This window comes from Oryzias latipes, chromosome 8 (assembly GCF_053564925.1).
Source record: "Oryzias latipes strain Hd-rR chromosome 8, Olatipes_Hd-rR_3.1".
In the NCBI taxonomy this organism is placed as follows: Eukaryota; Metazoa; Chordata; class Actinopteri; order Beloniformes; family Adrianichthyidae; genus Oryzias; species Oryzias latipes.
In genome coordinates, this window is record NC_136244.1 from 20,438,534 (window position 1) to 20,510,622 (window position 72,089).

At 37.8% G+C, this 72,089-nt stretch overlaps 1 long non-coding RNA gene across 1 annotated transcript; it reads right to left on the reverse strand.

Moving 5' to 3' along the window:
- Positions 1-10,838: 10,838 nt before the first annotated feature.
- Positions 10,839-16,059, reverse strand: LOC144994312 (uncharacterized). Its single transcript, XR_013657799.1, has 3 exons — positions 15,685-16,059; positions 14,526-14,653; positions 10,839-14,313 (listed from the first exon to the last, which is right to left on the reverse strand). It is a non-coding gene; the product is annotated as an uncharacterized LOC144994312 (long non-coding RNA).
- Positions 16,060-72,089: the final 56,030 nt, after the last annotated feature.

The following is a 72,089-nucleotide window of genomic DNA, read 5'->3' on the forward strand; positions in this document are numbered from 1 at the left end:
TGCCATAGGACAGAATGCTCTCAATGGTTGAGCGGTAGAACGTTACCAGCAGCTCCTGGCTGACGTCGTTCCTCCTAAGTTTTCTCAGGAAGTGCAGGCGTTGCTGGGCCTTCCTGATGACAGTCATGGTGTTGTTAGACCATGTGAGGTCAGCAGAGATGGTGGTGCCCAGGAGGGTGAAGCTGTGGACCCTCTCCACACAGTTTCCATCGATGTAGAGTGGGGGTGGATCTGTTCTGTTCTGCAAACTGGTGGGGGACGAAGATTGGAGGGAGGGAGTCTTTGATGTGTCCCAGGAGCAGCCGCTCCAGACACTTTGTGATTACAGCAGTGAGTGCAACTGGGCGGAAGTCCGTGAGGAAGGCTGTGGATGAGGACTTTTTGAGTATCGGGATGATAGGGGATGACTTCAGGCAAGCAGGGATGAAAGCCTGAGCTAGCGACAGGTTGAAGATTTTTGTGAAGACCTGGGAGAGTTTATCGGCGCAGGCCCGCAGAACCTTTCCGGGAACTCCATCAGGTCCCGCCGCTTTCCTGGGGTTTACCCTGCTGAACATCCGTGCCATCCGTGCCACGTCCATAAAGGCATTGTTTTTATATTTAGAGCTCTAAGCAACCAAACAGTTGTCTATATAAAAGAGCTTTTACAATTGTGCACTTTTAGCAGGCTGAAAAAATTATCTTTTTAAAATTGCCATTTCAAATTTGGGTTTTAAAATTTGTGTTCCATTTTTCTGTGCTTGTATTGGAAGGATTTGTTATTATTTTGTTTAAAAGTGCTACATATTGTATATACACATAATTTATTTAGAGAAATTTTCTATAGGTTGTGTTTTTTGGTTTTGTAGTTTAATTTCATTGGATTTATATTAAGGAAAAGAAGTTGCAGCATTGATTAAAAAAGGATAAAAGAGACATTTACTGTCTAAGTCTTATGTTACATCTGTAGAACTGTACTGAGAGTTGGGTTTTGTTTTGGAGCACATTCATATGTTTTGTTTGTAAAAAAAAAAGATAAAATATTAAGTTAATTGCATTTTACATGACTAGAAAAGCAATGATTATTCATAAAAATCTATGAAAGACATACAAAACAAATGAAAAAGAAGTCTGCCCTCCCTCTTGTGTCTAAACTATTGTCACCTCACTTCTGGGTTAGTTAGCATATAAACAGGCAGCTGGTGTGTGTGTGTGTGGGGGGGGGAGGGGGGGGGTGAAATTTGACTCCAGCAACAGGAAAGATTGAGGAGCAGGCTGCAGCATGAGGAAAAGACTGAACCATGTAAGAGGAAATGACATCCTACAGTTGACCAGTTCATTTTATATCTGTAAAGAATATTCAAGAAGCATTTAGACATGTTCAGCTATATGCGTGTTAAACTTGGTGTGGATATTTGAAGCATAAGTAATTTTAAAACACACTTGTTTGGAGTCCAGACGGAAAAAGCACAGGTTTTGGGATGAAAAAGGATTTTTTTAAAATCATCTGTTTCACCTGGACTTCTGAAAAAAATATGGAAGGCAGCAAACACAGATCCCTACATTTAAAAAAATAAATGGTGTTGATATATGATGATTAAGTTATGAAAAAAAATAGGTGTTTGTAGTTTTGCCTAAAAAGACGTTTTCGGACCTTTTTGGATTAAATGTTCTCTAAAAGTTCACCTGTAACTTCAATCATTCTGAATTTTTTTAGGAAGCAGTAGCACATAAATGCCTATGAAAGTTGAATTCTTGGTGCTGATAACCTAAACAGAATTTATGCTAAAAATCTTTGTTCAGTCCAAAATTTCATTAAAAAAATCAAGTGATGAAGTTTCTCGTAGACCCTATAGTGTTACATATCAAAGCTGGAGGTTATTAAAGGCATCTAATTCTGAAATCTCAGCTTCCTGAGACAAACGGCTGATTTATAATAAATTTATATTATTTGGGTGCACATAATCGACCACTTCCTGTTACGCAGGCACCGTCAGGTGTACACCCATGAAACTTTACATGATGAGAGAGGACCCTTCTGAGTATCTCCAGTTTTAATTTCATGCACATCGGACAAAGCAAAGAGAAAATACAGGGCAGAATGTGCCCAATGCAATAACTAGGTGGCGCTATAGAGCTCGTCCAAGATTGTCATATCCATGGGTTCAGAATAGAAGCTTCATCATATCCATTGAATTTCAGTGAGATTGGACAAGGAATGTGCACGTGAGAGCAACTTTTGTGTGCATAGCGAGATGCCCAACTTTGCCGCTCTGTCACGACCACACCCCCGCATTGAAAGTTATGGTTTTTTGTCAGAGTAAACTTCAATGGCTTTTCAACAGGTGGACGTCATTTTCAGGTGTGTCGGCTCATCCTACTTGGAGCAGTGATGCTCCAAGTCTAACATGTCATTTCCTCTTGCCAGCAGGTGGCGCTACACTTTTTCCAGATTCTTTCACTGCAGATGTGTTCAGAGTCAGACTACAATCATGCATATCAATTTTGGATCAGATTGGATTATGCATGGCTGAGTAATGGCCATTTTTCTTTTCATGGCGTGTTTTCGAAACAACGTCGAATTTCTACGCGCCGCCACGGTCACAAACAACCATAAAAACTTAAAAGCTTCGCAATTTAACATCGGACATGTGTCTAGTTTACAAAACCAAAGTTTGTAGTCATTATTCACAAATCTCTAGGAGGAGTTCGTTCTAGAGCGAGGCCTGCAAATGTCCAAAATAGAGCAAAAATGACATATTGACCTCAATATATCAGACTTCCTGTGCGAGTGACAGGTGGGTCCTTTCAGACTTTTTTGTAAGTCTTCATCTGAAGAACATGCCCTGTAAAAATCAAGCTTGTACGTTAAAGCGTATGCGGGGCGTCGGGACAAACGTCACTGTAGGTGGCGCTATCGAGCCGTTTTTGTGCGCCCATGCCAATCTCCTATAAAATACGAAATTTTTCGCGACTCCTGATGTGTGTGCCAAATTTGGTGAGTTTTGGGGTATGTTAAAGGCCTCAAAAAGGCGACTCTTCCGGTAGAATAATAATAATAATTAAAGCTACAAGTAGCATTTAGCGGGCCCGAGCACGTGCGACCGCCTGGCATGAGCGACCGCCCCGTGAGCAACGCCTTGTTCGAGCCATTCTTTTTGTTCTTCCTTGTTCTTTTCTGGAGCTCCAAGCTAATGTTAACATGACAGCAGCCTATGGGGGGGGGGACTGTAATCTGTTGCTTGTTGTTTTCAGTTTGAGAAACAAGCAATGATGATAATTGCCATCACTGTCCCTAAGGATGAGAACAATTGAACTCTTCTAATTTCTACTACAATATTTAGACAAGTGTCAGCTATGTCTGATAACTTGGTTAATTAGCTGGACTGGGATCTTACAAAGTGCAGGTGGTTTAATGTCCAATGTGATGAGTCTGTGGACAGCAGCAGTACAAACTTTTGGTGTCCACAAGAGAAGAACTCTTGACACAACTGCCCTAACAGACAACTACAAGAGGAGTTGAAATGTATAACATGGTGAAGGAATTTTTGTTCAGAAAAAGGTACCCTTAGAAAAGCTGGTAGCAGTGACTGCAGACAGGGCTCCTGCTATGATCAATAGAAAAACGGGTTTCATCACTCACTGTAAAGCTGACCCAGACTTCCCAAAATGTCTTCATTACTGCTGCGTCATTCACCAGTAGGCCCTATGTGCAGAAGTGATTGGCTCTGGACACATGATGACTCCTATTGTGAAATCAACTTCTGCTGCAAAGCAAAACGGCACAGGATTTTCAAGGTGCTATTGGAGGAGCAGTCTGCTGAATATGGTTAATATGAATATGGTAAATCTGAACTCGCAGTTTGACTGATATTACTGGAAAACTAAATCACTTGAACTGTGATCTGCAAGGCAATGGCAAAACTATATTTTTCATGGAACAGCCTGCAGTGTTCCTTGTGGGGGTCTTTTCTGTCAGGGCTTGGTCGGTGGTTGTTGCTGCAGTTGTCACACTTGCTGGGGCAGCTGGAGTTTAACTTTGCAGCCTCACGGCTGTGAAGTGGACCACGTTGATGTTCCAGTCAGGGTGGGCACTGTGGGGATGTTCCTATGACGAGATTTATAGAAATTTCTCTATGATTAAAAATAGACGAGAGTAATTTAATGAAGACACATATGCACTAACATTAAAAAATGTTTATGTGACCTCAGAACATGGACATTGTAGGGAATCGAACCCCATCCCAGTAACTGGGAGTACCATTACCAATGTCTTTTGCTTTTTTTGAGGTCACATGGCAAGGAAAGCAAAACCTGCATCATGAATAACTAGGCCATAGGAATGCAATAGATACATAAATTTCAATTACTTTCTAAAGTACTTTTTAAGTACTTCGAATATGTTTGTACATCAGATGGTTTGAAATTTAGAAATATGCAAAAAAAAAGCATTTTGATTCTTTACTCAATTGCTAACTACAGAAAAAAATGTAAATTTGTAATGCCTAATATGTATTCAAGATGCAGGAAAAGAAACCACATTTCCATAAAGTCAGAGGATTGTGACTTAACAGAGATAAAAATGTCGCAGATGCGTCATTTCTCCCCGCCTCCTTCGCCACAATAACTGACACCAGCATGTATTCAGTTCAACATTTGACGTTTTACATTAAGTCAGATTTTTGTGACTTAACAGAGATAAAAATGTCACAGATGCGTCATTTCTCCCCGCCTCCTTCGCCACAATAACTGACACCAGCATGTATTTAGTTCAACATTTGACGTTTTACATTAAGTCAGATTTTTGTGACTTAACAGAGATAAAAATGTCGCAGATGCGTCATTTCTCCCCGCCTCCTTCGCCACAATAACCGACACCAGCATGTATTTAGTTCAACATTTGACGTTTTACATTAAGTCAGATGTTTGTGACTTAACAGAGATAAAGATGTCGCAGATGCGTCAACTCTCCCAGTCTCATTCGCCACAACAACTGACACCAGCATGTATTTAGTTCAACATTTGACGTTTTACATTAAGTCCGATGTTTGTGACTTAACAGAGATAAAGATGTCGCAGATGCGTCATCTCTCCCCGTCTCATTCGCCACAACAACCGACACCAGCATGTATTTAGTTCAACATTTGACGTTTTACATTAAGTCAGATTTTTGTGACTTAACAGAGATAAAAATGTCACAGATGCGTCATTTCTCCCCGCCTCCTTCGCCACAATAACTGACACCAGCATGTATTTAGTTCAACATTTGACGTTTTACATTAAGTCAGATGTTTGTGACTTAACAGAGATAAAAATGTCGCAGATGCGTCATTTCTCCCCGCCTCCTTCGCCACAATAACTGACACCAGCATGTATTTAGTTCAACATTTGACGTTTTATATTAAGTCAGACGTTTGTGACTTAAAAGAGATGAAGATGTCCCTTTCTCCTTCGCCACAATCAACAGTCACTTACATGTTTAAAACGACAAAGAATCCCATCATGATCACTAAAGTATGTTTGTACAACTGTACATTCGACTTTATATTTTGTTGTTTTTAAGTACACATGATCGATTATCGTATTTTTTAACGTTGTGTTTTCAGAAACCAGTTGAATAAAACCTTTATGTGCCATGAAATCAGTTATTGTCTTCGAGTTTACTAGATTGTCATTAAAATCACCCATTATAGCAATGGTATCACCCAGGGGCTCCAACAGATCGACTAATTTCTTAAGGTTCTCTCTAAATAATGAAATGGCATATGATGGTGGACGATACAGAACTGCCACGACTATGTTCGATTTAATAAATCTGTGCACTAAACATTCAATATCTACACTTTGTACCTCTACATGTTCAAACAGGATATTTTCAACGGTGTACATTCCAACACCACCATGTTTTAAGCCTTTAATGACATTCAGTCTAGGATCTACTCCACTATAAGACAGTGAGCGTGGCATACTATAAAAATTGTAGCCACTGATGTTCAATGCATCAGTTAAAGGGGCATTTGGAAGCCATGTTTCAGTTACAGCTATGCAGTTAGCTTGTAACTGTTTTGTGCACAAAGCTAAGTCCTTTACATGCCACTCTAAATTTTGCACATTCATAAGGAAAATGCTAAAGTCACATGAACTAGAAGTGAGATTTTCTTTATTTATTAGATATTGAGGCATGTTTGCCACATATTCAGAAACTGTTTTGTTACAATAAATGGCCTGTTCCTTAAAATCTTGAATAATTAAACCAGACAAACTTGTTACGCGGCTTAATGCAACATAAGCCTGCCCAGGAGCAAAGGTTTTTTTCAAAGACACAACAACATTATCAATGGTAAGACCCTGAACTTTATGAACAGTACAAGCCCAAGCAAGTTTTAGAGGAAACTGACGTCTCAGACCACCTCTTCCTGTGAGTCGTTCCTCTTCTGGAACAATGGCTACAGAACCTGAGACAAGCCCTGGATGATTTTCATACTGTTTCTTCCGTTGTCTTCCAATGTCTTTATTATCAAAATTCACAAAAACAATTTGTGGAAAGTCAGAGTTTCTATAGACGATATCAGTCACAATTCCACATGCACCATTGACAAGACCATCTGCCACATCAACATTTTTACAGAGCATGACACGTGCATTCTTCCCCAAAAGAAGTCTTTCTGCTAAACAAGTATTGTTAGCGTTTGAATGATTACCACTTAGTAACACTTGTCTACCTGTTTCCTTACAATTTACATAATCTTGAGCTTTAATAGTTACATACTCTGGACAGGATGAATGTAGATGGGTTAAATTATGTTGATTTACTTGACCATTAGTTGGGAAAATATGTAAAGCAGAGCTGCCTTCTCCCGTTTCACGTGACTTCAATTGTTGGATATCACTTTTTAACATTTCAGTACCTTTGCATCGTGTCCTAACTCTGCCGAGTAATTTGGCAAATTCCTGATCTTTTTGGCGTACAATGGTTTCTAGGCAAACAATTTCAAACACACCACACCAAAGATCCATACCCACATTTTCTACATACAATGGTTTTCCTCTCACTGGAGGTAATTGAAAGAAATCCCCAACTGCAATAATACAAACATTTCCAAACAATGCAGAGTTACCAGTTTGCTTTATTTGCCTCAGACGCCCATGAATATATGCTAATAAATTATGATCTACCATGGATATTTCATCAATTATCAAAATCTGTAAACTGCTGTAAATGGCACGTAAAGTATTTAATTTTTCCTCACCCAGTGGTGTGTAAGGTAAGCGGACATCTTTACCAATACAAAAAGTGTTGTGTATAGTACTTGCTTGTACATTAAACGCAGCAATTCCTGTGGGAGCCGTCAACAAAACACAGATGTCATCTACATGACGACAAAGAGGAGACAATAGTCTATTTGATTCATATTGTATTGCTTTGATTAGGTGAGTTTTACCAGTCCCTGCACCTCCTGTTATGAACAGGTGGAATGGTTCTGGCTTTTTTCCCAAAACCTTTTCCACACACCATTTTCTCACTTGGTAAAAAATATCCATCTGAATTTCATTTAAAGAGCGAATTAAAGCCAAGCCATCACTACGGGGCATTTTTGTGTTATTCAGTTGAAAGAAATGGCTATGCTGAGCAGAAACTCTTAAATCAGGAATATCAAATTCCTGTTCATCATCGACACTTTTTTGGTTCTGCAACAACTCTTGACACTCAAGTCTTTCCAATTCTTGCTCAGGGCATAATTCACACCAGGCATCTTCAACTACACCAGCATTATCTATCCCTTGCTGAGCATTAACCAATTTATCACCATCAATTTCAAATTTACTTTTGTTTAATGTTACCACGGACTTTACCAACTGCAGACCTGAGTTACCAAGTCTTATCGTGCCCTTATGAAAAAAGTCTTGATACGTTTCAAAACCTTGAGGTTTCAGCTGGCTATCGCTGTAGTATGGCAAAAACAACTGCAGATTGCTTTGATAAAACAGTTCAGGCTGTTTTGTTTCAGAGAACTTAACGTAACGTACAACAGCAGGTTGTGTGCGGGTTCTTTTCACGACATATCCAGTGTTGTTGTTCAACTTTATTCGCTTAGCAGCACTTTCATTTTTTGACAACACACGAAATTCGGAAGCAAATACTGCTAAACACATTGAAGGAAAATCATCACTCTTAGGTCTGTTCTTATATCTATCCACAATGCTTGTCATCCAGATATCATCTGTACTAACAGAATGCTTTGATGCTTTTTCTTTTAGTACTTTTAACGGTAAACTCATTTTAACAGTATTTTCACCAACAGGAAGAAACACAACTTTCCGAGAGCACTCTTTCAAATGTGCATTTGTCAGTCTATAAACACTTTCTTGAGCAGATACATCTCTGTTGTGCAAATATGTACTGCCTAATGTTTTTAGACTTTCTTTGGCAGAAGCATTTCCATCCCTGCTTGCTTCCTTTTGTGCACACTGCAATAATAAACCCATTTCTTTCTCTGATTTAGAGATGTAAGAAATGATGTACACAACACATGCATATGCGTCGACAACAAACTGTATATCCATATTAGCATTCCAGCATTTTAACAGTGGCTTGCTATATTGATTAATCCAAACTTCTTTAAGTTGACGTTTCAGCACAACATGGGTTTTCCGAGCACAACAGTTATATGCTGTTTCAAATGTACTTTGGTTTAACCCAACAGATTCAAACAAATCGTCAACATTGTCATAAGTTGGCCCATCAGTTGAGAGAGCAGCTTTAATGTGTGCAATCAATGCAGAAGCCTCTTTTTTCTTCAATTGCGGTGTCTGTGCATTTTCTTTACAGTTGCAAGACTCTTTCTGTGATAACACACATTGACAAGACTGTGTCTCTTCAGTACTTGTGCTACGTGATATGAATGTACGCGCAGAAGGTGGTCTAGGAAAATTAAAACGACACACAGTTCCTTTTTTTTTACATGTTTTCGCATGTGTTTCAGAGTGTTTTTGCACAGATGTTACAATTTCCAGTAAGTCAATATTTGATGGTAACTCACAAGTCACATAACGATCAATAAATGCAATCACTTCAGCATCTGTATTTCTGTCAATTACAGGTGCATCCTCTATCCAAAACAGGCAATGAAGATGTGGCGAGCCTCGTTGCTGAAACTCCACCCTATAAAAATAATCCTTAATTTTTCCTATAGGACATGCAGGCGACATAAGAACCTCTTTCAGAAAACAATGCCAACGAAAATCAAACATCCGAGCAGCAGTGACAGGATTCCGACGCAAAAGCTCACATCTGTCTGCCCATTCCATCTGCTCCACAGTTTCAGTTCTACCTTCGTGCTTCAGAATGCAGGAAAGTAAATTCTTCCACCGCATATCAGCTGAAGAAAATGAACAGAACCATGTGGGGATTCCAAGCTGCCTCACACAAGCCATGAGGTCTTTCTGGGCCGCCTGCCAAAAAGCTGGCGTACCTCTAATTGGTTTTAAAAATCGGTACCCATCATCAAATTCCAACATCCTTTTAATAGAATCATCACTATTCAACAACTCTCCAGTAACTACTCGTTTATTTTCAAAATTATACTTACCTTTTCTTACTGCAATCGAAACATTTGAAACGACCTTTTCTAATTCTGTCATATATTGGGCAAAAAAAATATATTCCACATTTTGTGCAAAACGACAATCAGCATTAAGAATCCTGTTGTTAAAATATCGTGATAGAGTTAAAGGATGTTGTCTTCCATCATGAAATGTTGGTCCACCCTTAGGAAACAACACAGGAAAACATTTAGCCTCATTTGTAATATCGGACAACAACTTCACCGGACTATTGCCTTCAGCGGGAGCTACATTCAAAATGTGATCAAAATATTGATCCAAAGCCTCTTGACCAATGTCTACTGGCATTAGACAAGTGTCCTGGAACATGCAATGCTGCTGTCTATCATGCAGAAGTTCATCTCCTAAAACATTTGAATCGTCAACATTTGCAGTGCATTCAACATCTTTTTCTACCACATCAGATGTTTCTTTACAAAACCCATTAATCCAATCATTATTAAATTTCACGTTGTTATAATAAGAATTATGGCTTTGTAAAAACTGTAAAGCCTGCTTAACACGTTCTGTATCAACATACTGATATTCATAATGTCCTTTATAAGTAAGCTTCCGTTTTAATTTCACAGGCACAAGAGAACCCTCAATAGACATGCGTGGTAACAAATAAGTTGTTTGTTCAGTATTTGCAGGAACACAAGTAATAGGCCCATGCACGCCATTCTGCCCACCTTTGGGCAATGCCAACAGTTTCATAAATGGAATATGTAATGCTATTAAATGTTGTTCTAATTGATTTAAACATGCCAATTCTGCTGGTATAGGTTCAAGTTCTAAGTTATTTTTAACACTTTCAGCTGGTACTTTACCTTTTTTGATTTTAGCATGACACGTGTAACAAATCCACAATTTGCTTCTTGATGTTTTCATCCATTCACAATTTTTTGCGCAGTTTCCTTTACAGATATGCAAATAATCAGAAGTGATACATTGATCAGCGATAAGTCCAAGTCCTGCATTACTGTACGACTCTTTTTTACAATGTAAGACTTGATGTTCAAATAACAACCTATGACATACACAACAAACAAACCCAGGTCCATCTTTAACTTTATCCAAAAATTGTTTCATAACAACATCAAACTCTTCCAACTGTTTTTTATTCAATTGTCGCTTATATTTGATCCCATCCACCACACTTTTCCTAAAGTGAGGATCTTGATGATATTTTCTAGAACTCAGTCCCTTAACATTTTCTCTATGAGTAACATTACTCTGATATTTTCTTTTACTCCTTTCCTTAACATTATGTTTGTGTAACAAATCACATTTATACTTGTTTTTACTCCAATTTTTAACACGAACTCTGTGTAATGCATCAGTTCTATATTTTGCAGAACTACGTTGTTTAACACACATTCTATAGATAGCATTTTCCTTATAATTTATTTTACTCAATTCCAATGCTCTGGATCTATGCAAAGAATCAGATGCATATTTCCTTTTACTTTTATCTTTTTTCTTCTGTTTATGCAGTTCAATTATTTGATACTGCATTTTCTCGTAAAACGATTTCCTTTTTTTTAGATACTTTGAAAAAGAAGATTCAGCAACTGAATCACAAGTAACATATGGTTGAAAAGAACGGCGTCTAAGCAGTGGTTTCTCAGAACAAATACTATTGCTTTTACACCAATTGGCACATCCAGCTTTACCACTACAATGAACACAAACAACAACCTCAAAATATTTATCACATTCACACAAATAAATTGCTTGATTTCCAAGTATTTTGTTCACAGGATTATACTTTCTCCATATGCTACCATTGTGTACAAAAATTTCTACTCCCAAAAAATTTGAAGTAGCTTGAATATCAATCCCAGATACAAAACTGCCAACATATTTCATACGTGACTTCAGAATGTACTCAGACACTGTGGCATATTCTTGCCAAAGCAACTTCATATGAATGTCAGTATTTTTTAGCATAAACTTAACAACAGCCAGTCGAACTCTTCTATGACACTTTTCAGAACCACTAATGACTCGAGAAATAGCTCGGAAAAAACTATTGCCATCATTTAATAGGACCTCTGTCTTACAAATAGAACCAAGCGTAACATTATTAGTTGGAATGTCTTCATTCTGCTTCACAAAATCCAAATCCAGATGTTTTGACAACAAAACTGCAGACTCGAATGACAATGGATGAAAACTGAAAACACTTTCAACTAAATTATTACTTTGCACAATTTCACTGTTTTGGTGATCATTGTTAACCAATGCACTACACAAAACATCGTTACAATCACCAACTTCAGACCTGCTATGTTTAACAGTCTTGCAATCTCCTTCTGAAAGCATTTCTGAGTTCCTTTTACATTGCCTCATATAACCCAAAATATTATTTTCCATAGATTTACACAACCCAAAACAACGCTGCTGCTGAAAAATTTGAACGCAAGTTACAACTTCATAATGACACTCATTTATATTTTGCAAATATATGCCTTGTTTAGATATGGCCTTACGTTGACAGGCATATTTCAACCAACGTTCATTGTGAAATGTATACACACTCACACCCAAGTAGTCAGCTGTAGCTTGAATTTCAACCTCTGTAGCCCAACTACCAGAAAATCTCATTCTAGAAACATTGAGATATTCATCCACAGACATATTTTCAGATCTCAAAAGAGAACTATAATTTCCAACATTCTTTTGTAAATGTGTGACAACTGCACGTCTTAACTTTATGTGATTTTTCTCAGTACCACTAATAACTTTGGACACAGCCCTAAAAAAGCAATTGCCATCAGCTACTATATGATCAGTTTGACATGGAATTCCCAACATGCCAACCTCTAGAGGGTTAGCATATGCAGTGTTTTCACAATGCACATTCAGTTGTTTACACAATGCTTGTGTAACATCAAAATCAACAGGATAAAACTCAAGTTTCTTTGATGAAACTTCACCAATAAACTCAACATCCAAACTAGCTTCATTGGCATCATACCATTTTGTCTTCTTTGATTCACGTTGCCCAGTTAAAAGCTTACGCTTTCTGTTACTTTCATGCAATGGTAAGGGACTAGTTTGAACATCTAAACTGCACCCAAAACCAAACTGTGACTCAGTATTTAATCCAGTTTTACAATCCTTCTCAAGCACACTTTGTTTATTTTTCTCACTATGATCATTTTCACTCACAGCAACGGATGCAATTTCAAAAGCCATTTCTTTCCCTGCAAGTGAAATACTCAAGCAACAAATATAATTGTATAAATCATTAAGACTAGGAAGGTACATGATAATACTTCTTCCATTTACATCTGCCATTCCAGTACCACTGCGTGCATGTGAATCCACCACAGCATAATGGCCGTTTTCTGAAATAACAGCACAAGTACTACTGCCTATGGTCAAAAAACATGTTTTATACTTGACAAGCATGTGCTCCAGTCCCTTTTTAAGAGTTATCACTTCACCACTGTCAAAAAATTTACCATTACTCACATTAACAATCCCAGAAACGTATTCACCATACTCAAACTTAAATAATTTACCATCAATTTCAGAATCCATGGGCAAATCAGGTACTGACAAAAACTTCAAATTTCCAGGGATGATTTTGTTTTCACGCACCGAGGAGTACAGCTGATCACCAAGAAACACAACATGGTCCAAGTCTGTTGCCTCCCACTCAAAAACACTACGATCCGTGTGTTTAGCCAAACTCACCAGGGATATTGCCATGCACTGCACACCTCTGTTTTGAAGCTGCCGATCTCCTTGATGAAAAGATCCCCTTACACAACGTTCTGTGTCAAATCTGTTACAATTGTTTTCATTTAAAATCACTGAAGATGATTTTTTTTTTAAATTACTGCACTTTTTTCCAATTTTCAATGAATTTTTGCATTCCATTAACACTTTACATTGTTCGCCAACCACAATTTTGTCATTTAACTCCTGAACATGTTCTTTTATAAAACCAGTCTGTCTTTTGCCCAAAACTGACTGATTCACACGTGCATCCTCTGCTCCCAAACCAAATGTATTATTACACCCGTCCCAAGAAGCTTCTTTCACAAACATTGAACTAATGCCAAACCATTCTGCATTCAAAGACTTTTTCAAGTTCCAAATGTGCAACATCAAGTCATTAAAGCAACTGTTGAAAACAGCCACAGATGTTCCAATATTAGAAAACATTCCAGATGAATCTCGTGCACCACAATCAACCACAACAAAATACTCTTTATGATGAATGACAGCGCAAACGAAACCCTGCAAATCCAACAAACACAGATCTTCCTCCATCAGTCGCTCCTGCATCATTTCATACAACAGTGAAAAATCTTCACTCTTTGAATCACTAGAATACACAGGCTCATTGATAGCAACATCCCAAATTCTTCCAAACACACTGAGCTTTTCAGAAACCTTGAATAACTTTTCGGAATTGTTCACACATCCATCACTTCCATTAAATGAACAAACCAACTGCACACCTTCATTTCTAATATTATCAACATCAGCGTCCCTCCATGTACACACTGGAGCAACAACATGGTTGATTGCAGCCACAACACAACACGTAAGTGATGTTGTACTATCACTTGCATTTGTTAATCTTACTTTCATTCCAGAAATCAAAGGCCTCTGTATTTGCTCCAGACACACACAACCAGAAGTTTTACCTTGTTCCTGAACCTTGCACACTTTGGTGCGACGCATATTAAATCCCTTCTTTCGTGGCATCTAAAAAAAAAAAAAAAAAGAGATAAAAATGAAACCACCATTAAAATAAGATTCTCATTCCTATTATGTATACATAAAGCAATACATTTATACCACACAGACCAATAATCAAAAACAAAACAATATATTCAGACTATTAGAAAATAGTTCTACACAAATAAATGTAACATGTGTCTTATAATAGATTATTAAACACTGCAAATTTAACTTACCTTTACCAAACTCTTTAATGGCTTACAAAAAAAAAGGTGCTCTGGAAAAACCAGCAAACAGCTCCTCTCTCTTTGTTGTCGAGACAAAGGCTCAGTCACTGGTGTGGAAGATCCCTCAGAGGAAAACTCTGGAGTTACAAATAAAATGTAAAAGAAACAATAAAAATTAACATTTATTAAAAAAAAAAAAACAAATAAGTACATAAACTTTAATAGACATAAAATGGTAAATGCTCTCTGGGAGGCTAATCCATAGAGGAGGTCCATTACAACTGAATGAGGCCTTGCCGTGTGGGGATAACCAAAAGGCCTGTATCAGAGGACCTCGGGGTCCACAGGGGCTCATACTTTAAAATCATATCAGATAAATATGAAGGCCCAAGACCATAAACATTTATAAACTACTAAGAACTTTAAAATCAATCCTAAAGCGTACAGCAGGCCAAGCAGCCATTTTAAAATCCGTGTGTGTTCCTGCAAATATATTCATAGTGGCTGCCATACACTAATAGACTATTTGAAAACATTTATACACAAATAAATTTAACATGTGTCCTATATGAGATTATTAAACAATGAAAATTGAACCTAAAACCTAAAAAGTACAAAATAGGTTGGAACTGATCTTCAGTGGAAATACTCACGGGTCAGCAGGCGTTTAAAAGGTATTATGTGTGAACTGACATGTATTTAATCAATTAGAAAGTAGTTTTGCTCGTTAATGTGGTTTAAAAAACGTAAAAACTACGTTCGGATAATTCAAAGAGAACTACAAAGATGGCGGATTGACTACAAAAAAAAACGATCTCTGAAACGGATAGAAACTTGTTGTTTGTCGATCAGTATCGATTCTACATGTCATTTTGTACGTTTGTGTCCGTTTAAAAAGAAAATTCGTCGGTTGGTTTGCTTTAAAAAAGTCTTTAAAACTTACGTTCGCATCATATGGACGCGATCACTTCCGGTTCAACGAAGAAAAAGGTCAAATTATTTACGTTCGTCTTGTCGATTTTAAACAACTTTTACGGTTTTTTATTCAATAAAATTGATTATCAGAAGGTGAGTAGTCATTGTGGCCATGTAAAAAAGGTTCGATGGTCGATTTAAAGTAACGGTTCGTTTACAAGTCGCGGGAAAATCCAAAATGGTGGTGACAAACCTTGGTACCGTCCTCGGTGCGTCGCGTCTGGCCAGGTCGAGTTCTTCTCACTGGGGGTCCGGTAGTCTTCCTTACTGGTCAGGAGCGTCGAAGATCGAAGTGTAGAGGAATTGAGGAAGTTCTTAAAAGAACTGATTTGCTCAAATTCGGTAGGCTTCAGCGAAATTCTCTGTGGGGTGTGATTCTCTAGTCGTCCAGCAGGGGTCGAGCAGAGGGAAGATTGAATTGAAAATGCCCTGACTTGAATGGCTTGACCAGCTGCTTGACTTGTGGTTTCCCATCATGCATTTTATCGTTCGTTTTTGATGAAGTAGGTTGATTACATGTTATTGTTTTCATGAAATAATAGAAGTTCTACTTCGTTTAGTTCCGTATGTATGTGTACAACATTTTATAGTAATTATTATATTGATCATTAGTCCGTTAGGGAACATTCTAGCTGTTGGGTTTTTTCCCCATTGGCATGAGTTCTCCCATGGACCAATCAGACAGCTCCGTTTTTAGTTTGATTCCAAAGGGTTAAAATCTAATAAAATTACATTCCAATCCCAAAGTGGTGGTGTGTTGTCTTCTTTGTGTTATGTCTGTGTTAAAAAAATGTTTTGTGGGTGATTCTGTTAGATAATTCTCACACGAAACTTTTCCCAATCAGGGGTTGTGACGTCATACTTCCCATGATGCTTTGCTGGTGGGGGAAGTTTGAAAAAACCTCTCTTTTTAATCCCTTCCAGAGTTTGTTTCCAATAAGCAATAGTTTTGCAGTATTGTTGAGATGTGCTTTGTATGATGTGAAGGGTAGAGTTGGAAAATATTTTGTAACTTACAAACCATAAGTTTGGGTGGTGATGTGAACAATGTAGGTCCACATTACAAGCTGATTCTAATCACAGTCAGTTCACTCTGCTCAGAATCATTATGTTTCAAATGGGTTGATCATCATGTCCCCCTTAGAAGGTTCAGACTTTCTGATATGTCTTGTCTCATAACATCATAAGGCCTTGGTGGAGGTGATGAAAATTATTTTAGCGTAAGCAATTGACAACCTGATTTCCCCCTAGAGGCAGAATCGGAGTCCCTTTGGCGCCCTCTGGTGGACATTTCTTGAAAGTCCATGGGGTTGCCATGATTAATTGAGAACTCTTTACTTCTATAAATATATAGAAAAAGTATAGCAAATCTTTTTAAAACACAACTGCCCTTACAGACAACTAAAAGATGAGTTGAAATGTATAACATCGTGAAGGAGTTTTTGTTCATAAAAAAAGTACCATTAGAAAAGCTGGTAGCAGTGACTCCAGACGTTGCTCCTGCTATGATCAATAGACAAACAGGTTTCATCACTCACTGTAAAGCTGACCCAGACTTTCCAAAATGTCTGCATTACTGCTGCTTCATTCACCAGTAGGCCTTAAGTGTAAAAGTGATTGGCTCTGGACACTAAGTTAGAGATATGTAGGAGGCATCTCATTCTGAAATCTCAGCCTCGTGATACAAACGGCTGATTTTTTATGAATTTTTAATTATCTGACTACAACGCAATCAACCACTTCCTGTTTGGCACAAACAACCGTAAAAACTTAAAAGCTTCGCAATTTAACATCGGACATGTGTTTAGTTTACAAAACCAAAGTTTGGAGTCATTATTCACAAATCTCTAGGAGGAGTTCGTTCTAGAAGGAGGCCTGCAAATGTCCAAAATAGAGCAAAAATGACATATTGACATCAATATAGCAGACTTCCTGTGCAACTGACAGCTTGGTACCAATAGACTTTTTTGTAGGTTTTCATCTGATGAACATGTCGTGTAAAAATCAAGCTTGTATGTTAAAGAACATGGCGGGGCTCGCGAAAACAAACATTGTAGGTGGCGCTATTAAGCCGTTTTTGTGCACCCGTGCGAGTGCTGTATATCTAAGTTGGAGATATGTATGGGGGAATTTCATTCTGAAATCTCAGCCTCGTGATACAAACGGCTGATTTTTTATGAATTTTTAATTATCTGACTACAACGCAATCAACCACTTCCTGTTTGGCAGTGGCTTGCGCAGGCACCGTCAGGTGTACACCCATGAAACTCTAAACGATGAGAGAAGACCCTTGTGAGTATCTCCTGTTGTAATTTTATGAACATCGGACAAAGCACAGAGAAAAAACAGGGCAGAATGTGCCCCATGCAATAACTAGGTGGCGCTATAGACCTCGACCAAAGTTGTCATATCCATGGGTTAAGAATGGAAGCTTCATCATATCCATTGATTTTCAGTGAGATCGGACAAGGAATGTGCACGTGAGAGCAACATTTGTGCATGGCGAGACGCCCAACTTTGCCGCTCTGTCACGACCACACCCCCGCTTTGAAAGTTATGGTTTTTTATCAGAGTAAACTTCACTGGTTTTTCAACAGGTGGACGTCATTTTGAGGTCTGTTTGCTCATCCTACTTGGAGCAGTGATGCTCCAAGCAAAACATGTAATTTCCTTTTGCCAGCAGGTGGCGCTACACCTTTTTCGGATTTTTCCACTGCAGATTTGTTCAAAGTCAGACTACAATCATGCACATAAATTTTTGTTCAGATTAGATTATGCATGGCTGAGTAATGGCAATTTTTCTTTTCATGGCGTGTTTTCGAAACGACCTCCAATTTTGACGTGCCGCCACGGTCACAAACAACCGTAAAAACTTAAAAGCTTCGCAATTTAACATCAGACATGTGTTTAGTTTACAAAACCAAAGTTTGGAGTCATTAATCACAAATCTCTAGGAGGAGTTCGTTCTAGAAGGAGGCCTGCAAATGACCAAAATACAGCAAAAACGACATATTGACACCATTATAGCAGACTTCCTGTTCAACTGACAGCTTGGTACCAAGAGACTTTTTTGTAGGTTTTCATTTGGTGAACATGTCCTGTAAATATCAAGCTTGTATGTTAAAGAACATGGCGGGGCTCGTGAAAACAAACATTGTAGGTGGCGCTATTGAGCCGTTTTTGTGCACCCGTGCGAGTGCTGTATATCTAAGTTGGAGATATGTATGGGGGAATCTAATTCTGAAATCTCAGCCTCGTGATACAAACGGCTGATTTTTTATGAATTTTTAATTATCTGACTGCAACACAATCAACCACTTCCTGTTTGGCGGTGGCTTGCGCAGGCACCATCAGGTGTACACCCATGAAACTTTAAACGATGAGAGAATACCCTTGTGAGTGTCTCCTGTTGTAATTTTATGAACATCGGACAAAGCACAGAGAAAAGATAGGTCAGAATGTGACAAAAAATGTATGTGTCAATATCTAGGTGGCGCTATGGAGCTCGTCCAAGATTGTCATATCCATTGGTTCAGAATGGAAGCCTGATCACCTCCATCGAATTTCAGTGAGATTGGACAAGGAATGTGCACGTGAGAGCAACTTTTGTGTGCACGGCGAGACGCCCAACTTCGCCGCTCTGTCACGACCACACCCCCGCATTGAAAGTTATGGCTTTTTATCAGAGTAAACTTCAATGGCTTTTCAACAGGTGGACATCATTTTGAGGTGTGTCGGCTCATCCTACTTGGAGCAGTGAGGCTCCAAGTCAAACATATCATTTCCTCTTGCCAGCAGGTGGCGCTACACTTTTTCCAGATTCTTTCACTGCAGATGTGTTCAGAGTCAGACTACAATCATGCATATCAATTTTGGATCAGATTGGAATATGCATGGCTGAGTTATGGCCATTTTTCTTTTCATGGCGTGTTTTCGAAACAACGTTGAATTTCTACGCGCCGCCACGGTCACAAACAACCGTAAAAACTTAAAAGCTTCGCAATTTAACATCGGACATGTGTTTACTTTACAAAACCAAAGTTTGGAGTCATTATTCACAAATCTCTAGGAGGAGTTCGTTCTAGAAGGAGGCCTGCAAATGTCCAAAATAGAGCAAAAATGACATATTGACATCAATATAGCAGACTTCCTGTGCGACTCACAGCTTGGTACCTACAGACTTTTTTGTAGGTTTCCATCTGATGAACATGCCCTGAAAAAATCAAGCTTGTACGTTAAAGCGTATGCGGGGCGTCGGGACAAAAGTCAGTGTAGGTGGCGCTGTCGAGCCATTTTTGCGCACCCATGCCAATTTCTCATAAAATACGAAATTTTTCGCGACCCCTGATGTGTGTGCCAAATTTGGTGAGTTTTGGGGTATGTTAAAGGCCTCAAAAATGCGATTCTTCCGGCGGAAGAAAAATAATAATTAAAGCTACAAGTAGCATTTAGCGGGCCCGAGCACGTGCGACCGCATGGCACGAGCGACCGCCCCGTGAGCAACGCCCTGCTCGAGCCATTCTCGTCGTTTTTTCTTGTCCATTCTGGAGCTCCAAGCTAATGTTAATACGACAGCAGCCTGGGGGGGGGGGGGGGGGGGGGCTGTAATCTGTTGCCTTAAGGGACAAAGACTTTTGCATATAGCATGAAAAAAATTCAAGCAATGATGATAATTGCTATCACTGTCCCTAAGGATGAGAACAATAGAACTCATTCAATTTCCACTACAATGTCTAGATGAGTGTCAGCTATGTCTGATAACTTGGCCAATTAGCTGGACCGGGATCTTGCAAAGTGCAGGTGGTTAACGTCCAGTGTGTTGAGTCTGTGGACGGCAACAGTACAGCATAGCTTTTGGTTTCCACAAGAGAAGAACTCCTGACACATCTGCCCTAACAGACAACTACAAGAGGAGTTGAAATGTATAACACGGTGAAGGAGTTTTTGTGCAGAAAAAGGTACAATTAGAAAAGCTGGTAGCAGTGACTGCAGATGGGACTCCTGCTATGATCAATAGACAAACAGGTTTCATCACTCACTGTAAAGCTGACCCAGACTTTCCAAAATGTCTGCATTACTGCTGCGTCATTCACCAGCAGGCCTTATGTGCAGAAGTGATTGGCTCTGGACATATAATGACTCTTATTCTGAAAATCGTAAACAACCTCAGCTGCAAAGCAAAACAGCACAGGATTTTTAAGGTGCTATTGGAGGAGATGTCTGTTGAATATGGTGAATATGAACATTGTGAATCTGAACTTGCATTCTTGACTGACATTACTGGAAAACTAAACCACTTGATCTGCGAGCTGCAAGACAATGGCAAAACTATTTTTTTTTGACCAGCCTGCCTGAGCCAGTGTTTTTCTTGTGGGGATCTTTTCTGCCAGGGCTTGTCAGCTTGGTCAGTGGATGTTGCTGCAGTTGTTTCCCTTGCTGGGACAGCTGGAGTTAAACACAGCAGCTCACGGCTCTGAAGTGGACCCCGTTGCTGTCCCAGTCTGGATGGGCACTGTGGCGATGTTCCAATGGCCAGGCTGGCTCCTGGTATAAAGAGATTCCCAAATACCATTTCCTAACCGCAGAGCCAAGGATGTGTTTACATGTTTAGGTCAAAAATGTGATGGACAGCTTCATGTTGTCTTTTGATGTAAGTTTAAACCTAAACATGCCACCCTGTTATTAATCCAGTTGATATGGTTCTCCATCTGTGTCTAGGTGATAGAAAAGCATTTTTTTTTATATTTAGAGCTCTAAGCAAACAAACAGTTGTCTATATAAAAGAGCTTTTACAATTGTGCACTTTTAGCAGGTCTCTGAGTTCATGTGACCAATGTATGGTGGATTTTCACAGACCTTGTTTAAAACTGAAGGTGAGAGAGACTTAGAGAAATGGCTTCATTGTTCTGGAGTTCTTTGTTTCATCCACAGAAGAGTAGAATTGGTGATTGATTTTGAAAAGCTGCTGAAAAAAGTATCTTTTTAAAATTGCAATTTCTAACTTGGGTTTTACATTTTGTGTTCCATTTTTTGTGCTTTAATTGGGAAGCATTTGTTATTTGTTTGGTGTTTTTAAGGTTCTGCAAATATACACATCATTTTTTAGAGACATTTGTTATCAGTTGTGTTTGTTGATTTGTAGTTTAATTTCATTGGATGTATAGATGTCGTGTGGGGGGGAGGCTCGAGAGCAGGTAGGACCCAGGCGCAGAGACGGGAGGCAAACGGGTTCAGGGCAAGTGGGTTTATTTAACTAACAAAAAGCGCTGCAGAGCAGGATGACAAAACTAAAAACAAAAACTTACTGTGGCATGGCAAGGGACATGGACGCCAGACAAGAAGACGTGATCAACATGAGCAGAAGTTAATGGACCAGCACAGGAGGAAGGGAGAGACAAGACTTATATACAGACAGGGCAGACAAGACACAGGTGAACACGATTAGGGCAGATGGGGACCAAAGGAAGTAAAACTCAAGAAACATGACAAGACAGGAAACCTTTCAAAATAAAACAGGAAACAGAACCAAACAAGACAGAACAAGAACTAAAGCGAAAAACAAGACAACAAACTGAAACCATGACAATAGAAAGGAAAAGAAGTTCAAACATTGATTATAAAAAAGGATATAAGAGATAAAAAAAAAGAAAAAGGAAAAGAAAAAAGATAAAATATTGATTTAATTGCATTTTGAATGAATAAAAAACAATGATTAATAGAATCAGAATCAGAATCAGAAATCAGAAAAAGTTTTATTGCCAGGTTCAGTAGAGCGCACTTTACAAAACGAGGAATTTGACTTGGTGTATAGTGCAATTAAGAATAAGTTAAAAATTAAGTTAACAACAACAACACACTATATACAGTAGAGTAAGGTGAATTAAAGTGGGAGCACAGATGGGCTGGGATGGTGGGGCCTGTAAGTGGCACCGACAGTCCTTTGGTGGGCGGGGGGGGGGGGTCACCTGGGGGAGTTGGGGTATTGTTCAGCAGGCTGACTGCAGTGGGGAAGAAGCTGTTCTTGTGGCGCGAGGTCCTGGTCCTGATGGACCGGAGCCTCTTGCCAGAAGGGAGGGGCCGAAAGAGATTATGTCCTGGATGAGAGGGGTTGGCTACAATCCTGGCTGCCCGCCTCCAGGTCCTGGAGATGTGCAGCTCCTGGAGAGACGGGAGGTGGCAGCCGATCACCTTCTCTGCTGAGTGGATGACGCGTTGCAGCTTGGCCTTGTCTCTGGCCGTGGCCGCAGCGAACCAGACTGTGATGGAGGACGTGAGGGTGGATTCGATGATGGCATCGTAGAAGTCTACCAGCATCTTTTCAGGGAGGTGAAACTTCTTCAGCTGCCTCAGGAAGTACATCCTCTGCTGGACCTTCTTAGTGATGGAGCTGATGTTCTGCTCCCACTTGAGGTCCTGGCTGATGATGGTTCCCAGGAAGCAGAAGGACTCCACAGAGGTCACCGGGGAGTCACAGAGGATGACAGGGGGGAGGGGGGCTGGGGCCTTCCTGAAGTCCACTGTCATCTCCACTGTCTTCAGAGCATTAAGCTCCAGGTTGTTAGCGCTGCACTATGACACCAGCCTGGCTATTTCACTCCTGTAGGCCAACTCATCTCCGTCAGAGATGAGGCCGATGAGTGTGGTGTCGTCAGCAAACTTCAGGAGTTTGACAGACAGGTGACCAGCTGTGCAGCTGTTTGTGTACAGGGAGAGTAACAGGGGTGAAAGGACACAGCCCTGGGGGGATCCGGTGCTTGTGGTCCGAGTATCTGAGACGAGCTTCCCCAGCCTCACATACTGCTGTCTGTCCGTCAGGAAGTCTGTGATCCACCTGCAGGTGGAGTCAGGCACATTCATCTTGGAGAGTTTTTAATACTAAAGATGTATGAAAGACATACCGAAAAATATGTCTTTCAGTGTTTAACTGGCTGTCTTTGGATTATGCATGCCTGAGTAATGGCCATTCTTACTCCTCATCTCTCTGTTCACTGCTTGCTAATTTACATAGCAGGGGTCCCAGCAGGAGGGGGCGGGGTTGTAACACGACTCCTTCAGCAGAGCCAGGCTGAGAGAGGCTTTGACATGTAAGATGTTAGATGTTAGAATGCTAGATGTTAGAATGACCAGTTCATTTTATATCTATGAAAATATTCAGGGAGCTATGGGACATGTTCAGCTATAGGTGTGTGAAAATTGGTGTCGATTGTTGAAACATAAGTTACCATAAAAAAATGTTTGTTTGGAGTCTAGACAGATTTAACACAGGTTTTTGGATGAAAAAGGATTTTTTATAAATCATCTGTTACACTTTTAAGTCTGAAAAAAATATGGAAGGCAGCAAACACAGATCTCTACCGTTTTTAATTTTTTTGTGCTGATATTTGAAAGATAAGTTATGCAAAAAAATAGGTGTTTGCAGTTTTGCCTAAAAAGACGTTTTCGGACCTTTTTGGATCAAATGTTGTCTAAAAGTTCACCTGTAACTTCAATCATTCTGAATTTTTTTAGGAAAACTAAACCACTTCAACTGTGATCTGCAAGGCAATGGTAAAACTATATTTTTTATGGAACAGCCTGCAGTGTTTCTTGTGGGGATCTTTTCTGCCAGGGCTTGCCGGCTTGGTCGGTGGTTGTTGCTGTTACCAATCCAGTTGATATGGTTCTCCATCTGTGTCTAAGTGATATAATCAGAATCAGAATCGTTTATTGTCATTGTACATGGGGATACAATGAAATTGCAGCAGCCTTGGAGTGAAGGAGTTACATAAAATAAAAATAAAAATAGAATAGAAAAAGAAATACTGTATTTACAACTCTTAACAAAAAATGAACAATATGGACAGAAACTGTTAAATATTAAATATTTGTGAATAAAATAGAAAGGAATTACATGAGTTGCTGTGAGCACAGCTTAATAAATATCAAGTTATTGCACAGTGACCCGGTTAGACAGTCAGGATATTGCACGCATTGTAGTAAAATTAGAGTGAGGTGTGGTTGGTGGACGTATGTGCATTCCGTATGATAATTGCCTATGGAAAAAAGCTGTTTCTTAGTCTGTTTGTCCTGGTTCTGATGGACCTGTACCTCCTTCCAGAGGGCAGCAGTTCAAACAGAGGGAAAGCAGAATGGGTGGAGTTAGTGGTGATGCTAGTCACTCTGCTGATGCAGCGAGACTGGTAAATGTCCTTCAGTGAGGGGAGGGGGCAGCCGATGATCCTCTGCGCTGTCTTTACCACTCTCTGGAGACTCTGCCGTTCTGCTTCAGTGCAGTGGGAAAACCACACTGTGATGCCATAGGACAGAATGCTCTCAATGGTTGAGCGGTAGAACGTTACCAGCAGCTCCTGGCTGACGTCGTTCCTCCTAAGTTTTCTCAGGAAGTGCAGGCGTTGCTGGGCCTTCCTGATGACAGTCATGGTGTTGTTAGACCATGTGAGGTCAGCAGAGATGGTGGTGCCCAGGAGGGTGAAGCTGTGGACCCTCTCCACACAGTTTCCATCGATGTAGAGTGGGGGTGGATCTGTTCTGTTCTGCAAACTGGTGGGGGACGAAGATTGGAGGGAGGGAGTCTTTGATGTGTCCCAGGAGCAGCCGCTCCAGACACTTTGTGATTACAGCAGTGAGTGCAACTGGGCGGAAGTCCGTGAGGAAGGCTGTGGATGAGGACTTTTTGGGTATCGGGATGATAGTGGATGACTTCAGGCAAGCAGGGATGAAAGCCTGAGCTAGCGACAGGTTGAAGATTTTTGTGAAGACCTGGGAGAGTTGATCGGCGCAGGCCCGCAGAACCTTTCCGGGAACTCCATCAGGTCCCGCCGCTTTCCTGGGGTTTACCCTGCTGAACATCCGTGCCATCCGTGCCACGTCCATAAAGGCATTGTTTTTATATTTAGAGCTCTAAGCAACCAAACAGTTGTCTATATAAAAGAGCTTTTACAATTGTGCACTTTTAGCAGGCTGAAAAAATTATCTTTTTAAAATTGCCATTTCAAATTTGGGTTTTAAATTTTGTGTTCCATTTTTCTGTGCTTGTATTGGAAGGATTTGTTATTATTTTGTTTAAAAGTGCTACATATTGTATATACACATAATTTATTTAGAGAAATTTGCTATAGGTTGTGTTTTTTGGTTTTGTAGTTTAATTTCATTGGATTTATATTAAGGAAAAGAAGTTGCAGCATTGATTAAAAAAGGATAAAAGAGACATTTACTGTCTAAGTCTTATGTTACATCTGTAGAACTGTACTGAGAGTTGGGTTTTGTTTTGGAGCACATTCATATGTTTTGTTTGTAAAAAAAAAAAGATAAAATATTAAGTTAATTGCATTTTACATGACTAGAAAAGCAATGATTATTCATAAAAATCTATGAAAGACATACAAAACAAATGAAAAAGCAGTCTGCCCTCCCTCTTGTGTCTAAACTATTGTCACCTCACTTCTGGGTTAGTTAGCATATAAACAGGCAGCTGGTGTGTGTGTGTGTGTGGGGGGGGGGGGGGGGGGGGGTGAAATTTGACTCCAGCAACAGGAAAGATTGAGGAGCAGGCTGCAGCATGAGGAAAAGACTGAACCATGTAAGAGGAAATGACATCCTACAGTTGACCAGTTCATTTTATATCTGTAAAGAATATTCAAGAAGCATTTAGACATGTTCAGCTATATGCGTGTTAAACTTGGTGTGGATATTTGAAGCATAAGTAATTTTAAAACACACTTGTTTGGAGTCCAGACGGAAAAAGCACAGGTTTTGGGATGAATCAGGATTTTTTTAAAATCATCTGTTTCACCTGGACTTCTGAAAAAAATATGGAAGGCAGCAAACACAGATCCCTACATTTAAAAAAATAAATGGTGTTGATATATGATGATTAAGTTATGAAAAAAAATAGGTGTTTGTAGTTTTGCCTAAAAAGACGTTTTCGGACCTTTTTGGATGAAATGTTCTCTAAAAGTTCACCTGTAACTTCAATCATTCTGAATTTTTTTAGGAAGCAGTAGCACATAAATGGCTATGAAAGTTGAATTCTTGGTGCTGATAACCTAAACAGAATTTATGCTAAAAATCTTTGTTCAGTCCAAAATTTCATTAAAAAAATCAAGTGATGAAGTTTCTCGTAGACCCTATAGTGTTACATATCAAAGCTGGAGGTTATTAAAGGCATCTAATTCTGAAATCTCAGCTTCCTGAGACAAACGGCTGATTTATAATAAATTTCTATTATTTGGGTGCACATAATCGACCACTTCCTGTTACGCAGGCACCGTCAGGTGTACACCCATGAAACTTTACATGATGAGAGAGGACCCTTCTGAGTATCTCCAGTTTTAATTTCATGCACATCGGACAAAGCAAAGAGAAAATACAGGGCAGAATGTGCCCAATGCAATAACTAGGTGGCGCTATAGAGCTCGTCCAAGATTGTCATATCCATGGGTTCAGAATAGAAGCTTCATCATATCCATTGAATTTCAGTGAGATTGGACAAGGAATGTGCACGTGAGAGCAACTTTTGTGTGCATAGCGAGATGCCCAACTTTGCCGCTCTGTCACGACCACACCCCCGCATTGAAAGTTATGGTTTTTTGTCAGAGTAAACTTCAATGGCTTTTCAACAGGTGGACGTCATTTTCAGGTGTGTCGGCTCATCCTACTCGGAGTAGTGATGCTCCAAGTAAAACATGTCATTTCCTCTTGCCAGCAGGTGGCGCTACACTTTTTCCAGGTTTTTTCACTGCAGATGTGTTCAGAGTCAGACTACAATCATGCACATCAATTTTGGATCAGATTGGATTATGCATGGCTGAGTAATGGCCATTTTTCTTTTCATGGCGTGTTTTCGAAACGACCTCCAATTTTGACGCGCCGCCATGGTCACAAACATCCATAAAAACTTAAAAGCTTTGCAATTTAACATCGGACATGTGTATAGTTTACAAAACCAAAGTTTGGAGTCATTACTCTCAAATCTCTAGGAGGAGTTCGTTCTAGAGCGAGGCCTGCGAATGACCAAAATACAGCAAAAATGACATATTGTCATCAAAATATCAGACTTCCTGTGCGACTGACAGCTTGGTCCCAAGAGACTTTTTTGTAGGTTTCTATCCGATGAACATGCCCTGTTAAAATCAGGTTTGTACTATAAAGCATATGGAGGTGCTCGCGAAAACAAATTTTGCAGGTGGCGCTATCGAGCCATTTTTGTTTACCTATGCCGTTCTCCTATAAAATATGAAATTTTTCGCGACTCCTGATGTGTATACAAAATTTGGTGAGTTTTGGGGTATGTTAAAGGCCTCAAAAAGGCGACGGAAAAGTCGGAAGAATAATAATAATAATAATAATAATAATAATAAACCTAACAGATACAATAGGGTCCTTGCACTCCGTGCTCGGGCCCTAATAATAAACCTAACAGATACAATAGGGTCCTTGCACTCCGTGCTCGGGCCCTAATAATAATAAACATTCGAATTACAATAGGGTCCTTGCACTCCGTGCTCGGGCCCTAATAATAATAAACCTAACAGATACAATAGGGTCCTTGCACTCCGTGCTCGGGCCCTAATAATAAACCTAACAGATACAATAGGGTCCTTGCACTCCGTGCTCGGGCCCTAATAACTCTTACAGATACAATAGGGTCCTTGCACTCCGTGCTCGGGCCCTAATAATAAACATTCGAATTACAATAGGGTCCTTGCACTCCGTGCTCGGGCCCTAATTAGCAAGGGCTGACATCTGAACCCTTTTAGTTATGTATTCCTTAAATAATTCATTCACTGTAATGGATGCATGACTGTCTGCAGACAAACTGTGTGGATTTCTAAAAGATGTATGAAGAATTTACACTGGAGCTTTTTTCAAAGTAGTTCTTCAAAATGTTATTTTAACAGAGATCTACGGGAAATGATGCATTTAAAACAACAAAATATCATATATGTTCTGCTTATGTCATCATGTGACATATTTCCATTTCTTATGTCCTTTTTTGGTATTTGGCTTGTCTGTCAAATCCAAGTTTTTTTTTGTTTTTTTAAAGTACCACCAGTTCTTTTGTAATCACTCACGTTGACTAAGGTAAAGACTATCTAAATCAGTACTAGACAAGCAGACACCAGCCAACTCAACTGCTAGAGACACAAAAATCATGTGTGCGAAAAATTTAACTCCTAGAACTTATTTCCACATTAATTTACTTTATTGTCCATTCGAAATTTGACAAATGTTACTGCCCTAAGAGAAAGTTCAAATACAGTGAAGTCGAGTAAGCATTGATATAAATGCCCAGGTTTTGTTGCTTAGTGAGACAGAGAAGCCCTTGCATTAGAATAAAATGGAACTGTAGTTTGTTTTTTCCTCAACTGCACAACAAAAATCACATTCACTTTTGGATCCCATTCACACATAAAGGTTAAATTGAATATCCTTGGGAACACCTATATGCCACTTTCACTGTCATTCAGTCAATAGAGGAGGAAACCGTTTTCATCTGGTTTCCAGCTGAGCAAACTTGCTATTACTCGACTATGAGCTGCATGTGTAGAGATGGAAAACAAAAAAGATGTTTAAAGACAAAAAATATTTACCATAAATTGGGTTTGCTTTTTCAATTTAAATCAGAACTCAAAGTGTATACTTTTCCGAAAGAAGCAAAAGAGGAAGAAATATATTTGACTCTTCTGCTGCTTTTAGATCTACATAATTCTTAGGAAGAAACCCAAACTAAATTGTTTTAGAGATTTAAAGCAATAAATTATTATTTTCAATTGTTCAAGAGATTATTATTCTGCCTTTAGGACAATTATTCTAGAAAACCTTCGAGAAAGTCGTTTTTCTTTGAGTGGGTGCCACAGAAAATTCGCTCAAAGACCAAATCCTATAGTTTGCAGGGGGAAAAAAAAGCAATGATTCAATCTCAGCTTTTTATAAGAAACTTCAAAAAGCTCAGGTGGAGACCTCTGTAAGTGTTTGAGTAATTGACCACCTTACAAACCGCAGTCGGTGAGCCTGAAAGGTTGTTTGTCTGAGTGGGTAGTCGACAGTACAGGAGCTCCACAGGGGACCCTACTCTTACCACTTCTCTTTCACCCTTATGCCTCAGACTTATGGAGGAGCTCAGCTTCCTATCTGCAGAGTAAGTGAAGGATAGGGAGATTTTAGTCATTACTAGATCAGTGGGGGCTCTATGCTAGCAAAACGTGTGAAAATACGGTGCGGTTGTTAAGAAAATTACTGTGACTAATTTTTTTTTTTTTTTGGGAGGGGGTTATTCTAATTTCCAATGTGATCCTAGCTGCTGGACATGGACTAAAATTTTTGAATTTAAACACTTTGTGATATGCAGTTGACCAAGTATTTTATTTTAATACAAATCTTGCATTTACACAATAAAAATGAAATATCAGCGTTGGGAATACTGTTATCTGCTGTCAAGTTTTTTTGTATACGTTAACAACTTTTTCAATAGAAATCCCAACTTGGCAAAAATGTTTCATTAAATTCCTCCTTTTAATCATTTTTTTCATGGAAAAAAAACTGAAGGACTAAAAGAGAAAACATAAATAAACAATCCTCCAATGTAAATGAAACTTAAGAGGACTGAATGAAAATGTTACTGTCCATTCAGTTTGAACTTTATCAAGGGAGCAGCTTATCTGCAGCTTTAGGGCACAGATGGCAAACACGCTCTCCCCTTTGAATTAAAAACTTGTCCTTGGGACAGCCAGACCCTGGAGAAAAGATGAAAGAGGCTTAACATTTCAATAAAAGGGCAGAAATGCAAATGTGCTCTGAGAGGCGTTGCACTGTTGATCTAAAAATTTAAACATTTAATGCACATAGTGAGCCATATCTTGATAAAATATCACGGCACTTTGTTTTTCAATTTTGCTTTGAATGATGAAGTCGTTAACAAGAAGTAATAAATAATCAAAAGTTTCTCATTAGCATGCTTTTCCTGATACATTTAATACTTGCCATATTTTTACCAATAGGATAGAAGTAAGGCTACGTTCACACAGCCTTTAAGCAACCACTTCCATTGAGCAACCCATGGTTTCAGCCGTCCACGTTCAAAACTCCCACATTCACATGTCGCTACACAAGTTTTTTGGGCCTCCTCGTACAAAATGCGTCCATTCAACCTGCGATGCATGTTTAACAAAGTCAAACTTTGACCAATCAGGGAATAAGTGATTAAAGATCATTTCAATGTTTGAAAATTCATCATAGAGGAGAAATTAATATTTACAATTGGCGTCTGGCGGAACTGTATGACACCAAGCCTTTCATGTATCGGTATAGAGCTGTGAAAGAAAAAGCCTGGAGCAAAATTCACGAGATTTGCACCACTTTGACATTTTGCACTAAGTCTCTTCCAACTGTATAGGTGGCAAACATGTGCTAGTAAACAGTAGAAAAAAATAGAAGCCCCTTCATGCTTGTCCAGTGTGAAGACTATCGACTATAACCGTGTTCAGTTACAAACACGCTTTTTGCTTGTAAGTCCTTATTTTCAGTTTTCTACCTAAGAAAAAGTTGAAAATATCATTAATTTCATTTCATGTTTCCTAAGCCACTAAAAATCTATTAATCAAGCTAAAGCAAAAAGAAATATATGCTTTCTTTAGAATAAAAAAAAATTGAAATGATTTTCCTAATCTCTTTTTCCCCTTGGAATTAAACATTAAAATCCTTCCTTTTCTGTATTTTCTTTTTATTTCTTTACTTGTTCGGACTGGAATCTGCATTTTGCTAAATGGTTTTTAAAATTATTTTAACCAGGATCTTTGAAAAAAAAAAAGTACCAGTTAAAATAAACCAAAACCATACTCCGATACATGCATCTTAAATGGCTCACACAAAAGTATCCAATTAAAGAAAATGATCATGTTTTTTACTCTATTACTTTACTCTTTTTTTATCATTTTGAATTCTGTATTTTTTAAACACACAAAAGAAAACAGACTTTTTCTTTTACTTTTTTTTTTTTCTTTTGCTTGCGCACAGTTAAGCAATATATATTATTGACCACAGCCCTTAACTTTTATAAAGATATTTCCAATTAATAGACAAACCTAAGAAAAAGACAATTATACATTGTACACTCATAATTACTGAAAAATTTGCAAAATCTGGATTGCAAAGCAACAATGTCATTACAGTGGTTAAAATGCCCCGTCTTTAACACTCAATGCCATTTTGATTGTACTATGCATAAAAAATGGTCTCCAAATGAGGCAGCTTTTGAAATCCTGGTCTCATTAGGCATCAGATTGTTTTGTGAGGGAAACTGTAGTGAGAAGAAAACCTGATTTGCTACTTTGATAAGTGAAGCGGGTGAACATGTTCAATTAAAGATTTCCCTTTGACATGGATCAACGTAGTCCGCAGAGATTGTTGGCTATAAAACACTACCCTGTTCAGAGGAACGTCTTATAATGAGAAGCAGGACGTAATGGCTTCCGCCTTGTTATTGCACCTCATATGCTAACAGATCTGCTGTCACACTTCTGCTGATGTGTCATTTGCTGCAGGAGAAACCTCTGCAGGCCGTCACTTGAACACTAGACTCTGAACAAATATTCTAGATGATAACATTACACCATACACGTGTGATATATCTGCATTTAAATGTACTACAAACAAATGACTTTTTGTTGCTACAGAGAATATATTTAGTATGACAGAGTTTTAGGGCCAGTGTACAAAATTTTTTTTTTTTTAACTGGGACTTAAAAAAAAAAAAAACGAGAAAAAGGTCATAACTCTTAAAAAAAAAGAATAAAGTTGTACATTTACGAGAAAAAGTCATAAGTTAATGAGAAAAAACACCAAAGTTGTCTGTTTATCTGAGCCTTGCTTAAAGATGAAAGATCCTGAGCATTTTGTGAAGCTTTATTTCAAGATTGGTTTCAAAAACAAAGAAATTCTGAATCTCTGAATTGACTCGAAATCAAATTATTGCCAGGGGTTCGGTGTAAAGCGGAGTTTTATATAGAAAATAAAAAGCTCAGAGACACGTTTGGGTGTAGAGGACCGCTACTTTATTCTGCCCTTTTCATTCACATACCCAGAAGTCCATTTGTCACATTACATCATGTAAATGTCATGCACACAAGAAAGTAAGTAAGTAAATCTGTAATTTTATGTTGCACTTTTCTCAGAGAGCAACCCACAAAGTGCTTCACAATGTTAAAACAATATCAAATTGGTAGTGAGACCTAAATTAACACACACAGGCATATTACTGTGAACACAAGTAAAAGTCAGCTAAAAGCTCTCCTAAATGAAAATGTCTTAACTTGAGCTTTAAAACACTCGACTGAGTCAATCTGGCGCAGAGAAAGGGGGAGGTTGTTCCAAAGTCAGGGAGCGACTGCCTAAAAGGCGAGGTCCCCCCCTAATTTTAAAAAGAGTTTTTGGAACACATCAAAGATTTTTATCAGTGGACCTCAAGGAACGTGCAGGAGTGTGGGGGGTTAAAAGGTCAGAAATATAGTTCGAGGTTTGTCCGTGCAAGGGTCTAAAAACTAAAATCATAATCTTAAAATCTATTTTAAATTTAACAGGAAGCCAATGTGGCGATAAAAGCAGAGGGGTGGCATGAGTGCGCTTATTAGTTCTAGTTAAAAGCCTTGCAGCAAAGTATCTGGATCATTTGGAGACGTTTAAGAGACTTTTTGTTAAAACAAGTAAAAAGAGAATTGCAGCAGTGAGAGTCAAGAGACATAGCTTTGTCAAACCAGACACCAAGATTCCTGAGACTGAGGACAGAAGAGCTAAGTGAACCAAGGTGTCTTTTGATGCAGGGAATTTTGTCATCAGAAGCAAAAATTATTGTCTCTGTCTTATTAGGATTCAGGACACCAAAGAAACACCAAGGCGGAAGGAAAACTGTGTTACATAAGACCCCTCCTCCAGGTCTTGTTTCAACATAAAACAACAAAGAGGAATTAAAATACTCTGTTATATTGGCACAAGAATGTTGAAAATGCCAAAAAGTGTGCCTCCTCAAAATCAGAAGCTTCACACAGAATTGTCTTTTGCAGAGGAAGAAAGACTTGAAGTGGACAGCTGCAGGGATACCAATGGCTTCATCAACGGGCTGTAGAGTTCCTGCAAGCCATCAATCAATCAATAAAACATGAATAAATCGTGAATCAAACAAATGAGCTTCCAAACATTTGTAACATTTTAAATAAACATTCAGTTCACCTGTTAAACTAAGTTTAGTTGGTCTGCTCTGCTGCTGCGCGGCGTTCACTTGCTGCTCTGCATGCTCACTTCAACTTTAATCTTTTACATTTACTAGAAAAAAGTCGTAAATTGATGGCTTTAAATCTCGTAATATAACATTTTGGGTTTTTTGGGGCCCTTAAACCCTTTCATAATTTAGTCATTTTTGTTAGTGTAAATCTTTATTCAACCCTCCTATGGCCTGGTGGATGTAAAACTGCATGTTTTCTGAAGCTTGTGTAACATTCCTGTTTTCTATCAGCTGTCAAGAGTTCAGAGCAGACCCCAACTCAGAGCCAACCTTCTTTATCAGTTTGCTGAGTTTTCTTTGAATTGCTGGCTCTGTCGCTGCTGCCCCCAACAGATGGCTGCAAAGTAAATTGCAGTCTCTGCCACAGAGAAGATATGCAACATCTTTGTAAAAACATTGATGGATCTTAGATTCCTCAAGGAGTAAATTCTGCTCAGTGTCTTCTTGTCAACTCCGCTCATGCATTTCAATCTGCTGCCTGACACCCAAGAAACTGTTTCTGCCAAAAAAAAGGCACTTCTCTCAAGATAAACTGTCCATTTTCTTCTCAAATGATCACCTTTGACCGTTAGTTTCCTCTTAATTATTTCCTTGGACTCCTGTCCTTCACTGACACCAGCCACAGCTGCCATCTGAACATTCACAGAGATGACAGTCCTCTGAAGATTTCTTAAAAGACTGATGCTTGGCGTAAAAACAAAGAAACGTGTAAGTGCTTAGTCCCTATGCTGTCACATCTATGAACTGTTAGAGGTTTGTGAGAAAATCCACCAGGTCTTTCTGAAACTTTGCTGACAGATCATCCTAAAAAGGACCAGAGAAGTCCAAGAGAACAATCCTTATTGAGAGGAATGAGATTTTTTTTTTTTTTGTTTACTGTTGCTGGAAAGATGTTTTAAATGTTTTTTTTTTTTTGCTTCATGTTCTGTTTTCAGGATTGTTTTTATTCTTTACAGAGTCTTTCTTGGTTTCATTTGCTAATTACCCACAGCTTTCTTCATCTATGTAATCATTCTCAGTGTATTTAAGGGTCAGGTTTTCAGGACATTCCTGTCAAGTCAGCTGCTGTGTCAGCTGCTTTTGTTTTATGCTTTTGTCAAGCTTAGTGTTTTGTTTTAATTTTTTTTAATAATTAAAGTTGTAATGCCCAATCTCCTGTTATTTGGAGTCTTTCTCAGTTCCTTACTTTGCATGTAATTTACAGTCATATTACTGGCCCACATATAGTCATAGGTATATTTAACAAGTGGTTAGGAAAGGACAGCCTATTTTGACATCAGAGACAGAAAAAAATGGACAACTAGACTGAACGGATATTCATAGCTAAAATTGGCCCATTGATATAATGGAAAGAATAGTGAGTTTATGGTGTTTTCTTTTGTAAAAGGCTTTATTTTTTTCCCCATTTGATAACAATATTGTCTGCCAAGTGAACCATTTAGGCTTATTTTTTTAAAAACCTGATAAGTTGGTCAGCACTACTTTTTACATTAATTAGCCCACCCCGTATTCTGACATGGAAAAAAGTGGTATTTCATATTAGCCTTTTTTACATTCATTCACTACTGAAGGGTTGCTTCAGATTCCGCTGAAATCACTGTAATTGCTTCAACGGTTGCATCAGTGGTGTAAACATTACGTCATTTCCTCAAACCCATTGTATAAAGACGAGTTACGCAGAAAAAGTATTGTTGTTCATATAATCCAAAATCGTTTTTATTTATTTTTACTAGTCCTTCCTATATAATTGACGAGTTATCGTATGAACGATAACCCACCAGTTCGGAGTCTGGGGAGGTCAGCAGCAGAGCCTGTGGCTGCACCAGCACTGCAGTCAATGTGAATCATCTGCCGTAGCTGGACCGCTCCGGTGGCCGCACTTTAGCCGACCAGTTTGAGCCCAGGGTTATGGTAGTTGAAATAATGTAAAGTGGCGTCAAATATAAAAGGGTTAAAACTCTTGCTACATTTTTGTATTCACATTTTATGTATGTGATGAAGAACCCATTTAGATTTTGCAGCGTTTTAAAATAAGACTTTGCAGCTGTTGATCGTTCTTAAAACAGCTTTTTTTTTACTGCATTTTCAAATAGCACTGCATGCAAAGCTCACATACATCTGTGTGTTTTCGTAAAAGAAGAGAGGCATACACCTTTGAATAGTGAACCAATCAAATGCCAGTTTGCTTGTCACAGACTGAGAATTATACCAGCATGTGCCTTATACCATGAGTTTTAAAATATATCAAGTCAAGCTTTTTATTTATTCATTTTTACATTTTGCGGCTGGAATACATAAAGTCCATCATTTGACTGTTTTGTTTTGCATGACAATTTGTTTGCAAACTAGCTCTGAACACAGATGTGCCGTTTCAAACCAGAAAAGCATCTGTCCTACTCACTGAAATTGTTTTCTTTTATACTAGGTAGGATCCCGTCAGCTTTACTTCATAAGAAAGATCTTCCATCAGTTTGGAATACTAGAGTCTGCGTGAAATGCACAGAATATATTTTTTCCTCTCTAATTGTGCACAGAGCGCACAACATTCAATAGGCTTTTCATTAATATTGCATACTGCAACCAATTTCTTTCCCTGGAGACTCTTAAGGTGGTGCAGTGGATAGACTGGCATTATTTGCACTCAGTCTGCAGAGACTTCATTAAAAAACCTAATTACAGATTTTAATTACAGTCTTTTCATTGTCATTTTCTATCATAAATTTAATAATAATATCCACTTATAATGTCTGTGTTAACATTTGGTTGAAGGTTTAACATTCAGCTTACGTGGAAAAACAAGTCGGACATAAAAATGTTTTCTCACTTAACATAAAGAAATTCAGTCAAACGTGCTGCACTATTATGTGGTTCAACATAAACTGGTTTACATTTATCTAAAAAAACATTTTTTTTGTTCAGTTGCCATGAAACACCATGTGCTATGGGTTCCACTTAAAGGTCTTCTTATTAATTATCTTATATAATAAAGGAGTAGAGTGAATCAGTCCTTGAGAAACTGTCACCATGGATAAGTACTCAGGCTGCAATGTGGTGGAGGTTAGCAGTGTTTTCTCATAGCAGGGGGGCCGTGGTTTCAAACCCGGCTTTTCCTTTATGTTTGTGTCATTCCTGTGGATGCGTTGTTTTTTTTAGGGGGGTCATGGTCCCAAAAACATGTTTTATTGGTAAGCAAATGGCAATTGTTGACAAGCCCTGCAGTAGACTGGACAACTGTTCAGGTTACCCCCTGAATTTGCACTAAAGTAGCTGAGATGAGCTCCAGCAACCCCTGTGACCCAGCATGGGTCTAAAGGAGAATAGAAGATGGATACCGAGTTAGCATACATATGTCTGGCCAACATCAGCTAGGTATTTTTCATTATTATCATTGTAATTTAATCATCCACCCATTTTGTAGAAAATAAAATAAATAGAAGAAACTTATGGTGGGCCAATCAGGCTTGATTTTCTATTTAGGCAAAAACACATCCTTGTTGAGCTTCAAAGATCACACAGAATCAGACGTGCTTCCTTTCGTTTGATTGTGAGCAATGGTATCGATGACAGATTTTGTCATTCTGTCTCATTCTCTTGATTTAAATAAGCCGTGAGGGATAAACAAACATGGATCCCACTCCATTGTGGATGTTTTGCCTGTTTTGCTCTTTGGATTTTCCCAAAAGTTGAGTCAAGCCAGGGGAAGATCCTTTGATGGGCTACAGCTTGACCAACAAGAACAAAATTATGTAAACATGCAAAGCAGGAAAAGCTTGAGCAGTAAAAAAAAAAAGAAGAAAAAAAAAGGAAATCAATAGAAGTTTTTGGTGACGCGTTTCTTTGTTTTTCTTTCTTTTTAACTTGTTCTGTCCAAAAACTGAGCAAACAGATTAGAGCTGAAGGCCTTTTGTGTTGGACAGGTTTTACAATCACAAAAAGAGGTTATATAACTTCAAAAAACCAGTGTGTACATTTGTATAAACCCCTTTTTGTTACTTTATTATTTTTTATTTCTTCGTAACATTTAGTGTGTGTGGGGAGGGAGAGGGGAAGAATGTGGTGACGCATTTCTGCCCATCCTTGGGCTTGTTGTCTTTGTGTATATAACTATTATCACGGGTTTATGATTAAGTAAATATAGACCAACTCAGGTTTGGATTGCAGGCTGACCTCTAGGTGATAATGGACAAAAACTCTGCCTGCAATGTCATAATGATCATTTTATTAAATATCTGGCCAAGATGACCCAAACACACATGTGCTGTCTGAGGGGCATCAACCTTGAGCCTTGGCTCATTTCAGACTGTCACATTTGAGAAACTCAATAATTATGCATTTTCCCAACGCAGTCCAGCAAGTTTTCAGGGTTTGCATTTGTTTAATATCTTTTGGGATCTAAGTGAAACTAAAATGAGCTGGAAAACTCAACTCATTTGTGCAGACTGGTGGTTGTTGACACAAGTTAATTTTGCATGTAGTTTTTTTTCTTTTTCTGCTTTTTTGCTGGTTTGTTAGTTGGCAACTTGAGTTGAGGTTCATGTTTTTATTTATTATTGGAATATAAATCAGTTCTTTAAAACTTGAGTCCTTCTGCAGCTGCAAAACTAATATAAATCTTTTTTGTCAACTTTTTGTCTGGACTGCAGCATCTTTCTTTACTTTCGTCAGACCCACCACTTTGACGATGGATTGAACTGTTCTGCACACCTTCAAAATGGTCTAAATGCCCAATACCAAATAAATGCTGACTTGTTGATTTAAAAAAAAAAAAAAAAAAAGTTAGTGTGGAAGCCAGTTTCCGCTGCCATGACATAAGTGCCTCTGCTTTTTTATTGTGAGGAAACCAGCAGAGTGCAGAGTACTGCATCACAGTAACAGTGTGGCAAAGATAACAGTGAGGGCAGCGGAGACACTTATCCCTGCTGCAGAATTTCCCAAGTCAAGCACACCCTACATTTCTACACACAAACAGCCTGTCATGCTGATAACAGCTGAGACTTGAAAGCTGTTGCATATTTTAAGGTAGAAATGGAGGATAATGGAGCTCAGGCTCGGAGATGCTGCAGAACGAGAACTGTCAGTGGTGTCTGCTGAAATCCAGGTGAAGTCATCTTAAGAGCTCCAACTTTAAGGTTAAGCCCCCAATGCAAATGATAGGTCTAAGCCATGAACTAATAATGGGGTACAACACCGCTTATAACTTTAAAAACTCAACTTTACTCAACAACAGCTGAACAATGTGGCATACGATGAAACGTAAAATTAAAACAATAGGTAAAAATGCAAGAAAACTGTTTGAATAAATCAAAGCTAAATTGAGAAAACATCTGAGAACGGTGTCATGTGAATGTGTTTTAGGTGTCTGACTGTGATGACTTTTGTTAGTAAAAACAAAAATCAGCAGCTTTTGATCATTTTCTAGATGTAAAAGATGTTAAGCTTCATAATGTAGTGCAGTTTGTTGGCTTTTTAGGATTTTGCCTTTGTGTGTACACACCAAGACCTCCTAATCCAGTACGGTGTTGTTACTCTTCTCTTCATTCGATCATGCTTCTCTCTTTTTTCCTCCTCTTGGGCTTGCTTAGCTAAAGCCTTGTAAAATAAGCACAAGGCCTTAATCATAAATATTTTAATTAATTTTGGTCTTATGTATCATTTATCCTACAAATGTGAAACCTAAAAAAAGGTGCGATTTGTAGGCCCATTCGATGAAAATTAATTTGTATTTATACATAATTAATTTAAATACAAATAGAGATCCTATTAGCATAATTATTGAGTTTCATCAACATTCTTTGCACGATAAGATAATGTTTAATATATGTAAACAAAACACCAGCATTGCAGTGTATACTGTAAGTGATAACACATTAATATTAATTACACTTAATTAATTAAATGTAGAAGTGAAATTTATTCCTTGTGGTTGGAGAGCATTGTGTTATTTAAAGGGGCATCCATCAATCCCCTGAAAACAAACTAGCTTCTTTACGGGAACAAAGCTGAAGGTTCAGGATGAAGTGACACTTCTGAAGGAGGAAATTATGGATGGAAAAGCTGAACTCAAGTGACGCATCACATCACACTATCAGCCACCATATGTGGAGAAAAATATGCTTATTTTTACCAAAGATATCAGGATGAAAAATGATCCTACTACTTTGTCAAGTGCAGAAAGGAGCATGGTAGGATTTGAATCCAAAGAAACTAAGTTATATACAGTATATTTATATATGTATATACATATATATATATATATATATATATATATATATATATATATATATATATATATATATATATATATATATATATATATATATAGTTGTATTTTTAAAGTAGCTTCAATCTGGAAGTTGGAGGACTGACCAGTCCTGTCCTGTGATCTGCTAACATGTAAGTGATCATTCTTTTGTAATTTAAATTAACTTCTGCTTGGCTTGAGCAACTAGACAGATTTCTTTGTTTTTTTAAAGAATGCAGCTGATTGTTTGTTATACGAGGACAAAAAGAGCTACCGGGTGACTGAATCACACAAATCATCACCACTGTGCTTAATAGAAGGTGGTTTCACAATCATAAAATTTGATTCTTTTTGCACAAGAGTCTTCTGCCAAATTTCTTGTTCCAGAAATTGTCATCAAGAGCTTATAGATAAACTACAAATCTTTCTACCTTGATGCAATGTTTTTATCCACAAATCCCTTTCCACGAGCAAAACTTGTTTTTTGTTTCTTTTGGTAGGCTTCATGTTAGATTATTCCTGACCTTTTTTCTATTATGAATAATCTTACAAACAGCAAAAGGATGAGCTCATTTTAACTCAAGTGTCTGGATTGATAAACAATTGTTTCTCTCGGGTCATTGCGAATCTTCCCCCTGGGTTTTTTGGAAACACACACCTGAATGATGTTTGCTTTTCTGACGTGGGGCAGTAAGTGCACAAATGGCCTGATTTCTGATATGAAGTTAGATTTGCTTCACACTGTTAAAGCTTTATGAATTCCAAGTCTTTGTCTAGTAAGAATATTAGGCGTGTCAATGGCAGTAGTTACTCTTCTGCACTTTTAGTTTAACCTGCAGGACTTAAAACACAATTAATACTGTGTTTGACATTTGGAATTACACTGAAGGTATTATTACAAATAATTTAATCACCACAACTAGCATTCCTCAGCAGCAGCAGGTACTTGTTCCCTTTGGCAATTGCTTAATCATTCTCATGTCCCACACTAACCACCTAACAAGCATTTTAGGCACAATGGCCTTTTCCTTACAATGAAAGGATACAAACAAATAAGCAGTATTTTTGTTTTATTTTTTATTTTAATATATTTACAGTTAAGCAGAATTCCTACAGAAAATTAAAATGAAAAGCGCTCATAATTAATCATAATTAATTACAGCGGGTTGCATGAGTAATTGCAATTAAAAATGTAATTAACTTGATAGTTTAATATAATTTTTTTTTTTTTTTCTTAAGTTGAGAAGTCTTGCTGCATATCCAAGTGTAAAACTTCAAACCCATAAAAACATGAGCATACAAGTTTAAGTTGTTTTCTCCCCAAAAAATAAAAAATTTTAAAAGGGAAATTTTTGGGAAAACATCTACAGACCAATAAGATTCGTGTTTATAAATTGGGTTATGATTTTTTTTATTTAAACCCTTTTTTATTTTAAAATAAGTTTAAAATGTATTGCTGACTTTTTTTTATGAATCTTTGGAACAAATTATTTTCCTAGAACTTAAAGTCAGGCCATAACCTTTAACCTTTAACCTTTAACCCTGATCAGCCATGACTGTGCGTCTCACATCCACCAACTCTATGCAGTTCTTCATTAAACAATCAGCTTTATTAAATGAATGACTTATTATCTTTACAATCAAAAGCGTGCTCATGCAACTGTGCTTTCAATAACAGTGTTCCTTTTCTGCTTTGCCTCTTAATTTGTATGCGGCCTCTTTGATTGCTTGCCCTCAGGAGAGCAAAAGGTCCATAAAACGGTCATTCAGAGGGCCATGCTTGAATATTTCAAATGGCTCCAATACAACTCTGAGGAAATCAGTTTGGTATAGATGGATTAATCAATCCTTTGGTATTTGACAAAGAAGCCTGGGTTAACTTCAAAGTGGGGGCCTTGTTAGCTAAACACACATGGGGGATGATGCATTATCTGTCTTCTCTGGAACTGCAGTCCATGCTTCAGTTCATTGATATTTTTATAGACTTTCTCATATTGATCTGTGCAAAATGTGAAGTGTTTTACTGAATAGAGGAGTTCAAATGATAAAAAAAAAAATTGTGAGCATTAAAAGAACAAATAACTAAATACAGTATCAAATGAAAATCAGTTAAATCTCAGGAGATCCTTAGGAAGGTGTGTCTTAGGTTGAACTACGTTGTCAAATAAAGTGGTTTCTCCTCGAATGATTCATCTTTTACTTGTTGTAAGTGTACCATGAGGTATCTTTAGTTACTCCTCAAGACCCCTTGCAGTGACGTCACACGAGTGCCATTGTACGCCATTTTGGGAATCAAGCATACATTGTTTCGATACATCCAACGGGTAAAATTGGTGAATTTGGTGTAGAGGAATAGTCACCAAATTGGTACACATGCGTTGCTGTTGGTTGTCACAACAGAAAATCTCCAAATTCATAATACCAATTGCCGCGGGATGAAGACAGAAAACGATGGATAACTGCTGGAAGGGTGGAGGCCTATAGATGCCGCCAGACTCAGTAGTGAACATTTTATCTAGTAGGCCTATGATTTCACATTTTATTTGTCCTAAAAGGCCAAAAAAAGGACAAACATACATTTTTTGGAATGGATTTGGGGATTATCTGGGGAAACGGGTGCCAGGTGGAAGCAGTACTTTTTTTTGTTTTTATGATCAAATAACGGGGGGGGGGGGGGGGGGGGGGGCTGCAAAAATTTCACCAAAATGTGCAAATGTGAGGAAGCAGCATCACAGGTTTCTGCAGAGGCTGAATGCACCTGAGCTGTGTTTGTTTCTCTCCCTCCGTCTCCATCATCCTCACCCTCACTATGTGGAGGATAAATTATTGCTGCAATATTAAGGCTAACAATGCTAATTCCATTATCACCTTTTGTATTTAGTCAACATATAGGAATATATTTTACTATTATGCAACTCAGTCTGCAACCTCTTCCCTGCGGCCCAACAGCTCTGTGTTGTTTGTGTGTTGGTGCGGGGGGCTGCATCCGAAGAGACACCAGGCATTGGTTCCGATCCGTAGCAAAGCTTGCAGCCCTTTTTCTACTTGCCAACAACTCAGAAGGAACTGAGAAAGACAGACAGTAGAATGGACACGACAAAAGATCAACAAGACAAAGATCCGCAGCATGAGCGCTTTCTGTTTTACTTCCACTATTTGACTACCAAAATGGCAGAGAGGGTGTTCTCACACGCACTGATGTCACATGCAAAGGGTCTATAGAGACTCTAGTTTTACAAAATATATGTGTACATATATATTTTTCTTTATAGGATATATTTTAATGTTGGTCAACAGAAAGATTTTCAAGCATATTATTCCAAAAATCAAAGTGAAGCTTCTTGGTTTTTATTGGCTTAAAAGATTTCTCCCAAAGCAGTGTTATGCACTGCATAACAAGGTCAGAGTTGTTTTTGAAAAATTCTTTGTATCTCATTTATTTGTCCACCACCATTCAGTCTTCAAAAACTATAAAGTTTAAGTGTAAATCTGTATGTTTTAGCAAAAACTTAATAAGTTTGATCATTTCTAATCTTAATATAAATCAATTGCACTTCAAAGTTTTATATTTTATGTTGTGAGATTATTTGCTAAATTTAAACATTTTTGCAATTAATTTTATCGTCTAAAGGAAGGAAATAGCCTTTTAGTCTAAGAAAAAATCTTTGTAGCAGATATATTTGCAAAAACTCTTCAACCCACAGGAACTATGTATTTTTTTCCCCTCTCATTGTGCAAGTCGACTTGACAATCAATAAACCTCATTCAAGAAAAAAAATAGCATTTTTTTTCTTAAATCAAGTGCAAATTCTGCTTTATTGAAGCCAACTCAAAGGAGAAAGCAGCTTTAACACTCATGCATGAAACTCCCAAACAAGATCTTGCATCTATGCTGCAGTGTCGGACTTAGCACTCCAAACACGTCATAGTGAAGCACAATAAGGATGCCAAGTCTGAATGCCTAATTTGCGGCCAGTGGGATGCTTTATTCAGTGATATAAACAAGTGCAAGCCCTACTGCATGCGCTGTCACGTGGGCCAAGCACGGGCTGAATTTGTAAACAGACTAACGGAGACCCCTTGTTAACCCCTAAAGCCAGAAGCAGTCATTCAAGAGAGACTACAGACTTTGAAAATCCAGTTGTGCATAGCAATTGAAATCATAACTCCAAGGATCTGGCAGAGCAACATATGAAGTCTTTCATTATCCTTGACTCTTTGGAACAATGGCAGCAATTCCCCCTGAATTCAAATGACATAAAAACAAAATACTGCAAACAAATCCATTTTTCATGTGAGCATGCAGAGAAACATTCCATGTGCAGCTTATCGGGGTTCATTAATTGTTCAGAGAAAAAGACATTCCTAATGCAATTGATTGTTTACTATTAGTAAAGGGTCTGCTAAAAGTGTCAGTGGTCCAAACAGCAATCTTTTTATTCAATGAAATATGAATTTCATGTAAAAGAGCACACACACAATTACGTGTACACAATTATTATAACTAAAACTTAAAAGTAGAAGGAAAAAAACATTAGATTTTTTATGTTACTTCTTTGAAGATTTTTTTTTATTTTTGGGACTGACATAATTTAGGCAAAATTAGGTGTTAATTTATTTAGGATTTAAGTTGCCTGAAGGATTGGAAGCAGCTGCTATTTGTTGCCAGTTTTTAGACAGTCGTGACAGACTGCAACAGTTGCTAAATGAAAAAAAAACCTCCCTCTCAAAGTGCTGAAATATTCAGTCCGCATAATAGGTCTGCACATTTGCCGTATCTGATGTTCAAAAGTTCTAAGACATTAAATCTGCATTATAGCCTTTGACTCACACTGAATAAAACTGTCACATTTAGAAAATCTTAAAGCATCTTAGCTGCTCAGTGTCTGGCCTATAAATTGTAACATTTGTTTATTTGTTCTGCCCGTGTTTCTGTTGGAACTTTCCTGCATAACCTGTTTGGCTGATGGGAGCGTATTTGCTGCTCGCTGCGACTCTGCAGGAAATCATTTACACAAATGCCCCCTGCCGCTGCTGGTGTGCTGCTTTGCAGTCCAATCAAATCTCATCCCCTAATTTCACTAATCAGCTGCTTTGAACCAGAACGAGGAAGCCATCAAGCGGTGGTGGTGGACAGAGCTGGATTGTCTCGAACATTCAGCCCCTTTCCTCGCCTCACCCATAAGGCCTTTATGCTTCGTTTTAATGCAAACCAACATCCATGTGGAAACCAACATACATATAATCTAAAAATAAAAACAACTGGTGCATTAGTTATTAAATTAAAGACTCAGTCATTTATCTGTGATTACTCATTCATCCAGGATGGTTCCATTGGAAAATACATTTTTAAAAGGCATGTAAACTTAGTGTATCCATACTGGAAAAATTATTCGGTCCAGACCAAGTCCGCTTAATTTGGTCCAGATCAAAACCTGAACCTTGTATTCAGACTGTTGTCAAGCGGACTTTCCTATTTCAAACCAAAGTTGTAAACCAAAGCATGTGACTAAAGATCTATTCACTCATTACCCAGGAACTATGAGGGCGGGTCATAGCAACTGGAGACAGAAATTATGCAAGTCCTGCGCTTTGCAGTCCTTGTCGGGGTAGTTCACTTACTTGGATACACCCTAAGTCTACATGACTTTTAAGCACTTTGTGTTGTGTTTTTATATGAAAAGTGCTGCATAATTAAGTTGATTATTCAAACTTTATATTCCGCTGAGCAATTTTAAAGGCCTGTATCAACGTCAGATACAACGTTTTTCACTGTTACTTTGGTCCAGCGGAGGCATGCTGCAGGGCGGTTGCCAAGGAGACATTGGCTGTGAAGGTGCGCTGATACGTGTTTATGAAAAATGCATCGTCTTGAAAAAAGTGAGAAGCAACGTGTATCACATTTAAAGTAGTTTTGATGAGCCTGCATTGATCCAACCACATTTCAGTGAGTTGCTTGGTCTCATCTTGTGATGTTATGGCATTGTTTTAAGAGAACCAATTTCTAAGCTCCCTTTCCTTTCGAAGGTTTTGGAGAAAATTGGGTACTGCCAGTTTAAGAACGTTTTTAGAGGAGAACAGCATTCTTGAGGTGTTTCAGTCAGGATTTTAACCCCCGTCACAGTACTGAGTCTGCGCTATTGAGGTTTTCAAATGACATTTTTCTAGCAACGGATGCCGGTCACCATGTTGTTTTGGTTCTGCTCAATCTGGCAGCTGCATTCGACACAGTTGACCACCAAATCCTTTTGTCTCACCTGGAAAGCTGGGTGGGCCTTCGAGGTAGTGTTTTAGAATGGCTCAGATCGTACTTAACTGAGAGGAGGTTCTGTGTCCGTCTTGGACGTGCAATATCCCGTAGAACAACTCTTACATGTGGTGTACCTCAGGGCTCTGTTCTGGGGCCTCTTCTTTTTTCATTGTACCTGCTTCCACTTGGGTCTGTGCTCCGCAAACACGGGATTTCATTCCACCTCTATGCTGACGACAGTCAGATTTACATACCGTTAAAGCAGGAAGAAGCATATTCTGCTCAACAGTTATTAGAGTGTCTTGATGACATTAAGACATGGATGTCATGTAACTTCTTACACTTAAACCAGGAAAAAACTGAGGTTCTGTTATTTGGTCCAAGTGACATCTCTAAGGCAAATGTCAACTTAGGCATTTTAAATGATCACCTAAAGCAGACAGCAACGAGTCTAGGTGTGAAACTGGATAGTAATTTAACTTTTAATGCTCATATCAACTCAGTGGTCAAATCCATTTTTTTTCACCTGAGACAACTGGCCAAGGTTAAACCTCTCCTCTCTCGCCATGACTTTGAGATTTTAATCCATGCTTTTATTTCAACACGTTTGGACTACTGTAATGCTCTCTATGTTGGGCTTTCCCAGAAGTTACTTGCTCGATTGCAGTTAGTCCAAAATGCTGCTGCCCGTCTTCTAACTGATACACGGAAACAACAACATATTATTCCCATTTTAGCATCTCTTCATTGGCTCCCAGTTCGCTTACGCATTGATTTTAAAATTCTCCAATTCGTTTTTAAATGTCTCCATGAACTTGCTCCAAAATATCTGTCTGACCTGATTCAGATGTACACTCCCCCCCGCTCCCTTAGGTCAACAAATCAGACACAGCTGGTCGTCTCGAAAAAAACTGAGAGAAAACTGAGAGGTGACCGAGCCTTCTCAATCTTCGGACCAAAAATCTGGAAGGAATTGCCCTTGTACCTCAGACAGATAGACTCTCTTGGTATTTTTAAATCTGCTCTTAAAACATATTTTTTCACTTTGGCTTTTAACTGAGTTGGAATCCGGACCTATTTCATGTGTTTTTTACGCTTTATATTGTCATGTGCTTTTATTAATTTTTGTGTTGTTCCGCACTTTTGTGAACCTTGTTCTGTTTAAAGTGCTTTATAAATAAAGTTGAGTTGAGTTGAGTTGAGCTGTATGGGTTAATGGCACTCAAAACAATTAAATACATTGTGTCTTTCTCATTCATTTTGACAAGAAGGTCTACAAAGATAGCAAGGAAGTCATTACAGTAGAGTAGATGCAAGAAAATAATCTAGAAACCTAAAATGCAACCAACAAACATGGAAAAAGTCTTCACCAAATATATTTTACAAGCTGAAAAAACCATCTTGAGGCTACAGCTCCTGCTTACAGTCTACTGACGTCTGCTTCAGCCTGATGGGCATTTTAACTATCTGTTTACAATGTAGCTTGACAACAATGAGCCGACATCTCACTTCCCCCATGTGACCCCTGTCAAAAAGATATTATAATCCATACTTATGACATTTTGTTCTCTTTAGTCACAGAAGGTCATCTGGGTGATCCTGCCAGCCTGTTCTGTCGCAAGAACTTCTTGCTGTAACTTTAATGACATCTACAATAACAGACAGGTTAATTTTTTAAGTAAAAATGACTTAAAACTTTAGAGTTTTACCTGTGTTTTATGCACAAAATAATTGAAAACCTCTCTTTTTTAAGCTTGTAAGTCTGTGAGCTTCAAGTCAGTGTGTATTAGATTTATCACTTTCTTGTCCCTACACCTTGCTGATGTCTCCAGAGTATGACTACATTGGTATGAGAGTGGGGGCTTGAGCTGTGACTATGACATCTTTCTTGGTGCATTATCTTCACACTCAATCTCCTTGGGGTAGATGGAGTGCACAGAGGAAGTGCTTCCACCAGTTAAGTCCTAGCATGTAACTAGACATTGCTTTTAGAGGTCGGCTGTTAACAGGGTTGACAATGCTCTTTTATAGCCTTGAGATTGAATATTCTGTCAGCCTCACATGGCACATACCATGTGATTACAACTGATAGTTCCATTGTTTTTTAAAGGAGTTAGATGGAATCTTTTCTGTTTAATGCACTTAACAGCTGTCCTTTTTCCTTTTCTTTTTAGTCTTGTGTGTGCTTCTGAATTGACATGTTTAGTAAAAACATCAGGATTTAAGCTTTCTATAGTTACTTCTTGAAGTAAAAAAGACTTAGGATGTGCATAGACTTCATTGGAGGCGGGTGCTTCAACTCACGTTTCTAAACCCGGTGTGAACATAACCTTAGTGATTTAAGTTGTGAAACATAAAAACATTTTGGAATACTTGGTTTCACAAGAAAGGAGAGTCACTCTAATTTACCAATCAGGTTTTGTTTTGCCATGAAGCAGTACTTGTAAAGTTCAAAGGCATGCATGTGTGGTACTTTTATTTTAAAGGGTAAAATGGAGAAGTCTTCTTATAAAGTTCAACCAAAACTTTGATGTTTTCAATATCAAACTGTCACTGTGAGCTTGACTAAAAGCTCAGTGCAGCTGAGGTTTCCCATATGCAAGGGCTTAATCCATGCATATGGGTTAAAACCATACATCTAACCCCAGAGTGAAATTCATAAATGAGATAAAACTTTGATTAGCTAAAATGGATGTTTTGCTTTTTGGACTACATGAGTTACAAAAGGGCTCCTTCATGAATTACTGATGTACATGTTTAATGATGGAGTGGAAAATAGCATACACTGTGCTAAATTGGCCAGCCTTTCCCTCGTTGCCTCCTCTCTCGTGCTTACCCCTTTCCCATCCAAATTACTTCCTGTAGGAGCAGCGAGAAAGCTGCAGGATCTATTCCCAATCATCTTCACTCTGCTGGGTTTCCCTCTAAACGTCTAATCTGGTAATTTAGCACAGGAGGAAAGATTTAAAAGAAGGAGTACCCTTCGCCTTGGGATAGGAAAAACAAACTGGATTTCATGAGCAAACCAAATTGAGAAATTAACTCATTAATTAAGTGGATAAATATAACATATAGAGAACATTTTAAGCAAGGAAAAGAAATAAAATAAGAGATGTGTAAACTTTTTAACCATCACTGCTTCCCCATGATGGTCATGTTGGATAGGACTTACAGTATATTACTATTGCACCTGCTGTTTTAATGTCACATCCTTATTTATGGAAACAACTTTACATGAGGCACCTTTTTATTATTAATTACATAAAAACATGGAAAGATCCAGGCAAGCATGAACACGTGTAAAAATAAAAAGTAAAAAAGTCTGTTGCTTTTAGGCCAGTAAATATTGAATACGTAAATTAAGTAAGTAAGTAAGTAAATTAAGTAAATAAGTAAATTAAATATTAAATATCTACTTCAAGCATACTTGCTCAATAAACTGCATTTTTAAATAGATCTTAAATATAAAGAAACGCTTTTTTTAAACCAAGGAATTCAAAGTTAAGAATACTGTAAAGGACATTGGTGAAGGGTGAGCTGTTCTAAAAAAAAATAAAAAAGGGTATATCAGAATCTACAATCTGAGTCAGAATCGACTGGTTTGTGAGAACTTGTGTTGAACCCAGTATGTGGTAATGTATTTTAGTGTTTTTTCTGATAATTGATCTTCATTCTTTTTTTTTTTTAATCTTGAAGGGTTTTGTAATAATCTCTGTCACATCTGTGTTTAGTAGCCGTTCCTTGTTCAGAGATTACAGCATAAAAAAAAACTAGTTTACTTTCAGATTTTCTTCCTTTATGTTGTCATGTTGCTTTTGGGCTCCTGTTAAGAGCTGGCTAATTTGTTGATTTTTTTATTAATTTTTTTCAGATTTTTACTCATCAAATTAGTTTCCTTTTCTGTCTTCTTGTTACCATTGACGTATGGTACATGCCTCTTCTCCATGCTGCATGGTTTTCAGTCTCAGACCTTTGTGAGAGCAGCTACTGCATCTAATGGGCTGTAAATGTGAACACAGATTCTTATTGATTCATTTTTAAACCCACTTTTAAGAAACCCATGTAATAAAAATAGGAGATATTATCCAGGTTTTCATAGGCTTGATGGTTTGCAAATAAATATAACATGCTGAAATTTTAACCTAAAATTCAAACTTAAGAGAATTCAACTTTACTTTTATTTATCAACATAACTTTTAAACCTTGATCCCACCCACTTAAAAGCAAGTGCTGGTAACTCATCTATCCTGATGGTATAAAGGTTGTCTTTGATTAAGAACTGTAGTTATAACGGATAGTCTGACGTCATACTTAGATGGAACGTCAAAATGTCATCTTTAATTAATGCAATGTTCTCAGTCAGTCAGTTCTAGTGCTCTTCAGTGTAGGAGCAGCTTTTAAATTCTTAACATGAACTTTAGAAAACATTCCCCACATTTTATATCAGCAACAATAAAAGAAACGCAAACGAATTCATTGATTTTTTTTCCCACTTATCAGTTTGCTAAACATTTTACATCATAAAATATTTTAGTTGATTAGAGCAAGTATTGACTCCCACAGTCAGAAAAAGAAAATGCAAAGAAAGTTACACTAAAAGATGTTTTTATTCCAAAGCTGAATAAAACTGATGTCTAATTAAAATCCTGAACTTTCTATTTTCAGAGGTGAATTTGCTTGTCACCGTCTCCAGCTGTTGACAAGTTTGTGTGTCTTTAAAAAAAATAAAAAATAAAAAAAGGTAAAATAAACTAACATCTCTTAAAAAACAGTTCATAAAAAAGACCACTAGAATCAATTCACATGTTATCTCCTCCCTGCTCTTTATTTGTGTGACACTTAATGTTTCTCACTAAATGTCCATTTCCATTAGTGACTCATTTTATCTTTTAGACTCGTTCCAGAATAGCTATTACATTTTTTTTATACTTTTAAAATCCATTAAAACCTCAGAGTTCACCTTACAGTCAGGATTTGTCACTAATATTTTCTAATGATTGGTATCCAGACAAAACCTTGACAAAAGGATGTGCAGGTTAGACTCTGCAATGAATGAGGATAAAAAAAAACAAAAAGGAAATCCACGCTCACATACATTGGCATAAAATTACACTTCAACAAAAGCATCTACAATTATAAATGAAAGGCGAGAGGTTGGGTGAATGCATTATGTTTCATTGCTTTCTGAGAAACAAAGGGGCAAGGATCTATTTTCCCACATTCAGATGCAACTAATGTTGTCAGTGAAATAAAAAATTACCTTTGGTATAAAATCCAGGGAAGTTATTTGGAATCTCTGCATGTTAAATAATGTTTTATTTCTGTTTCTGCTTTTTTTTCTCATATTGTTCTGAAATAAAGTTTAAGAGTTTTTGTCTTTGTCCGTGTTGCCAAATAATAGATGAAAAAGAAAAGATTTTTACATTTTATTTTTAGTGATCTGGAGTCTAGTGTGGAAACAGAGTGTGAAGTCCCAACATGTCGATTTTTAAAGTTTGAGTACAGTAGTCTTCAAACAGAGGCGAGAATCTGTCTGGAAATGCTTAAGCAAGGCCACCAAATCGCGGACTTAAATTATGTGGGTACCAACCAGATAAGACTTTAACATGTGCCCCATAAACATGGCTTCTGCAATGAAAAGAGCTTCCAAGAAGGAGAACAGATTAGTACTCCAAATATATTGCACAGTAGTTTTTCTTTCAGGTTACGCTTCAGTGTAGGCTAGAATAGAAGTCCAATTTCCAACTGGGGGCAGCTGGAGGCTGCATAAGTCCCTTTGAGGAATGTAACCCCCAACTGCTAACCATGTGATGTGATTCACCTGATTATTCACCTCTTTTTTGTGTGTCTTTCTCTCTGTATGCATATCTATATCTATCTATCTATCTATCTATCTATCTATCTATCTATCTATCTATCTATCTATCTATCTATCTATCTATCTATCTATATATATATATATATATATATATATATATATATATATATATATATATATATCGATCGATCGATCGATCGATCGATCGATCGATAGATCGATAGATCGATATATAGATATATAGATATATATTTATACACACATATATATATATAAAAATAGAAAGATAGATATAGATATATATCTATATACCTATATCGATAAAAAATCTTATGGGGAATAAATGGACAATTGGAAAATAAACATAAATGGCAAAAATGTTGTGATGCGCCTTGGAAAACATCCCCCAAAATGTTAGGTTTTACTTTTTCCTTGCACAAAGATGCAATAAATGTATAATTTGGATGCAGAGCAGCAACACTAATTTTGTGTAATCGGTCGTCAACTGTCACAAGTAGCAATCATCTATAATTGTACTTTTAAATTGTTTTCTTATTTTTTAAATTTTGCTTTGTCATAATAGGGAAGAAATGACCCACAAAGGTCAAAAAGTCTTAGCTAAAGTGTTGTCGTTTTGTAGCACAAAAATATATGAAATCTTAAGGGAACTTTTACTTAATAGTGAAGGATTCCTGCATTTTACAATGGTATAAAAAACACAGCAAACCAAACTGACTTAAAACGTTTGGGTCACAATAAACAAAATCACTGTTTAAAAGAAAAATGTGTAAAAAGTGCTTGATTATCGATAAAGTTCCTCCTTGCAGGCAAACTGAGGAAATCTTTTTCTGAATTCCAAAGGATTCTGGCAAAAAATTTGATATTGGTTGTAAAAAATCTTACTGTGGCCTAAAATCCACTCCTATTAACTTCACTGACACTCTGTCAATGGATCTTGAAAGAGCAGTTTGCATGCACAGGTCCAAAACATCTCACAGAAGTACAAGAATGTAGGAGAAGGAACTGAAGGACATCCCCAAACAAAGAGGAAAAAAAGACTATTTGATGTGGGCAAACAGTTTGTTTGAGGACTTTTTTTCTTAAAACTCATCCGTGTCAAAAAAACAGTATTTATTCAGGTTCAAGGCCAGTCGAGTCAGAATTTAAAGAAATGAGGTCAAACTACTGTAATTGATGGAAAAAAGTGGAGATTTCTGAGCTACTGTAAATACACAATTCTGTAAAAGAGTGAAAACCTGCAGCTGAATAAAGCTACTGTAACCCTGCTTAAGTTAATTAGTTATTTGTTCTCTTTTATTTAGTGTAATTTTCAACATTTAACATGTTGGTTTTTTTTTTGGATTTGCCAGGAGTGATCATCCTGTCATTGTTTTCTCTTTGACGTCTTTTCAACTTTTCTTAAAGTACAGCGTCAGCGGAAAAAAGACTTGAGCGAGGTAAAGAGGGAAAAAAAACAGACTGAAATTAATTGTGGTTGTTAAAACTGTATTTGTTCTAAGTTTTGGGGAAAAAAAAACTCACTTCCAACAGTTAGTGTACCCAGGAAGAGAAATCTGGTTAAAGAGCTACGTTGGACACTGATAACTTTGTGGAGAAATACGTTACCTCGGTGAGTGGAAATAATATCGCATTGATGTCGGAGAAACCTGCTATATTCACTGGTGATGTGTATTGATTGATTTGAAAAAACAGTGATTTGCAAACCAAATATTATAGAAAAAAACAGTTTAGGTAACTATGGAAATATGTGATCAGTATTGTAATGTTCTGTTAAGTTTAATGCACGGAGTCTCCTCAGTTGGCCACGTGTTGCAGGCTAGCTGCACAGTAGTAAGCTAGTTTTGACTTGTTTTTTGCATACATGTTAAGTTATATAATTTTGGTGTGTATATTATATTGAGTTAAATTCTTGAAAAAAAGGAAAATGACTGAAGTAATGTTAAAAGGACAATATATATGGACAATATTTAATGATTTTCTGCACATTTGTGTAGACTGTTTTTTTTCCTTGGTGTACATCTGGATCCCCGACCTTCCTTCGGTCAACTCATCTACTCCATCATCATTCCGTCATCTTACCTCCTTGGTTCATCTCATCTCATCTACTGTTTGGACATTAAGTGGGTTACCTTTATTTTTTTTGAGTGCACTCAAAGGGTTATTTATTTTATTCTAAAGAACAGAGAAAGTTGGACTCAGATTTAAGTTTACGTTTTGAGATCTCAATTTTATTTGAACCTCCTTTTCATGTCAGTGGCCACTTGTTTTGTTGTGAAGTGTTAAATATAAGAAACTTACTCAGTTCTTTTGACTGTTATTTTGTGTTATTTTATTGCCTAAAACTAAGTATTCTTTTTTCTGGTTAAACTGTAAATGATACAACTTCTTTGGGGTGGAATTTTCCTAGCTAAATACTGGAATATATGACAGTAAACAATCTCCTCATTGAACCTAGACTTAGAGTAACTCCATTTGAAGTTATTTAGAGCTGTCAGACACAGCAGCACCACCTAGGGGTTACACTACATTTTAAATGTTGATTTTGAGATTTCAGGTTTCAAATATGTTTATTAATGCAGTATGTGATGTCACAGCAGTATATATAAAAAAAACGATATGTAAAAAGAATATATAAAACTCTTCAACCTCTAGTGAACTGACAGGGGTTTTGTTTTTTTAGTGAGCTTCTGGACGTCAAATGGTTGTTAACACATTTTGACCAAACCTCCCTGAATTTAGTGCAAACCAAGAAATACTAAATGTTCCCCCAAAAACCACTGGAGGTTGATTGTAAAACGGAGCAATTTCTCATTGACTTTGTTCAAAACCTCAGATTTAACACCAAAAATCAACACATTCACAGTCGGGTTTCAAGGATTTTGAATTTTAAATACTCTGTTTTACTGTTCAAAGCAGCCACAAGAGCTGAATAGTTTTTGTCAAGGACGCAATCTTTTTTTTTCCCCTTCACAAATAAATAAAAATATATGATTTTTGATTAAAGGATTTAACAGTGTCTTATGAAAAAATATGCTAGCAGGATAAAGTTTTGGTACTATGGATCAAGAATTTAATGTAATTTTCATTGTGTTGTGAGACTGATATTGATTTTTTTCTCTTAGAATTTAATTTACATTAAAATATGATGACATTATGAATAAAAACATTGCTTTTTTTATTGTCTGGACATCGATATCTTTAAAAAAATGTATATTTGAATTTCTGCAAAACACCTGAATCACATTTTAACACATTTATTAACCCAGTCTGTTGCTGAGCCACTTACAAAATCAAAAATCAGATACATCCCAGTATGTTTTGGAGTTTGTTACAACTCGTGTTTTCCAATGAAGCAACTCTTTTTAGCTCCACCGTTTCATGACATCAGGTGTGCCAGGATTTTTTTTTTCTTATTTAAAGATTCTCCAGGAGGAAAGTCCATCCCAGCAGCAGCACTCAGTTCAGAACTGTTTCTTCACACCAAACAGCAGACCTGCCACCTCCTGCAGAGTGTGCTGACCCTTAACAAAGCCCCTTCTTCCCAGCTGCTGCAGAGCTCCGGAAGCTTTGTTTCACTCCAACAGCGTTCAGCTTTAAGTCTGCACAGAGCTTCTTCCATTCTAACCCCAACCTCCGCTGGCCAGAGGTGGGCTTCTTGTGTATGTACTGTATGTCAATTAGAGGTCAATTAGGGGGTTAACCCCAAATTATAATATGAATCAAATCCTTAAAATGAATCATCATACCCCTAATGTCAATAGAGGCAAATTTCAATGTCCACTTTAAAAAGAATGGTTTAACAACAATTTTCTTCAATGTGCTCCACACAAACAGATTAATAAAACACATATTTTATGAGCTTTTCTGTTTGTTTCTCTGATTTGACACAGATCAAGTCCAGAATGGATAGGATACGATTCTTTTTTTTAACTATTTTGCTTTATTGCAATAGATCACAAGATCCCATTTACACACTACATGTTGTTTTTGTTACACTGCAGTACTCTTTACCTTCTCTTCAGTTTCCTAATGTTGTAAATGCATTACGCTAATTATGGTATTATATGCAGCTAACATTAAAGTTTCATAATCTAATCATCTGCAGTGTTGAGGCTGGAGCGTAAACAGCTCCCGCGTCGTTTTATTCCACAACACATACATCTCAAAACGTGGGCTAAATTTGAAGCTGCTAATTGCTTTACAAAAAAGCCACCATCTGTTTACAGTAGATGCAAAGATGAAAACGGATTAGCTTATCGCACTATCAGTCATATTTGCTCTCTCCACTGGGTTTTCTGGGACTTTCTTGAACTGCAGTTTCTGCAGACAGGCTCTTGTGTTCTACAGAATTATTTTGATGGCCGTCCTCAGCCGCTCCAATGATTTCTCTTTGGCTGCTTCATTTGAAACTCAATTCTTAAAGTAGCTCTTTATAGCTAGTTAATAACTGCAACCCATAATTGATGTCCATCATTTAGCACTCCTCATTTGATGCTTCCACGCTTCATTGCATGCATAAGATGAGAGCGATGTAAAATGTCAATACCACTGACAAGTGCATTTAAGCAGCATGCCCATTGATTGTATCACATATTAGCTGTTTCTTTGTCTTTGAATGTTTGAATTATGACAGTTTGTCAGTTTTGTGACATTTAATTTTAAAATGATGAGTTGCCGTTGAGAAGATTGTGCTGGAATTGCACTACATAAACTGTTTTGTTTTTGAAATCTTTGACATGTAAGATGGTCTAAATTAGATAGATTCTCCTACAAGTACATACGAATACATGAAAGTAGGAAAAGGCTGAAGATGCAGAAAAAAAAACATCCTGTGTATGTCTTCACGCTTGGCACAGTTACCGATTTGTAGGTCAAATGAGTTTTGGAAGTGTTCAGTCTGCAGCCCTAAATCACTGTTGCCGTGTGCATAAAAAACAGCAGAAGAAACTTGAAGCATAAAACCCCCTCCAGGTCGTGTTTTCGTGTGTAAAACACAAGTGGATCGTGAGCCGTGACGCCTGCAGACAACTGGATTGACTAAAGCGAGAGCATATCGGCTTCTCTGTGTGAGACGGACGACTGAAAAATGCAGCTAAAATGATTTCTTTGTAGCTTTACAAGGTTTCACATTTTTTTAATCAAGTCATTTAAGCGAAAACACACACACAAAACACACATGCAAACACCTAACTTCAGCATTGCATTTGCAAAACTTCAGCTTCATGATAAACAGCCTCCACCAGGGACTGTGTCTGAAGTGCCTGTGCAGCTTTTTGTCGGATTTAGCCCTTCATTAATTCACAGTTCTCTACCTTATCCAATCTGCACATTTGTTTAGACATTAGGCTCCTTATCACCGCGTCACATGTGGGTACATTTTTGATGCCGTTCACATTACTGGCACCATAAAGTTAAGGCAAGCAAAAGAACTTTTTCCTGGCGTCACTGTAAACAGCTTTAAGATTATTATATTTATTCTCTCGATGAGCGCCAAAATCTTGACACACACTAATCACCAAGTTGAGACTACGTTGTCTTTAAGTAGTGATCTAAAAGACACAAAATATGCACAAATGGGGATGTCCAATTGTGTTCTTTAATTCAAATCTCTCTTTTTCTGTGATATTAGCTGATCTGTGCAGGTCATTTCTTTGTCCTCTAGATTGATGTCAGTTTAAAGACTCACTCAGATAAAAAATGATATTTTTAGTGTTTTTAACATGTTCTGTAGTATTTTTATTATGATGGAACGCATATATAAAGAAAATTAAGCTTAGCATTGTACTTCTATATATTTCTTTAGGAGTAGACAAAAATAGCCCTTGGAAAAGCTTGTAAGTGTGTAACTGTAAAACGGCAAGCCACAAGCTCCCTGCTCTGCTTCATACTGATGCATCCTCTTGCAGACAAATAGATCCATGTACGTCTTCCTTCCCCTCATCAGAGCTGGCATCTGGCTCCAAACTGTACGGATGGATAGCGCCAATGTTGCTTCCCATTTTTGTTGCACCGGTAACATTAGGTTAGGGGTGTGAGGGGCTGTAAGCTTGTGGGTGGAGAGTGTAAACAAATGGATGATGGGAAGTAGTTGCAGGCTTACTCTCAGAAATGTGCATACTTACAACTGAGTCTTAAAAGTTTGGGATTGCTTTTTTTTATCATTTAAAATTAAACTATGCACTAAAGTAGGACTATTTTTTACATCATCCATGCATGAAGCTAAATAAAAATAGGAATGGAATAATCACTCTAAAGACAAATGGGTCACATGATCACATTTCTTTTATCTACAGTAAGATTCTTTTTTCATTGTAAATAAAACTCAGTGAACAGTGTTTACAATCAATGGGAGTGTTTTCTGTGTTCAATTAAAAAAAAGCCTGAGCTAGCATAGCCTGAAATAGCCTGTAAATGCACCAATAAATCTTCTTACTCCGTAGTGACTAAGTGTTGCTCAGGGTTATCTGCTACCTAATTACCTCAGTATTTGCATGTGTGTGTGAAATTTGTGCTCGGTAATTACAGATGCTTTAGCATGATGCGGTTGATATAACACATGACCTTGACAAGAAGAGACCAGCTGGTCTAACACAACAAATAAACAACAGCTAAACATATGTTTGTGTCATGGACTGACCTGGAGACAAGCCAATGAAAAAGGCACAACTTCTGAGTGTGATTTCTTCCAACAACTCCCCATTTAAAATGTTAGCAATGAGAAGCAGTGATGTTTTCACACTTTCTAATTTTCATCGAACAATCCAGCTGGAGTTCGACGAAGAAAATGGCGAAGAGAGAAGAATTCCAGAGGTTATTGAAGTTTTCAGCTAGAAACCAAACTGACAGCCGGAATCAGGAGAAATTTCCTCGGGCCAAGCCGAGCTCCTGTCCACTGTGACTTTGCTGCGTAAATGAATCAGATGTCTGAGTTTGATATTCAAGAGATATTCTGAGCCTCCAGTCAAACTTGAGGGTTTGCATGGTTTTGTAGCACTGCAGCTTTTTGAACATACATCTTAAGCAAACAGCACCTGAGGTTGTTTTTCTCCCACTGAAGTGGGTGGCGGTTACGTTAGGAATAAATATAAACAGAATAAGCAACAGCCTTTGACTCTAGATAAACGTTGGATAGGCTTGTGAATGGATATCCGTTTGCTGTTTAGATTAAATACATGCACAGTGGGGTTTCTGACCAAGCACGAAAAAAGATTCAGATTTGGTTGGTCATTTTGAAGGTTTACAGAGACTTTCCCATCATCAGCATAAGGCAGGTGTGTCAAAGGGGAAGGTGGAAAGTGAAAGAAAACCGCAGCCTCATCGGGGGCCAGTATGGTGGTTGTAGATCAAATATATTCACAGGAGCTGGCACTCGGGTGCTCCAGCAGAGTCTCAGGAAGAGGAAGGTTACCGGGTGAAAGGACAGCATGTGGCGAGGAGGAATAAAGCAAGAAAAGGAAGGCAAACTAAATTCATCACTTCTGCAGCTCACAGCAACATATGTTGCCCTTTTTGCATGAAAAAATAATTAACTTTAGGATTACCACTGGTTAAATTACAAGCTTTTTGGTACCTTTAATTAATTTTAATGGTAAGGAGATAGATAAAACATAAAAATACGTTTGTTATTGTTATTAATGAAAAACTTTCAAAATTTCACTTTGTGTAATCGTTTTAAAAATTAAAGTATGATTTCTGAAGTGAATCCCATGTATGATTTTAAAATTCTTCCCAATAGCTGTTAAAATGTAATTATTACATTCATTAATGTGGTTGTAATGCATTTATAATCAAAATACTAAAATATTTTACTGCAATTCTTTGTGATTGGTAACTTCACCAACTAAGATTTGTTTTGCAAGGATTTTTGCTAAAATATTGCAGAAAAGTAATCAAAACTAAACATGATATTTGTCAATCATTTTTCTTGTTGCAGAAATCAGTACAGGACAAATGTTTTGACCAAAGTTAGCTCATGCAATGAAACCGTGTGTCAAAGCAGTTCAGGGAACTTTGTTAGATAAAACCCAAACCTGTGTTCAAATTGTGGTCAAAAAGAAAAACTTAAGAGACTTTTTAGGAAGGTTTATCTGTAACACTCATATGATGGGAAAGTTTAGGCAGAGTAAGAAGAGCAGCAACAGTGACCCCCCTCTGCCTAAGATGGGAATAGCTCAAGTAGTCCCTCCCAAAAATGTTAGTTTATGAAGAGTCTCTGTAACCCTTTTGCTATGATAGCACAAGGGTTAAAGATGGTTTCATTTGTCCTTGGAGAGCACTGTTTAGAGGAGGCTGAGTGTTTCGTATGCGAATGAGTGCAGAGCACGACCACGAACGTAAGCAGTTACCAAGCAAGTGAGGATTTGCAGGTATTCAGAATCTACAGTATAATAACATGAGGCATCCAGCAGCAGAGTCAGAGCTGCAGGGGTCTGAGAGCTGAGATACACAAACTGAAGAGGGGCCCGGCTTACTGAGAAGTCCAGAAGTTCAGATCAAGAGCACCACAGGATGACGGAAATCAGCATCCAGGAGCAGTGATGCCTTCAGGGTAGCTGGAAAAAAGTGAGGAAAACTTGTAACATGGGACATTTGTTCTATATTTTTAATTAGCACTTTTCATATCAAAATGATTTTTAGCTTTGTTGCACTTCAGTCTACTACAGTCATTAATTCTGTAAAAAAAAAAAAAGTTAAAGCTTTTAAAATATGCAAATTATCCATTTAAAAACACTTTTAAAACCATCAGTTAGATCAGAAACATAAAATCTTAATACAGAATGGTAAGCTTGAAAGGTTTTAGGGAAATAAATTAAATAGAAATTTGGAAAAACAAGTGATCTATCTGTAGATAGTAAGCAGAACTATCATGTCAGATTTGATGTTTACTGCTGCTGACATGCTGGTAAACATCTTTGTGAGAATCCCAATGTTAGCCTATGAGTTACTGTATGAGCTATGCTCATGTGTCACGCTTTGTTTGAATTTTTCAAAGGCATGGATTCTTCTTGGGAAATATGTCTTTCTGGACATTTTTGCTTCAAGTTGCAATTACCAAAAAACACAATTTCTGCAGAATTGTTCACAGCATACAGATGCTTCATGACTAAATTAATTGTTATGATGGAAACATTTTTAGTTCTTAGCTGTGGTCCATCTGGATATCTCTTTCTGTGGACTGTAGCACAGCTCGTGGCTTTTTTTTTTTCCCTTTCTCTGCACCTCATCTGCCTCAAGGCTAAAATTGTGTATTCTGAGCGACTGTTCGGCCCCGCGCTGTTGTAAAGCGTGGTTATTTGACTCAGTGTAGCCTTTCTGTCAGCTTCAAACACTCTGCCAATTCTCCTCTGACTTCTCATCAGCAACTGTTTCCTTCTGCAGAGCTGACACTCACGTGATGTTTTTGTTATTTGAGTGTTTTTGGAGAAGCTTTGTTCGGACTTTCTTCACATATTCTAAAAGCTGCTGGTCAAGTACTGGAACTGATACCACGACCAAGATCGGACGAGTTGTCAGGAATATTTTTAAGATTTTGCAATTAACGTTTTGCTGCAACGTGTCTGAATAAAATACAAACGTCCCAACAGTTGCTTGTTGAGTACAACATGAAAAAACAATAGCGCACACCGGTTCTTTTCCCTAAAAAATTAGCCACGTTTATTGAAATAGTTTCTCCAGGTCTTTGTTTTGTAGCAAGGCTTTGACAGTGTGCTGAAAAGCTGCCTCAAAGACTGTTGAGAATTAGAGAATCTATTCCAAAATCAATGAACAAGGTTGAGGGAAAGGTCTGAATTAAGTTGGAGCACCACTTTAAAATTCTCTTTTTGGTGCTGTTTGAAGAATATATCCATGAAATTCTGTCCTTCTTGTGTCCATTAGTTCTTGGTTTATTGATCCTCGGTGCCGCTGCTTCCCAATCTACCACTGACCTTGCTTTTTTGTGTGGCAGCTCTCATAAGCGGCTTTGCAACTAATGAGCATCAACTCGCTTGCAGATTTTCTTCTTTTTTTAATCATTATATTTATCTTAGTGGAGTTTTACCTTAAAAATCTTTTAGTCACAACACATACATGCACTGCTTATTGGTGTTACAGCTGTTTGTTTTACATCCTGCCAACACTTCAAAAAATGACTGAGTAAGACAGCTTTCAAAAAACTATTTTGTGCTTCTTTTGATATGCATTCACCTTAACAAGGTGCTAAATATTAAACTTAAAAAAAAAACAAGTTAGTGAATCTGTATTTCTAATGTTTTCTTGTTTTTGTTTAATTTAATATTATAGATTTCCAACAAATGTGGTCAAAAGATTAAAATCCTAAATTCAAGATTAAAGATCCATCTATTGTCAAATGTGCACTATATTACAACGTTGCACACTCATAAAACCGATGTCCTCTCAGACCCCGCTGCAAACATGCAGAAAACTAAATAAATATATTTGGCAAATTATTACATTGCATGGACTATGACAGTTACTCTCCATCCACTCCTTCAAATAATTATTATTTGGCACACTTTCTATGGATGTATTAGTTACTTCCAAAAGATCTTCACAACATCCTCTGTCAGAACATTCCTGACTGTTGAATATCAAACAGGTCAGTGCAGTGGTCAACTCAAGATCCCCCTGACGACATTCATAAATGTCTCTGTGGTGTTGCTCAGACGAACCACCACCAAAGCTTCCACCATAGATTTAGGAAAAATGTTGTCATCTCCAAAATAATTACATTTAGCAGCAGTGGATGCAGTTTTTTTATGCATGTAAACAGTGAAAGGGATTATGTTTCTTTAATGGATGCAGACTGTTTTAAGTTATTCAACAAGAGCAAATAAGCTTTGATCAGTTCTGCAACTACTGAGAGAGAGAGCCGGACAGGGAGCTCTACAAATGAATTCTTGCATCCAAAAACCTTGTTTTTTAAGCTTTATTTTTGAGATGAAGTATCTTCATATTTCCCTGGAGATCAGCATCTATTTGTCATAATAACTTGGTAGTTGTTTTGTGGTCGGTCGGTGAGTCAATTTTTGGCCTTCTTCTTTGGTGGGTCAGGTGTGTTGTCGTTTAGTATCAAGAACCTTTTCTGAAGCTCAGTTTGTTTCTTTGGCTCTGACGCAAGCGTGTTAAAGCTCCCACTATTTCCATTTGACTACAGAGGCAGTGTGAGTGAGTAATAAAGCAGATTTAGCCGTATGGATTTTAAAATTATGAAGCCTTCCTTTAATTGACCTGCCCAGAGGTTAATTCCTTCTATCACTTCACAGGAGCAGCATTGACTGTGCAATGTGGCTCACAATCAAGAGTTCTTGTTTGATGAATATAAATCATTTCAGGGACTGTGGGAAATATCTCTCAGCAGTGGCATCACTGTTAATTGATTTCGAACGGGAAAATGCGCGTGAGAGTTTAATCTGATTCTTTTCCTTGGAAAAACACTATTGATCTGTCAACTTTAGTAGACTTTTGGATGAATCATACTTAGTGTGTTTGTCTTTGGTTGCCTTACTCCTGTTATGCTTCATGAACAAACACACCATGAACGTGTCTACAAGTCATCAACACAAAGTTTGTGTTGTACGGAACAGCTTTGAACTGTGGAGATAAATCATCTGACCATCTGTATCTGAAACATCAGACGCTAGTTTTTCTTTTGACTTTAATTCACTCTTAAAGCCTCCTAAAGGATGGAGCTGCTACTCTTCGTCACCCTGGGAGGGAATGGGTTTTGGGGAACATTAAGCGTAGATGACGTAAGGCTAACTTTTAGACAAGCTCCGTTTGCTGCAGGGGGGATGTGATGATGCAGCCACCCAGAAATTCTCTTGGCACAACATCTGAACCTTTCTTGGTGCTACCTCAGGCTACTTCAGAAAATCTGTGCATATTCTCTGCTTTTGTTCTCTTTTCAAACTCTTTTAGCCTTGTCCCGTTTCTGATAAAATCATCTATTGAGTTCAATTTCTATACATGAGTTAACTTTAATGTCACAGCTACTGCTGTACCTTTGAGGATAATTGAATACACCACGCTGACTTTATATATTATTAGATCATAGGTAGACCAGCAAAAAAATAGTTGTCAGATTGTGTAAATTAAACAGATTTGAGACCTGCTCTATTTTATTGCTGAAATACCTTATATAATATTCAAAACTATGTTGGTGCCACTTTTCCACATAGGGAAAAGCTAAAGAAACATACTGTGCCCTAAATCAAATGGCACAGCTTAAAAGCAGATCCAAAAAGAGTTGCAAGTTACAGATGAGGACATATTGAAGGCTTGGTCTGAAGATTCCCATCTCCTCAAGGTACTAAATTAAAATAATAGGAGCAGATGTAGCTGATTGCTTGGCAAACTAGAAGAAACACGGAGGCAAAAAAAACCTGTCTCAAAACTTGTACAAAAGAAATCTGCAGCCCCCACTCCAATCTCTTTTCAGGGTTAGGGTTCTTTTTTATTTATTTTGTATCATTAAAAAAGTTTCCTCTGCCTCGCCTTCTTCTCTGTGGACATCGAACTAAAGTCCCATTAGTTGTCATGCATATTTGTTTTCCGTGTTTGACCCTTCCACTGGGGGAATGGTGAACTGCAAACAACCGCAGTTGGGAACCATTTGGCAGTTTAATCCCAGTCCAACCCCTTTTTGCTGAGTGTCAAGCAAGAAGGCAATGAGTACCATTTTTATAGTCTTTGGTCTGACTTGACGATAAACTTAGACTCTCAACCTTCCAGTCTCAGGTCGAACACTCTTCCTCATGGCCACTGAGCTTGTTCAGATCTGGTTTCTGAGCTGAGAGCTCCCAATAGATTGGAGCATGTACTGAAAACATGGGGAGACTACTGTACGTGTTATGTGTAGGATGAAACTGTCCATGGCCTTTGTGTGTGTGTTTGTGCAGGAGTCATCTTCTTCCAGAACGTCCAATTTGATGACCCATCCATCAATTATCTAAACCTGTTCCGTCCCTTTGGGATGAGTTGCCTGAGCCTATCACAACTACTGTTGGGTGAAGATGGGTTATATCCTATTGCCAGTCCATGCCAGGGCCTCACACTCTTTTACACATACTCACTTTAACACCTCAGGACAATTTAAAATCGTCAATTACAGTAACTGTACAATAAACTGTACAATGGATTGTGGGTGGAAGCAGGAGTCCCCAGAGAAAATCCACGCATGCGTAACCCTTGTGCTATCCTTGGCACTTTAACATTGGGAGTTGGGTCATCTAGACCCACTAGACAGTGAGCTGAACCCTTTTTTCTTCAATGATTTGTGAACCTCACTAGTGTCCATGGATTACATGAAATCTTTCCACATTTGTCATAGAAGGGAGGACACGGCAATGTAAGGGTGGGGTCATCTAAGATAGCACAAGGGTTAAGGAGAACATGCAAACTCCACACAATAATGTCCTAGTCGGGATTCCAACCAGAGCCTTCTAAATTTGAGGCAAGAGTGCTAACCACTTTACCACTACAGCAATTTGATAACCCAAAAAAGCCTATTTTTTATCTTTTTATCTTTTTATAGATTTATATAAAATATAGTAGGACCTGATTAATATAGAAACATAAATAACTTTGGCTGATTGAGTTGATTATTCAATTATATAACAAGGTGATAAAACACTCCATTAAAATTGAATATTTAATTTTATTCCATGCCAATTTTAAATATTAGAAAACAAGAAGACTTTGCAGCCAACTGTGTGTAAGAACAATCAGAGTGTGGGATATTAGTGCGTACACCATTCAGTTCCAAAACAACAGTTTTAGTTGTATCTGCAATCAGAAATAGAAAAGCTTTTGTATTTTTTAAGATGTTTTAAAGTATTGCTAAGTGTGGAACTGCATGGTTATTCAATAATGTGATATAAAGGAGGCACTGGATTTGACCAAGTATTCAGCACCCCCCACACACCCCACCACCACCACCACACACACTTCGATCTCTGGTCCCAAGAAACCACATTTTTTACCCATCTTCTGAAAGTTCCAGGAGTCATTTAAAAAAAAAAGTGAATTCCTTGCAGACTCGTGTCAAAGTATCTGCTGATCTGAAGCTCTTTAATTTCCACATCTTTCAGACAAATTGCTGCATGGTGGTCGCTTCTTCCGGGGCATTTCCAGATTCTCTCCTTAAACCAGATATACTTTTCCTTTCCATGTCTCTGAAGACTCTCATTCATCCAGGTTGATTCCATCATAGTAGGTTTAGGGGCTGTCATCTGGACTTAGTTTTTAAAGTTAGAAGACGTTTCACCTCTTATCCAACAGGCTTTGTCAATTCTGAACTAGCTGGTAAAAGAGCTGGTATATATGCGCTCATGGGGGAGGAGTCAGGCCTGAAACTGGATGGTATTGTCAACTTAGCTACATGGTTTTGTGTCGTTAAGAGTCCTTTTTCCTCAAATGGGGGTTGGGGAGCCAATGACTCTCTCCCCAAACTGGACATCTCTTTCAGCTGTTAACGACCCAGGTGGAACTGGTTCGGTAAGTTTGGGTTTCAGAACACAGCCGCAGATGGATGGTAGAAAATAACCTGAGACCACCATTCTTATTAAGAGAAGGTTTATCCTTCTTGACAAAGATGGTTTCTTTTACTCCTCGCTCAAACCATCCTTTCTCTCTGGCTGGAATTCGGACTTCAATCTCCACGAACGAGTGGTTAGTGGCCTTCAGGTGGAGGTGCACAGCAGACTCAGATCCACTTGGGTTGGCTCTGCAATGTTGGTAAAGCTGCTTGTGTAGAGGTTGTTTGGTTTCTCCTATATACTGTTCATTGCAGTTCTCTTTGCACTGGATAGAGTACACAACATTACTCTGTTTGTAGTTAGGAATTTTGTCCTTTGGATGAACCAGTTTTTGTCTGAGAGTATTAACTGGTTTGAGATTAACTGGGATGTTATGTTGTCTTTCCATGCATTTTTCCTTTCAGCTGTCTTGTCTCCTTTTCTGTCATCTGTTGGAGATCCCCAGTTGTGCCACGCAGCAGATGTAAACCTTGACAGCAGCTCAGTTTCAGCCTCACTTCGGTTTTCTCCGCCTCCTAAAGGTTTGTCCTCACTCTGCACGGTAATGAGTTCAGCCGGGCTCACTGCAGGTGTGATGACCCGTGCCAGGACTCGGCTTGCAAAATAACTGAACATTGCTCCAGCATCACACTGGGTTTAGTTGTCAGATAAAGCAAATACAAAGTAATCTCTGCTGTTAACAGAACATCGGCAACAGTTAGAGCATTGCTTTAATTAAGTTTTACAAACTGAGAGGGGAAAAAAAACAGACCGTGAAAACATGTTGACATTTCATTTGATCTGCATCAGATGGTGACCGCCCCCTTAAAGTTCTCCAGAGGGAGGGGTGCTGAGGCCTAAGGCAGAAAAGCCTCAGAGATGAAAAGAGGGAGCATTACTTCTGTTCTTGAACACCTTTAAGCCTTCAGCTACATCAATTGTGATGAGATTTTGAATCAGTGGCTTCGCGTATAAAAGAATACCTTCCTTTTGTCACTGTATTGTGTAACTGACTTGGATGCCAATTAGCCATGAATATTTTTTTCTTTTAGTATTTTTTCTTCCTCCTTTTTTAACTCAAAAAAGCATCAAAACTTTTGTCTGTTTCCTGTTTATGTTTAACTTCTTCACGCCGTACTTTGGTAATTCGCAACATATAATCTTATGCAGGGCTCCACTTAAAGAGCCATATTTTATGCAAAATCATCTTTTTTTTAAAAAAAAAACACCCCAAAGCAGTATTTTCATCCCTTCACGCATCTCTGAGCATTCCTCTAAAAACTGCGCTCTGAGCACCAGCCCTCCCAATCCACGAAAACGAATGTGTTCTCACATGATGACATGGAGAAATGATGAACAGCCCCTTCCAGGAAGAGTTTACGCTGCCAGCCTCGCTGCTCAGCTAACATACACACCCACTTTCTCCACGGAGCTAGTGGTGATTGGCGAAAACGCATTCCTTTTATATCGATTTTTCCCAAAGTTCAGAAGTTGTTTGTTTTTGTGGGCAAAAACGCAGACATGCTACCAAGGCTGGCGCCACAAGGAGCGAAAGACGGAGCCTCAGAGATCAAGGCGTCTTAGTTCCGGTTAGGAAAATAAACTGCGAAAATAACTAATATTTTATTTATTTTGCCAAAAGTAATATATTATCATATTTAGTGGAAATAGTTTATTCATGATATAGGGCATTTAAATAACAAATGCAGATGTTATTTTTTCTAACAGCATAATGCCAAGCCCTAAATTTCTTATGAACTCAAAACGTTTTCCCAGATAATTTGTGGTATTTTTTGTGTAGCAACCTAGAAAAATTACACAAAGTAGAAAAAAGGAAAAGATCATTGTTGTTAGCAAAACTTTTATCCTTGAGGCCTGAATTTGTTTCTTTTTTCTTTGTTTTTTTTATTTAAACTGAATTTGTCTTTAAAAGATTTATCTTCTTTTAGCTCTAGGGCATTCTTGTTTAAACGTTTGTTCTTTTATTTCCACCTTGAAAAAAAATGCAGCTCTCACAACGAAGAAACAGAAGAAAGCAATTCTCTTTTGTTTGACTTGTGTCAAATGTCAAGAGTAAATATTTTTCTCTCAAACAACAGACTCCTTTAGTCAGTGCCTAGTGTTTGCTCAAGGTGACCGTGTGCACCGAAGGGGCCAACCATCAGAGGATGTCCTAAATATTTCAAGAGCGATGAGTGAAATGCACTGGAAAAAAGTTGACTGTGTTGAGGAAAAAAAGTCTTTAATAGTGACAAATACATTCTGAGAAAAATAAAAACTGTTGACTTTTAACTTAATAGCATTATTCTAACATTAAGCAGCACTTTTAACCCTTGTGCTATCCTAGGGACTTTAACATTGGGAGTTGGGTCATCTAGACCCACTAGACAGTGCGCTGAACCTTTTTTCTTCAATGATTTGTGATCTTCACTGGTGTCCATGGATTACATGAAATCTTTCCACCTTCATCCACCTTTGTCATGGTAGGGAGAACACGTCAATGTAAGGGTGGGGTCATCTAAGATAGCACAACGGTTACAGAAAAAGAAATATCTCAAATGCCAAAGATCTTTGTGAAAATACAAATATTGATGTATAAAAAGCTATAAGAATACTTTTGTCCCACAAAAGTAAAAAAAAAAAATGTTTTTAATTGTTAAAGGTTGCTTTTGTTTATCTTCAAACCTTCCCACCGATGATTAGAGTGATACTGAAGGCCAACAAATAACAACTACCCTTGGCGTTGGAGGCAGAAAGAGCTGAATTGGAAACCATGGCAACACAGTGCTTTTCTCTCTAATCCCTTGGCGCTGCTAGAGAGTACAAATACCTGCGCATGCCCCATTCTCTCTGCATAAAAGACAACCTTCTTAATTTACATGGTACAAAAAAAATCACAGTCAATGAAGGGATACGGTAAGACTGTAAATCCACATTGTTTCACACATTTATATGCTATTACTTGAACAAACTTGCCATTTCTCTATTGAAAATAACTAAAACCGCCTTTTTAAAATCCTTTTTGGTCAAATTTTCTGACTAAGACACGACTGGCATGAGGATTTCTCCAAAAGAAAGTTTTTTTCTTCACTATACTTTATCAAAACAGGGTGAAAGCATCCTTTCTGTAGTGGAACCTTCTCTGCTTGTTTTACAATTCGTCTTTTAAGAAGTGCATTGGGAGAATTGCATCTCAGCAGCAAAACTTCCCTTCTTCTGAAGTCTCAGTCTCAGTCTCAGAGAACATCCTCCATCCGTCCCCTTGTGTCCGAGTCCTTCCATCTGTGTAGCAATCTGAGGAGGCAAAGAAAGGATGCAGTAGCTAGTAGTCAAGGTAACGGGAGAAACATCCCTGCTTTATCATTTTAAAGTAGACAGTAGAAAGAAATCGCTATCAAGAGATTTGGTCCTTTCTTTACTTTTTTTTTTTTTTGGCATATATGAAAGAACTTAAACCTTCTGAAAAAATATTATGGCTTTTTAGTGCACCTAACAGGGCAGAATTACAGAAGGTATTTTATGTTGTGATTGTTTTTTTTTTTTTAATCAGACAATATATTAAGAAAAATAGAAACCACCCTTTAAATGATTTGCTTTTTGCTTGTTATTTTTTATTTATTTATTTTTACTTTTTGTGTTAGTGGTACTTGAAGACAACTAGCATGTTTTGTTTTGAAAGAGCGGGGTGGGTTTTTAACGCAGTACCGGTAACGATGTCTAAAATTATAGAGAAACATATTAAAATGTTCCTTGGATGTACATCACTGCTCTTCTTGGTATGGTAAACAAAAAAGTTAAAAACCCAACAGTTTTCATTTCTATTCCTTTAAATTATATGAGAGCAATAATCTGAGCGTTTTATCTCGATGCCCTTCGTCTTGTAAAAGAAGAATTCAGTTCTTAATCAAAGAATCTCAAGAGAAGACAGCTGGAGTTGATGTCCTTGAACTATTATTGTAAAGTTAAATATTCAAGATGGATACTCCAAATGAATGTTTAATAATGTGTGTAATAAATAATTATAGCAAGATTGCTTTGTTAATAAAGCGTGTGTTAATATCCTAAAGGGGGAAAATTATGGACTATTTTAGACTCAACTGTGCCTTTCTGAACCTCTCTGCTGTCACTCTGTTGAGACTCAAAACAGGAATTTTAAGAAGAGCTCTGAAAAATGTGCAACTTAATTTGAATGTGAAAATGGCTAAAGACACACAGTCCATACAAAAAGAAAAAAGCATTTTGTTCCTTTTTTTAATCACATCGCTTTTATTTTTTTAGAAGCAAAACTGACCTCAGCCACAAAGTAATTATATAAAAGAACTTAAACCATTTTGACAAACATTTTATAACACACCTACATTCTCTTTTGTGGAAACCTTCAGTACAGTCCGTTCAGACCCATTGAGTTCACTGAATGCCTTTCTTTTATGGATGCCAAGGCTACCATAAATGGTTTACACTTTTCATCCTGCTGTGATTCCACTTTTATTTTGGAACTACCAGCTTTTCTTTTTTTTGTTGTTTTTGCTTTCTCCTTTTGTCGTATTGTTCCTCTTCCACACTGAGCGTGTCTTTTGCCAGCTGCTTTGCACAACAGTTACCTCGCACATTGTCACACCACCACATTCTATTACATGGAAACCAGAGGGATATTTATCTATGGTAACTTGACGCTAATTGGGCAGAGCAGACACATGACAGACAATGATCCGAAATGAAGCAAGCAACCATGTCTCCTTGAGAACCGAAGATACATGGGATTTAGATTTTTTTTTTTTTTGGTGGGGGGAGGGTTTAAGTAAAAAAAATGTGCATATTAAGGAAGGTGAGACCGGATCACTTTGGGAGAAAGGCCAAGCTTATTGTCTTTCTGTTTCCAAGTTTGCCTCATCAAAGTTAAAATAGTGTCAAAGGAGCTTATTGCAAACATCTAGTTACATCCTTTGATTTTTAACCCTTGTGCTATCTTAGATGACCCCACCCTTACATTGACGTGTTCTCCCTACCATGACAAAGGTGGATAAAGGTGGAAAGATTTCATGTAATCCATGGACACCAGTGAAGATCACTAATCATTGAAGAAAAAAGGTTCAGCGCACTGTATAGTGGGTTTAGATGACCCCACTCCCAATGTTAAAGTTCCTAGGATAGCACATGGGTTAATAAACAACAAAACGGATGATAAAGATTAAACACATGTACGAATGGTGTCCACTCCAGTTCTGACAAGAGTTCTTTTTTTGAAACAGCAGGCAGAGGAAGGGCAATTTTTTTTTGTTTTGTTTTGCCAGCGTGGTCGCAAGATGGTTTACAAGGGGAAGCACATCCACCTCTAATGGAATGAATAAAATGATTTATTTAGTATGTGCTTCCAGGATATTTGATATGCTTGACTACGTTTAGCCCATAGCCTCATCATAATGAAACAGCAAGCAGTCAGAGTTGCAGGGAGGCATCTTACTGGAAGAGGAGAGAAAA